At 39.0% G+C, this 72,089-nt stretch overlaps 1 protein-coding gene across 1 annotated transcript; it reads right to left on the reverse strand.

Annotated features, from left to right (window-relative positions):
- Positions 1-44,522: 44,522 nt before the first annotated feature.
- LOC110893217 (vegetative cell wall protein gp1-like) lies at positions 44,523-45,058 on the reverse strand. Its single transcript, XM_022140334.1, has 2 exons — positions 44,878-45,058; positions 44,523-44,788 (listed from the first exon to the last, which is right to left on the reverse strand). The coding sequence occupies exons 1-2, from the start codon at positions 45,056-45,058 to the stop codon at positions 44,523-44,525; spliced, it is 447 nt and encodes a 148-aa protein (XP_021996026.1).
- Positions 45,059-72,089: the final 27,031 nt, after the last annotated feature.

Raw genomic sequence — 72,089 nt, forward strand, 5'->3', positions numbered from 1 at the left:
GGTACAAAACGCAAGATTAAGCGGTGACCGGATTAGAATGTGATTTAGACCCAACAAGTATGAAGACTTGTATAAATGGGTAAACTAAATACACTCTGGATTTTGAAGTAAAAATGATAAGGTTTGACCCGTTTCGGCTAATTTATGCAAACTAGTTACATAAACCATACCGAACGCGTATATGCATAACGGGTAACCGAATGAGTCATATACAAGTTTCACAAGTTAATATGCTTTAAATGTGATATGATATCAGTAGGATATCAATAATTATGCGCAAAATGAATTTAAAACCAATTTAAGCCCCGTAAGGGTATTTTGGTTATTTTAAAGTTTATAAAAGAGGTTTAATAGCAAACTGAGGTTCTGGTCTAATATATTCGGTAAAAATATTTATTTTATCGAGTTACATCAGTAAGATATCATACATATGTGAGGTTTATCATTCATGGCCAAACTATGCACCGTAGGGGCATTTTGGTCATTTCACATATGCTTTTAAGGTCAAATTTGGAAGTCTGAGTTCAAGACTAATACTTACTGTTAAAGTATCAAAATTTATTTATAAAATCAGTAGGTAACAAGTCTTAGGCGTTAAATATGGTTTTAAACCATACTATGCGCCTAATTAGCGTAAAAGTCGGTAATTGACGATATTCAAGATGTTTAAAAAATTCTGAAGTTTTGATCAGTCTTTAATACTTAAAATATTTTATTTATTAAATAACATCAGTAGGAAAAGGTTTGACATGTAAATGATGTGTAAAACTCATTTTATTAATAGAAAGGGCATTATCGTCAATTACCGAGTTCATGAAAGAACTCTATGTTATGGTCAGTATAAAATTTGACCAAAAATTCTAAAATTCCCTAAAAATTATATTAAAACAGTAGGTAGCAAGTTTGGTGCCAAAAATTGGGTTTATATATGATTTATGCTAAAATGCAATGTAATTAACAAAAAGTTTTTGTTTTACGATATCTTGCATAACTTTTATTTGAGACCAAAAACGGATGTCAAATTTTTATGACATACTTATAAATTTGTGTTGGTGCACTAAATCTGTCGACTTCGTCTTGTATCGAGTCTTAGTCTTAGATTGTTAGATCAGGGCATGTGTTTCGAGAAAACTGGAAAATGTATGTTGTTAGATGAGGGTTTCACTTATAGAGTCATAGGGGGTTTCACTTATATGGCTATTGATAGGTTCGCTTATATGGTCATTAGGGTTTCGCTCATGTGACCTGTACATTGGAGCGAAACCTCAAGCACTATATATAGGTGCTTATGAGCGAAACCATGTATCATTGCCTTGTAACTCATACCGAAGTGCTGCCGGTGTGAGATTTGGATGTAATCGTTGTCAAATCAATACAGAAAGGTGTTTAAAGTGATTTGCTAGCTGTTTCTAAGTCAAATACTTGTTTTCCGCACCTGTATCTGATCAAAACTCCTTTGAACGACTCGTTCGGGTCGAAACACGATCCTACAAGTGGTATCAGAGCTTCAGGAGGAGGAGTTCTGTAGAGATTTGCTGGATTTCATCATAGTTTCTTACTTCTACACCTTCTTTCTTCAGTTCAGAAAGTTTTATCGGTCAAAATCAACTCAAAATTTCACAGATTGTGCGTAATTGGACATAAACAAATCCCTGAGAGTTTGACATTGAAATTCGAATTAAAAATGGACTAAAATTGGATCCAAATAGGTTTCGCTCATACGTACATTCAGTGATTTCGCTTATTTGGACACTTTGATTTCGTTCATAGATACACTTAAACTGCTATTTCGCTCCAAAGGACCATCATATTTCGCTCTTGTGTCACAATATCAGAGGTTTCGCTCTTTTGAACAATACTGATTTCGCTCATAGGTGCATATTTCAGGGATTTCGCTCATTTGAACACAGGGTTTCGCTCATCCGATCAGAAGGTTTCGCTCATAGTGACAAGTCATTCTGGGATTTCGTTCTTGTGTCAAATATCAGATATTTCGCTTTTGTGAACACCTGGTTTCGCTCATAGGTCACACAGAACACTAATTTCGCTTTTAAGGATAGTTGAATAAACTTTTAAAATCTGAAAAATGGACGGGGAATTTTACAACGCATTCGCTACTCCGGTTACCCCAATCACTGTTGCGCAAACCACAATGCTCGAAAACGAAACGGGAACAATGCAAAAACCGCCCAAACTATTGAACATTGAAGAGTATAAAGGTTGGGAAGGTCGTTTCGAAAATTGGGTCCAAGCTAACTACCTAGACGCATGGGAGTGTGTTGAAACAAAGTATGTGAGACCGTTAAATGATGATGAAGAGGAAGTTGCGATCAAAGATATGAGTGCCGATGACAAAAGTAAATATAAGAATGAAAAGATGATGTTAAGTCTGTTACAACAAGCTGTGAAGGAAGATATTATGGTTTAGTTACAACACAACGGGAGTTCGTATTCAATTTGGAAAGCGTTGCGTTCAAAGTTTGTTGGTAGTCAGGAGATGGTAAAAAATAAGAAGTCGCTTTTGAAAAAGGAGTTTGATTTGTTTAGAGGATTGAAGAACGAGAGTACAAAACAGATCACTGAAAGATATTGCAACTTGTTAGTGAACATGAAGAGGTTTAGCATCAACAAAGACAATGAAGAGTTAATTGAAAAGCTTGCTGATGCGTTACCGCATGAGACTTGGGGAACATATCTGATGATGCTCAGGAACAAAAAGGGTTTTAGCACGTTAACTTTGAGCAAATTCATTGAGAAGTTGGAAGCTCAGGAAATGGAACAAAGAAAGATTGTCCGAATGAAAGATTTCGATGGTGAACAGGATATTGGATTGCATTACAAAGTAGGAGTGAATGAGAAGTCTACAAATCTATCTCCAAAAATAGAAACTGCTTACAATGCCAAGAATTCTTCTGGAGGTTCATCATCAGGATCAAACAGCAAAACAAGTTTCACATCATTTCCGTCTTTTGATCCAAACATTTCAGCAACAAAAAATGGGAGAAAACTTCAGTGCAATATTGTTTTAAATCTTGAAAATGATCAAGATTATTCTGAGGAAGTTGCTAAAAACCACATGTCTTTATTGGGAATGGTTTTAGAATCTTACAGTTGTTTTGTTGCAGGTCGTATCGGGAATCCAATGCTAACTAAGGAAGATTACGACCAGATAGATGCTGAAGAGATGGAACTGATGGACATAAAGTGGTGTTTGGCAAGCGTGTTAAGGAGAGCTGAGAAATTCAAGCAGATCACGGGAGAGATGATCTTCGTGAGGCGAATGTTTCTACTTTAGGTTTTGACAAATCTAAAGTCACTTGTTTTCGTTGCAGGGAGAAAGATCACTTTAAGAGGGAGTGCACAAATCGAGAAGCAAGTGGAGCTAAGAATCCTTTCAATAACAACAATGATTACTACAGAAAAGCCATCTACTATCAAGTTGCTCAACAACCATCTCAACAGCATCAACATCAAGCACAAACTGCACATGGAAGACCCATAATTGAAGATTCTGGAAAGAGAGCTTGTGTGGTTAATCAAGACTGTTTGAAGAGAAATGATGGTAGTGCCTTGGTAATTGATCAAGATGATGAGAAATTACCCGAGGGTTTTAGCTGGGAAAATTTCTCTTAGGATAACTACATTCCTGATCAAGCTACAGCTTACACTTCTTTTGTTGCCAAAGTTGAGGAAGAAAGTGATGATGATACTGAGTATTATGCTAGACAAATGGCAAAACATCTGAAGATGATGGAAGAAAGCGACAGTGAAGATGAGAAGGCAAAGAAGAAAAAGAAGAAGGTAAAGACACCGGTTAGCAGTGATGATGAGACAGTACCGGTAGTGAGAAGAAAAGTGAAAGAAATTCCAAAGTTCGAGATTAATGAAGAAGCCATTGCAAAGAAGAGTCCAATAACTTGTGAAAATTGTGAAGCTGTAAAGAAATAGAATAGTTCATTGATCCATAACATGAACAGATTAAAAGAATCATATGATGTGTTGAATAGGGCAATGAATATGTACAACGACACAAGTGAAGAGCAGGCTACAACAATGAAAACACTTCAGGGAGCTTTCATGGTCAAGCAAAAAGTTGTAAACAACTATATCGAGAAGTGTGCTGATCTCGAACAGAAACTTGAACTTCAGAGAATTGAAACTGAAAGAGTTAATCGTTTGTTGAAAAGTTACTCATTATGTTATTGACAGGATTTATCCAACAGCTGAAAGCTTAAAGGCATTTGAGGACAATGATGTAACTGAAGAAAAGAAAGTTTCAGAAGAAAAGATTGAAGAAAAGACTCCAGTGAAAAAGACTAAAAAGAAGAAAGACACTGAAAAGACGCCATCTGGTAAGAAACAAGGTGTCAGTTACAACAAGTGTCCACCCCCTCTGGAAAATGGGTATTTGGCTAGAAATCCAAATGATGAAAGAGTCAAAAAGGCAACAAACTTACAGTGGGAGTCGGAGTCGTCAGTCAATCTACCAGAAAGTATTGGTGTCACTTTTACATCATCTGACACTGATCAACAATCTCAATTGATGAAGATAGTGGTGGATCATGTGTTAGAAAACAATGAAACAGAAGAGTCAAAGTCGGAGTCTGCGTCATAGTCAAAGTCTGAGTCAAGCACTCCGGGCCAAACAGAAAAACAGGATAAAATAGTGTATGATAGAAAATTCCTGTTATCAAAATCTAATTTGGATGATGAACCGTTTAAAGTTTCTTACACTTTGAATGATTCTGACAAATTATATTCTGATGAGGAATTTCCAATAAGAGGTGTCAAAACTGAACTGATAAACAAGGTTTTCAAACTCACAGAAATTAATATTTCTGAAATAAAAGATGAAAATCTTACAAGAAAACCAAGACCTTACACCTCAAGAGTTCAACAAAGATTAAACAAGAAAAAGGGTTACAGTTCTGGTTCTGGTTTCCAAAAGAAATCAAACCATAACGGTAATTTCAAAAAGAAAGGATTAGGTTTTATTCCAACAGAAAAACAGAAAAATGAAAAATATGTTCGTGATTTTAAATCCAAAATGACATTTGTTTCAGGAACGTCATCTGAAGAAGAAGAAAAGAAAGATTTCTGGAGACAGTCAAACAATGAGTTCCTTGCAAATAAGCAAGATGAAATGAAAAAGATGGCTGAGCAGAAAAAGGATACGAGAACCTGTTTCCAATGCAACACTGTTGGACATATTGCCAGAGATTGTTCTAAGGCAATACAATCAAAACATGGAGTATCTAGTAAACTCAAAGAGAAAGTGGTTGAGTTTGAACCATCAATTGATAGAACCAAATATTTGAAATTGGTGAATGTTCAAACAAGTTTTACAAGAAGAGAGCTAAATCTGACAACCAGAAATGGATTGTTAAGAAAGCTGCTGAAAGCTCTAGCGATGATTCTGATAGGTCAAAATCAGAGGAGCTATCTTCTGGCGATGAATCTGATTCCACAAAATCAGATGAGCCACAAGTTGTTTCGAAAAGTGAAGATATGTTAAAAGATGAAAAATCAGTTCTGACTGTGAATGATGAGGATTTTCCATCACTTCGGGCTGAAAATTATAAGAAAAAAATTGGTAAAGTTGAAATTTCTAACCAATTTTATAATGATAAACAGGAGTTTGATGCTGAGAAGGTCTTTAACCCCAAGGTAAAACATATCTTTGGAAAAATGATTGATCGAAAAGTCAAAGGGGTTAAAGAATTTTATGAGAAGAAGAGGAAAGGTAAGAAACCAAGTGATAGTGACTCGGTGACACCCAAGGCTGGTCAGGCTTGGGTGGATATTTTCTTCAACTAAAAACCTGACTTGCCGGAGCTCCCAGGTTGGTAAGCGAGGAGCAGGTATCGGCATCTTTCTTGAGAAATTGGATACGTTAATGTCAATCATACAAACGGTAAAAAGGTTTGTTTGTGTTTGTTTTACAAGAGGTTAGAAGTTTTGATTGTGCATACTTGCATATGGTAAATCAAGGACATTAATTTGTACTTGTATTTTCCTACAAGTGATTGAGAGACAAGATGAGGAACCACATCCCCAAAATTGATAAACCTACAAGTGGTAAAATCAATCAAACTTATTTTCCGGAAAAACCATTTTGATTAAAACAAACTTAAGTGTTTTGAAATCTAAATGGGAAAATAGTTTGTTGATAGGGGGAGTTCTGATTGTTTATGCCAAGTGAATGGCGAATTGATGCGATTTGATATCGGTTGTCATGTTTCTGTATAGTTTGTTTTACATTTTATGTTTCAATTGGGTCAAGAGTCTAGTTGTTTTCAAATTTCCTTTGAAATGTGTTTGCATTTTAGGGGGAGTAAGAAAATTTCAGAAAATCCAAAAACATTAGAAAATTTAAAAAATCCAAAAACATGTTAAAATCAAAAATGAGTTTTGTTGTGAAAAGAGGAAATGATAGTACATCAGTGGACTGTCACAACATGCTAAAGAAATGTAAAGATAAAATGTGATAAACAATCTTACTGTGGATGTGTCAGTAGGTTTTTGCACATTCAGTAAATTGTGACGAGATATAAACTTAAAAATCAAACTTGCTTGTTCTGTGGGTTAACATAATTGCTTGAATATATAGGTAACCCTTGAAATCTTGTTTGAAAGGTCCCTTATTCTGAGATACTAGGTGTTTATGCTCAGTGATATCTGGGGTATTATCCCGGGACTTCTGCTGTATGGAAGTACTGACCTAGTCCCCGGATAATGCTTTCTGCAAAAGCTTGAAACATAGCTTCGCCCTCAGCATGCTGATGAAACAATAAAATTGATAGTCGATGCTGTTGTAAACAAAAGATCCTCTAAAGGGGACATACCAAAAGTCAAAGCCGTCATCTCTTTGCGTATACGGAAGTATCGACCTGAGCTCTCACGGCCCTCGCATATAACCCCTGAACAGATATCATTTGTGGTATACTCACCTGTAAGACTGAATATTGGGATCTGGATAACACAAGCCCTGAGCATATCCTCAAGCGTTTGAATCGTACGCTCGCTTTGCCCATCCGTCTGAGGATGATAAGCAGTGTGACATCTGTGTCTCTTCGACCATCAAACAAATACCAAATCAATTAAATATTGTGTTTCATACTTGGGATTTGTATAAATATGTGTATCATTTGCACATATTAATTCTTGTTCGATTTGGAGCTTTAAATCGCTTTCTGGAAGGTTATACACGAACTGATGCGTAAACGTAATCAGTTTAATGCAACAAACACTCCAGAACAGTGACATAGGCTTTACATACCTTAATTAACCTTTACATAACTTAGAAATAAGTTTTGGAGGGTTTGGTGCGTCGAAATCAAGTTTATTCGATCGCAGGGACTATTTGCGTCAAACTGCAAAAGTATACCGAATCGAATGGTAACGAACATTCCGGAACTTGATCATAATTTAAATATGCCCGAAATATCCTATACATAGCTTAGAAATAGGCTTTGAGGTGTTTGGTGCGCAAAAATAAACTTTTTGATCAATAAGGACTAAAAGTGTCAAAAAGTGCATAAGTTTGCATTTTTGCGCATATCTTACGTTCTGAATAAATCCGGACATCCAAAAATTTATGTAATTATTAAAATATTTAATCTTAGTGTTTGGCATGATAAAATTCCATTCGTCGCGTAATTTGGATCGTTTTTCACGTCCATTCGAGTTTCATCGTAATTAAACGAACAACGCAACCGTACGACCAAACGAACCGACATACGAGATATTTTTGAGCATATTTAAAGTTCCATATACTTTATCTTCATTTTAGAGCTTTGAAATGGGGTTAACGGAGCTTAAACGTGTCAAAAATGCATCGAAAACCAAGTTTCTGGGCTTCAGGGACCTAAACTGTCATTCTGCCAAACTTGGCTTAGGCGGGGCGCGTAGCCCAAGGTATCCCCTTACGCGGCCTGTGTAAACAGCCTAGTTCAGCAAAACAGTTTTATCAATGGGCACACATGGAGGGCCAAGATTGAAACTCGTAAATCGAGGAACGATCCTAACGGTTGTGGGAATTCTATAAATACCCACTTGGTTTCTTTGGTTTCTCACACTTTGATCTGATTTTTGCTCTAAGTTGGAGTGTACACTTCATACCTGAGTAATCCTTAGATCAAATCTTCATTGCTTGGACCCTTTGTAAGTTTCTTTCGTGCTTTTATGCGTTTTTAAGCATGAAAGTCAAACAGTGTTTGACTTTCTGCTTTGACCAGTCTATGGTCAACACGAAGTTCGTTTGAACTTCGCAACGTGAGCGTAATCATGATGGTCATAGTCCCTTGTTATACCTACTGATTACCACGTTGATTAGGTATTGTGACGAGTCATAGTTTCGGTCAAAATACGCGTTTATGCGTATTTTGCAACCAAACTATTCTTGGGTATTAAAACCCTTTGTTTTGATATCAAACCTGTTTTCTAACTTAGTTAAGCATGTTCTAGCATGTTTAACTCGTCACTTTTAGGTTAGTGCTTATATAGGGTCGTAAGATAAGCGGTCTAAACAACCGCTTAGACTTTCGAACCCGACCCGTTTGGTCGATCATTAGGATCCAACCAAGCATGTTTTATGACCATAGATGTATAGGGAATAACCTTCCAAGGTTATACCTTATGGTCACTTAGTTTAAATAGTTGTATGATAAGTTGTTTATATGCCTTAGGTAAATGACCAAAATGCCCTTTTCATGCATAATTGGTATTTAAGCATATGTAACTTAAAATTTTGTCACTTAACTGATTATGCAACATATTTAAACATGTTTAGGCATATAATACTTGTCATAGGACTAGTTAGGCGTCTCGAACGCGCTTTTTGCGCGAACGATGCTTTAAAATAGCATAAGCTACCTTAACAAGTTGTAATGGGTCGTAAGCACTTAGGTTAGGTTTTGATTTAGTATGTAGGCCTTGTTAAACTATATCATATGATTTCCAACACTCATTTAGTTTACAAAACCTCATCTTATCCGATCTTCCGATTTAGGCACGGTTTATTAACATAGTTATCTATATTAGGTGCCGTTTGTTTTCCGTGATCCTTCTAGCGTTGCTTGGTTGTTATTTGAAGACTTCTAGGCTATCTCAAGTGAGTACATAGATCCCCTATTTTTACATGTTTTGTGGAAACTATGTGAGTACATAGTTCCCCTCTTTTACCGTTTTAAACTGTTTGGGGTGATTCATATGTGCTAAACGATTTTGAGTCTTCTAAACAAATGTTATGGTTTATATTAAATTATCTGATCTATTTGAACTGTTTGAACCATTTGGAACTATTTGATCTATGTGAATTATTTGAACTATTTGAACCATTTGGAACTGCTTGATCTATGTGGGTTATTTGAACTGTTGAACCATTTGGAACTGTTTGATCTATGTTTTGAACCAGTGGGTTAGGGAAGTGATTAGGTAACGGGCGGGTGTAATGTGATAAAAGCATGGTGGATACGCTGCTGGTACTTACTATATACAAGTGCTTTTAATACATTATATCTCGTCGTGTTATCTAGATCACTTGGGCAAGTATTTTCAAAACAAAGTTACATTACAAGGTTTTTCTAACAATATAAACCATTTGAGTTTTTACAAAAACGATTTACAATCTGGGTTTACATAAACAAATGTTTTGAGTTAAGATTCATGGCATCGAGGTTTTATAAAATATAACTAATCTGTTTTGACTTGGTTATTTCAATTTACATTACAAACATTTTACAAAACGAGGTTTTCTAATATTAATTAACGAAGTTGTTCAAGTTATTTCAAAATAGAAACGAGCCATGAATCTGACATTCACACAAAACCTTGTACTCGCTGGCATTTTTATACTGACGTATTTTTCTTATATGTTTCAGGTACCATAGTTGATGATGTTTGATGATGATATTGGTGCATGCTCACATAGGAATGGACGAGGCCTAGTGACTTAATAACAATGAAAGTCAATTTGTTCATGTTTTGTTTCTAATTTCAATACAATGTAATACATTAAATTCAATAAAACAGAACTTCAATCCATGTGTTATGAAACAATGATTCTGTTACGACACTCCCCGACGTTTCCGCCGTGGTTTGTTGTTTTAACGCGGCTGGGGTGTGACAGAAAAGTTGGTATCAGAGCTCATGGTTATAGGGAATTAGGTTATTAGTAATGATTTGACCAAGTCTATAACCTTCCTAGGACCCTAATGCGAGTTTACTTGCCTTTCTTTAGGCGACAACCACAACAAGATCACAAATTTCAAATCCGCTTTGAAAACTAATCATTTGTTCTAGGATTATTTATTATAAGGTTTTGAACCTTTAAAGTTTTCAAAATCTCGTCAAAGTTTGGGTCTTATTAATGTGAACACGTGCAATCTGGAAGGGTGGGTGCCTGTATCCTGAGTTTTCTGTCTAAGGTTAGAGTGTTCGTACAAATCCACACAATCGGACCAGTCACTCTTACCTGGGAACTCTTGGGGTGAGTGTCCACTTATAGGCTAAAGCATGTCTTCGCGATACATTATGAGGACCTATTTACTTTGATTCAGCTTTTGTGCGTCGTTTGTTTGCTTCGTGGTACGAACAAATGACCATCACCCATGCCTTTTTGGTCGGTATTTGTAACAATCTATTCTCACCCAATGTCATTTCACTCATTTCCTCTCATGTTTCCTCTTTTAGAATGCCTCCTCGACGTGACAATCAGATACCTAATGATGAACTGGCAGCTATCATTACGTAGCAAATGGCTGCTGTACTCCCAAACCTCATTGCTCAAGTTAACCAAGTCTACAATAACAACAATAATGCCCCATGTAACTTCAAGACGTTCAACTCAGCTAAGCCATCAAAATTTTCTGGGTCTCAAGGAGCAACTGCACTTCTGCAATGGTTCGAGAGTCTAGAGAGCACCTTCATATATGTTCAGTGTCCAAACGAGCGAAAGGTTGAATTCGCATCTAGTGTCTTTGAGAAACGAGCTTTAACATGGTGGAATGGTGTGATGAGGGATAGGGGTGCCAACGTGGCACTGGCTCAAACATGGAAGAGCTTCGAGCTCTAATGATGAGGGAATTCTGTCCTCGTCATGAGGTTAGGGCATTGGAAAGGGAATTCGACGATCCTAAGCAAGATAGTGGTGAGCATCGAGCTTACATGGACCGTTATGAGGAGTTACGTCTGTTATGCCCGAACATGGTTACGCCTTTGGATAAGGCAATCGAAAAGTACATTGACGGCCTCCCTGACTCAGTACAAGATATTGCTACTGGTAGCAACCCCACTACGGTTAGACAGGCCATTGAGCTATCCGCTACCTTGACTGAATCTCAGATAAGGAAAGGTAAACTTTTCCGAAAGGGTGACAAGAAACTGACCCATGAATCGGAACCAAAGGATGAGCAGACTGAATCCTCCAAGAAGTGAAAGGCTTCTCAGAACTTCGCCGTGGTTGCTCATAATGATCAAGCTGTCCCCAACCAACCAGCTCAACCCCCTGCTAGGAAGCCATACAACGGAACTCCACCCTTGTGCAACCAATGTAACCTTCATCATCATGCTAGTGTGAAGTGCCGCAAATGCCTAATTTGTGGACATATAGGTCACACAGCTAGGGTTTGCCGAGCTGAAGCTGCACCAAATCAAGCTGACAACAATCCTGTTCAAGCGCATTTTCCACCAGGTTCTTGCTACAACTGTGGCGAGATGGGCCATTTCCGAAAGAATTGCCCAAAGCTTGCTAATGCGAATCCAGCACAGGGATGAGCATTTGACCGACTGGAAGACGACGCTATTTAGGAATACTCAAACTTTATGTACTATTTTCTTTTATCGAGGTCTATGAAACAGTTGTTGTTGTTGTTTATAAATAAATATTTTATTTACATTGCAATGTACAAATGTGGTTGCATGTATAAACAACATATTCCCTACGATACTGACAACCAAGGAACCGTGTTCCTTGTAGAACAGACTATTCCCAAAATTCTTCCATTTTATGATCACTTGTGATCTCCACGAAAATCCTAAGTACCCGTTTCTTCCATGGAAACGAAGTACAAGGCGTAAGCTACAACTCTGGACAAATACCCAAAGTACCACTATAAATCCTTAATAGGGTATCTAAGGGTATTTCCGCAAGTCCTTAATTGTTATGTACCTTAATTCGAATATTAAGATTCCTTGTAATCAAAATTGAATTCTTATAAGATCATTTTATCTTTACAGCTAGATTATTGAGGACGTTGAAGTCCATCGACTGGGTTCCTGGTGTACCTTAAATACCCATGTACAAATCGACAACAAGTTAATAACAATTAATAAGAAACTGATAACAAATTAATAACCAAGAAAATAATTATGTGCTTATGTGTTGACCTAATCTAAGTTATCTCGAGCTTGTTAAAATTCTATCTCCTTCAGATTATAAAACAAACTGTGCGAACTGTGCAAGGAATTACATAATTATGGTTGCATACATAATTATGGAATTTAGTGCACAGAAACCACAGCAAGTTTTGTCATGTATCTAGAGTTAATTCTATTCATTTCCATTTCTGATGAAGCACCCATTGAGGAAAAATGAACTAGCTATTCATTTTTCACTTCTGAAAGAATATCCGTTGAGGGAAGTGAATATCCTTTTGATTATCCCTTCATTTCCATTTTTGACGAAGAACCCGTTGAGGAAAATGACTCAGTCCGTTCATTTTCGCTTCTGAAGAATATCCGTTGAGGGAAATGAATATCCTTTTGATTATTCCTTCATTTCCATTTCTGACGAAGAACCCGTTGAGGAAAATGACTCAATCTGTTCATTTTCGCTTCTGAAGAATATCCGTTGAGGGAAATGAATATCCTCTTGATTATTCCTTCATTTCCATTTCTGACGAAGAACCCGTTGAGGAAAATGACTCAATCCATTCATTTTCGCTTCTGAAGAATATCCGTTGAGGGAAATGAATATCCTTTTGATTATTCCTTCATTTCCATTTCTGACGAAGAACCCGTTGAGGAAAATGACTCAATCCGTTCATTTTCGCTTCTGTAGAATATCCGTTGAGGGAAATGAATATCCTTTTGATTATTCCTTCATTTACATTTCTAATGAAGAACCCGTTGAGGAAAAGGACTCAATCCGTTCATTTTCGCTTCTGAAGAATATCCGTTGAGGGAAATGAATATCCTTTTGATTATTCCTTCATTTCACTTCTGATGAAGAACCCGTGGAGAAAAATGAATCATCCATTCATCTGCGTTTCTGAAGTATATCCACTGGGAAATGACAAGATTATGCCTTGCATATCTTTAATGGGTTACTCTACGCAAATAGATAACACCCTAGATTCCATTCAAGACAATTATTTTAACACTACGTCACAGACAGACTCCTACGAATAAATTTCGGGACGAAATTTCCTAAAGTAGGGGAGACTATGACATCTGTGTCTCTTTGACCATCAAACAAATACCAAATCAATGAAATATTGTGTTTCATACTTGAGATTTGTATAAATATGTGTATCATTTGCACATATCAATTCTTGTTCGATTTCGAGCTCTAAATCGCTTTCTGGAAGGTTATACGCGAACTGATGCGTAAACGTAATCAGTTTAATGAAACAAACACTCTGAAATAGTGACATAGGCTTTACATTCCTTAATTAACCTTTACATAACTTAGAAATAAGTTTTGGAGGGTTTGATGTGTCAAGATCAAGTTTATTCGATCGCATGGACTATTTGCGTCAACCTGCGAAAGTATACCGAATCGAATGGTAACGAACATTCCAGAACTTGATCATAAGTTAAATATGCCCTAAATATCCTTTACATAGCTTAGAAATAGGCTTTGAGGTGTTTGGTGCGCAAAAATAAACTTTTTGATCAATAGGGACTAAAAGTGTCAAAAAGTGCATAAGTTTGCATTTTCGCGCATATCTTACGTTATGAATAAATCCGGACATCCAAAAATTTATGTAATCATTAAAATACTTAATTTTAGTGTTTGGCATGATAAAATTCCATTCATCGCGTAATTTAGATCGTTTTTCGTGTCCGTTCGAGTTTCGTCGTAATTAACCGAACAACGCAACCATACGACCAAACGAACCGACATCCGAGATATTTTAGAGCATATTTAAAGTTCCCTATACTTTATCTTCATTTTAGAGCTTTGAAATGAGGTTAACGGGGCTTAAACGTGTCAAAAATGCACCGAAAACCAAGTTTCTGGGCTTCAGGGACCTAAACTGTCATTCTTCAAAACTTAGCTTTGGTGGGGCGCGTAGCCCAAGGTCTCCCCTTACGCGGCCCGTGTAAACAGCCTAGTTCAACAAAACAGTTTTATCAATTCAGCAGCTGGTTTCTTGTTTTGAACATGGTTTTCTTCATACTTGAGGCTTGTTTTGGACACCCATAGTATTACAAAACAATGGGCACACATGGAGGGCCAAGATTGAAGCTCGTAAATCGAGGAACGATCCTAACGGTTGTGGGAATTCTATAAATACCCACTTGGTTTCTTTGGTTTCTCACACTTTGATCTGATTTTTGCTCTAAGTTGGAGTGTATACTTCATACCTGAGTAATCCTTAGATCAAATCTTCATTGCTTGGACCCTTTGTAAGTTTCTTTCAGGCTTTTATGCGTTTTTAAGCATGAAAGTCAAACAGTGTTTGACTTTCTGCTTTGACCGGTCTATGGTCAACACGAAGTTCGTTTGAACTTTGCAACGTGAGCGTAATCACGATGGTCATAGTCCCTTGTGACTATACCTACTGATTACCACGTTGATTAGGTATTGTGACGAGTCATAGTTTCGGTCAAAATACGTGTTTATGCGTATTTTGCAACCAAACTATTCTTGGGTATTAAAACCATTTGTTTTGATATCAAACCTGTTTTCTAACTTAGTTAAGCATGTTCTAGCATGTTTAACTCGTCACTTTTAGGTTAGTGCTTATATAGGGTCGTAAAATAAGCGGTCTAAACAACCGCTTAGACTTTCGAACCCGACCCGTTTGGTCGATCATTAGGATCCAACCAAGCATGTTTAGTGACCATAGATGTATAGGGAATAACCTTCCAAGGTTATACCTTACGGTCACTTAGTTTAAATAGTTGTATGATAGGTTGTTTATATGCCTTAGGTAAAATGACCAAAATGCCCTTTTCATGCATAATTGGTATTTAAGCATATGTAACTTAAAATTTTGTCACTTAACTGATTATGACACATATTTAAACATGTTTAGGCATATAATACTTGTCATGGGACTAGTTAGGCGTCTCGAACGCGCTTTTTACACGAACGACGCTTTAAAGTTGCGTAAGCTACCTAAACTTGTCGTAATGGGTCGTAAGCACTTAGGTTAGGTTTTGATTTAGTATGTAGGCTTTGTTAAACCATATCATATGAGTTCCAACACTCATTTGGTTTACGAAACCTCATCCTATCCGATCTTCCGATTTAGGCACGGTTTCTTAACATAGTTACCTATATTAGGTGCCGTTTGTTTTCCATGATCCTTCTAGCGTTGCTTGGTTGTTATTTGAAGACTTCTAGGCTATCTCAAGTGAGTACATAGATCCCCTCTTTTTACATGTTTTGTGGTAACTATGTGAGTACATAGTTCCCCTCTTTTACCGTTTTAATCTGTTTTGGGGTGATTCATATGTGCTAAACGATTTTTAGTCTTCTAAACAAATGTTATGGTTTATATTAAAGAGTTAATTACTGTTTTCGTCCCTGTGGTTTGTCAAAAATCACTATTTCAGTCCATTAGTTTAAAAATTGCGATTTCAGTCCCTGTGGTTTCACTTTCGTAACCATTTTAGTCCACCTCGTAACCATTTCAGTCCCTGTACTTAACAAAATAATGGATTGAAATGGTTACAAAAGTGAAACCACAGGGACTGAAATGGTTACAAAAGTGAAAGCTCAGGGACTGAAATCGCAATTTTTAAACTAATGGACTGAAATAGTGATTTTTGACAAACCACAGGGACGAAAACAGTAATTAACTCTTAAATTAAATTATCTGATCTATTTGAACTGTTTGAACCATTTGGAACTGTTTGATCTATGTGAATTATTTGAACTGTTTGAACCATTTGGAACTGCTTGATCTATGTGGGTTATTTGAACTGTTGAACCATTTGGAATTGTTTGATCTATGTTTGAACCATTGGGTTAGGGAAGTGATTAGGTAACAGGGCGGGTGTAATGTCATAAAAGCATGGTGGATACGCCGCTGGTACTTCTAATATATAAGTGCTTTTAATACATTATATCTCGTTGCGTTATCTAGATCACTTGGGCAAGTGTTTTCAAAACAAAGTTACATTACAAGGTTTTACTAACAATATAAACCGTTTGAGTTTTTACAAATACAATTTACATTCTGGGTTTACATAAACAAATGTTTTGAGTTTAGATTCATGGCATCGAGGTTTTATTAAATATAACTAATCTGTTTTGACTTGGTTATTTCAATTTACATTACAAACATTTTACAAAACGAGGTTTTCTAATATTAATTAACGAAGTTGTTCAAGTTATTTCAAAATAGAAACGAGCCATGAATCTGACACTCACACAAAACCTATGTACTCGCTGGCATTTTTATGCTGACGTATTTTTCACATATGTTTCAGGTACCATAGTTGGTGATGTTTGATGATGATATTGGTGCATGCTCATATAGGAATGGACGAGGCCTTAGTGACTTAATAACAATGGAAGTCAATTTGTTCATGTTTTGTTTCTAATTTCAATACAATGTAATACATTAAATTCAATAAAACAGAACTTCAATCCATGTGTTATGAAACAATGATTCTGTTACTACACTCCCCGACGTTTCCGTCGTGGTTTGTTGTATTAACGCGGTCGGGGTGTGACAAACAGTGCTGAAATTTAAACGAGTGCCTAGAGATTGCTGAAAGCTTTTCCAAAAATGAGATGTGTATCTAGTATCCCTATCAGAGATAATAGATACCGGCACTCTGTGGAGAGATACTATCTCATCTACGTACAGTTGAGCTAGCTTGTCGGAGCTGTGCGTTTCTTTAATAGGCAAGAAGTGAGCTGACTTGGTCAGCCTGTCGACTATAACCCAAATCGTATCATTCTCGTGCTTCATCCTTGGTAACTTAGTGATAAAATCCATGGTTACCATTTCCCACTTCCAGGTGTGAAGTTCAGGCTGTTGCAGCAAACCTAACGGCTTTTGATACTTGGCTTTAACCTGTGTGCGTGTCAGACATTTAGCCACATATGTGGCTATAGATTTCTTTAAACCTATCCACCAATAATTTGCCTTTAGATCCTGGTACATCTTATCACTGCCTGGATGGACTGAATATTTTGAACGATGAGCTTCTTGGAGGATCACATCTCTTAGTCCTCCATGGATTGGAACCCAGATTCGTCCATTTAATCTAAGGATTCCATCCTTGCCATACGACAATTGATCAGCAGTTACGCCTAACTTCTCATTTGGAAAGTTAGTTTCCAATACAGATTCCTTCTGAGTGGCTAACAACATTTCATTCAAGCCGTTCCTTAATTCGATGCTTTTAGCGTTGATCCTTATAGGCTTAACCCTTTCTTTCCTGCTTAGTGCATCAGCTACAACATTAGCTTTGCCCGAATGGTAGCGAATTTCGCAATCATAATCATTCAAAGTCTCCATCCAACGACGTTGCCTCATGTTATCTTTTTGATTAAACAAGTGTTGAAGGCTTTTATGATCAGAATAAATCACAAACTTGGTTCCATATAGATAATGCCTCTAAAGTTTTAGTGCAAATACAACGGCACCCAACTCCAAATCATGGGTGGTGTAGTACTTTTCGTGCACTTTCAGTTGACGTGAAGCATAGGCAATAACCTTGCCTCTCTGTATAAGCACACAACCCATACCTGTGTGTAATGCATCGCAATAAACAACAAACTCTTCAATCCCTTCTGGCAATGTCAACACAGGAGCATTGCTTAATTTCTGCTTGAGGATCTCAAAAGATTCTTTTTGCTTAGGACCCCAGTCAAACTTTACATTCTTACGAGTTAACGAAGTTAGAGGTGCAGCAATCCTAGAAAAATTTTCAATGAAACGTCTGTAGTATCCTGCTAGACCCAAGAAGCTGCGAATCTCTGTAGGCGTCTTAGGCGCTTGCCAATTCATACTCGCTTCAATCTTAGCGGGATCCACGTGGATACCTCGCTCACTTACTACATTTCCAAGAAATTGGACTTCTCGGAGCCAGAATTCACATTTAGAGAACTTTGCGTAGAGCTTCTCTTGTTGCAGAAGTTAAAGAATACACCGGAGATGAGTTTCATGATCGGCTTGACTCCTTGAATAAATAAGTATGTCATTGATAAAGACAATGACAACCTTGTCTAGATACGGCTTGCAAATGCGATTCATGAGACCCATGAATGCTGCAGGTGCATTAGTGAGCCCGAAAGGCATCACTAAGAACTCATAGTGGCCATATCGTGTTCTGAATGCAGTCTTGTGCACATCTTCGGTTCTGACCTTTAGCTGATGGTATCCTGACCTCAAATCGATTTTTGAAAAGTAACTTGCCCCTTGAAGTTGATCGAACAGATCGTCGATCTTGGGTAATGGATATCAGTTCTTGATTGTAACTTTGTTCAGCTCATGATAATCAATGCATAGACGCATTGATCCATCCTTCTTCTTCACAAATAGAATCAGCGCTCCCTAAGGGGACGAGCTAGGTCGAATAAAACCCTTTTCTAATAAATCATCCAACTGTGTTCTTAATTCTTTCATTTCAGTTGGTGCCAACCGATAAGGTGCTCTTGCAACCGGTGCTGCTCCAGGAATCATATCGATCCTGAATTCCACTTACCTGTCTGGAGGTAAACCAGGTAATTCTTCAGGAAAAACATCTGAATATTCAGAAATAATAGGAATATCTTCAATCTTAGGCTTCGGCTCGTCTATAGTCACATGTGCCATGTAAATGACACAACCTTTCTTCAAACACTTTGATGCTTTAAGCGTAGATACTTGTTTAGGCAAACCATACTGCGTATCTCCCTGAATTGTAAGTGGCTCACCATAAGGGGTCTTAATGACAACTTGCTTCTTGTCACAGGCAATTTGGGATTGATTACGTCATAACCAATCCATGCCTATAAGTATATCGAATCCTGCCAATTTCAATGAAAGCAAGGACAGCGGAAAAGAGTGATTCCTAATGGATATGAAGCATCCATCTAAAATTGTTGAAGCAGTCTCTATGGTACCACCGGCCAATTCTACTTCATATTTTATGCTTAGAGTTTTAACAGGCAGATTTAACAGTTTACCCAAAATTTATTGTCTACAAAAGACTTATCTGCGCCAGAATCAAACAAAACTCTAGCATAAACATCATTGATAAGGAAAGTACCTGTTATAACATTATCATTCTGTACTGCCTCCTGAGCATTCATCTGGAAGACTCGAGCATTGGTCTTCTTGGCCTCTTCAGGTTTCTTTGGGTTTTTCGGGCAATTGGTCCTTATGTGCCCCTTCTCATTGCAACCATAACATGTTGCATCCTTCATTTTCTTGCAATCCAGAGTTCTATGTTCTTTTGACTTGCAGATTCCACAAACTTTAGGCTTCGTCTGCGATTGCGATTGTGATTCGAGTCTGCACTTCCCAAAATGGTGCTTCTGGCAGGTCTTACACTTAGGCTTCTAACCTGACTGTTGGGAGTCCTTCTTAAACCCAGAACTCTTCCTATGCTCAGAGTTACCTTTTCTTTTCTTGTCAGAGCGACGTGAGCTCTCATCTTCACGTTTCCTCCTTCCCTCTTCAGAAGTCTTAACAGACTTGTTTCTAACCACATCGAGTGTGAGAGATAAGGACAAATCTACCACATTCCTATAAGTGGTAGGCCTAGATGCTTTAACATTGCCTTTGATTTCTGGAGCCAGGCCTCCAATGAAGCGCGCTATGCGCTTTGGTTCTGGTGTGACCAAATAGGGAACCAATCAAGCCATGGTGTTGAAACTTGTGACATAGGCTTAGCAATCCAACTTCTTCATGACCAGAGTCAAGAAGTTAGTTTCAATTTTCTCTACCTCATGCTGAGGACAGAAGTTTTCTTTGATCAGTGCCAAAAATTGTTCCCACGATAAATTATATAGTGGGATTTTCCCCGTGGCTTGTATCAACGATCTCCACCAAACCAATGCTTCCCCTTTAAACGACTGTGAAACAAACTTCACAATATCCTGTTCCGCGCAACCACTGATATCCACTACAGTATCCATCTCATCAAGCCATGTCATACAGTCAATGGCACCCTTTTCGCCTGTAAAATCCCTTGGCTTGCAAGAGACGAAGTATTTGTAAGGGCAAGTCTTGACACGTGGCTCCTAATTAAGCACAATTTGATTGGATGGGAGACTCTTCTGATTCGACGAGTGACGAGAATTGTCCTTATTTGACTCATGTGTTTTAGAAGGGGGCTTACTATGAGCCACAGTTTGAGTCTTTGTGCGAGTATTACTTGGTTCTTTGAACTGTCTATCAATGGCTCTAGTAACAACATTGTCTATTAGTGTTTGTAGGTCTGCACCAGCTACATTTATTCTGGTGGTATCATTTCTCTCCCTTGGATGACTATTGTAGGATCGTGTATCGACCCAAACGAGTCGTTTAGAGGAGTTTGAAACAGTTTCAGGTGCGGAAAACAAGAAACTGAGTTCGAAACAGCTTGCAATACACTTTAAACACTTGTTGTATTGATTTTACACTGATTACAACCAAATCTCAGACCGGCAGCACCTCGGTATGGAAATCACAAATGTCACAACTGTTCCAAATGATTTCACTCGAACACTATATATAGGACACTTGATTTCGCTTGAAAACATTTCAAGCGGAACCTTCACTCAAGCGAAATCACCATTTAACATCTCAAGCGAAATAACAGTTCTTGATTTCTCTTGAAAGTGCAACATCCACTTTCAAGCGGAATCACCCTCTAAAACATGTAATTCTGCTATTTCCTTGTAAAATGTGCCCTGATCTAATCTATCTAGTGTAAGACTCGATACAAGACGAAGTCGACAGATGCATGCACTAACAGACTCCCCCTCAGATGTTGACGAGTTTCACATGTCGAGTCTTTGCAACTTCAGTCTTTATCAGTCTCTGGGCTTCACTCTCTCAATCAGCATCAACAGACTCCCCCTAACAATGTGCTGGCTTTTCTTGAGTTCATCAGCATCATCTGCTTCAGGATCGTAGTCTGGCTCATATCCCAAGATCACCTAGCTCTATTCTTCAGTTCAGAGTCCTCAGGTATTGGAAACCTGGCTTTCTCTAAACACAAGCTTCTCAGGATCGATCAGCCTGGTTCCAAAATCGTGACTTGGCTCTCGTTCTACTCAGGATTGTCACCTGGCTCAAATTTTACGCCTGCACAATCTCTACCTCAAAGTAAATATCACACATTTACATATTTCAAATATAGAGGCATGCACTAACTCAGACTCTCTCTCAAATTCTACTTCATAATCTTGATGAACCACTTTGAAAAATGATTAGCACGTTTGATTTCAAACATAGGCTCCCCTCACAACATGTCATCATGTTTAGCACTTGGAACTTTAAAAATCAGCTCTTCAACACCAGTTGTCAAAAATATTTTTGGATTTTTCAAAATTTATGCTAAAACACACTAAAATCTTTTTGGATTTTTAATATAATGAAATGCAGTAAAGAAATATTTACAGACAATATTTTTGTGAGTTTGTGTAAGAGGATCATATCAGTTTCTGAGACAAATCACCAACACCGTTAAGCTTGATTTCATTTTAAGTTCTAAACAATTCACTTAGATTGTCAGTATATTGGTCCACTTAAATTTTCACACAAAGTTCAACTGATCCGAGATATGAAATTAATGTCTTAAGCACTTAAACTTATTCGCATGTCCCACTACTTGAATATACTCCCGTATCCAGATCCCAATATTCAGTCTTACAGGTGAGTATACCACAGATGATATCTGTAAGGGGTTAATTGCGAGGGCCGTGAGAGCTCAGGTCGATACTTCCGTATACGCAGAGAGATGATGGCTTCGACTTTTGGTGAGTCCCTTTTAGAGGATCTTTTTTACAACAGCAATGATTATCAATTTTATTATTTCATCAATTTGCTGAGGGCGAGCTTATATTTCAAAGCATTTGCAGAAAGTATTTTACGGGGACTAGGTCAGAATTTCCATTCAGCAGAAGTCCCAGGATAATACCCCAGATATCACTGAGTATAAAGACCTAGTATCTCAGAAAGAGGGACCTTTCAAACAAGATTTTGGGGGTTACCCATATATCCAAGAATTGTTACCCACAAAATAAGCAAGTTTAAATTTAGATTTATATCTCGAAAACAATTTACTGAATGTGCAAAAACCTACTGGCATATCTGCAGTGAGATTGTTTATCACATTTTAACTTTCCAATTCTTTAGCACGTTGTGACAGTCCACTGATGTACTATCATTTCCTCCTTTTTCACAACAAAACTGATTTTTGATTTTATCATGTTTTTGAATTTTCAAATGTTTTTGGATTTTCTGTCTGAAATTTTCTACTCCCCCTAAAATGGAAACACATTTAAAGAAATTTGAAAACAAACTATACAGAAAAATGACAACTGATATCAAATCGTCTCAATTCGCCCTTCACTTTGCATAAACAATCAGAACTCCCCCTTTCAACAAACTATTTTCTCATTAAGATTTCAAAACACTTAAGTTTGTTTTAATCAAAATGATTTTTCCGGAAAATAAGTTTGTTTTTACCACTTGTTAGGGACTGGTTCATCATCTTGTTCAATTTTAACCACTTGTAGAAAATCAAGTACAACCTAATGTCCCTGATTTACCACTTGCAAGTATATCCAAAACATTTAACCACATGTGTAGGATCGTGTTTTGACCCGAACGAGTCTATCAGAGGAGTTTTGATCAGATACAGGTGCGGAAAACAAGTACCTGACGTAGAAACAGCTAGATCTTCACTTAATCACTTTTCTGATTGATATTACAACGTTTACATTCAAATCTCACACCGGCAGCACCTCAGTATGAAAATCAAGAAGGTTACAAATGAGATCCGCTTATGGGTATATATAGAGCAGGTAGGTCCCCACATACGGACATGTCCGTATAAGCGGACCTGACAAATAAGCGGACCTACTATGTCCGTATAAGCGGACCTGACACATAAGCGGACCTACTATGTGCGTATAAGCGGACCTACCAGTTTAAACCTATATGCCATCCTATTTTCTCGTAAAATGCACCCTAATCTATACAATACAATGTATAACATGATCCAAGACGAAATCAATAGATGTAGTGCACCAACAGACTCCCCCTCAGATGTTGATGGAGTCGACTATCGAGTCACAACAATGCTGTGTCTTTACATCTTCAGTCTTGATCAGTCTCTGGGCTTTTCTTTCTCTCTATCTTAAGACTCCCCCTCTCGATTTACTGGTATTCCTTTGTTCTTCAGTAACATCTTCAGGATCGTTGTCTGGCTTTCCATCTAACAGCTTCTCATCTTATCCTGCAAAAGCTCTACCTTAAAGTAAATTTCTTTCACATACATATTACAAACATAAACTCATGAACTAACTCAGACTCTCCTTCAAAACAAACACAGATTTTGATGAACCACTTGAAAGGTTAGATTATGAAAACATTTAATTCCAAACATACACTCCCCCTCAAATATTGCTCATCATGTTTTGCACTCGGAATTTTGAAAATCAGCTTTCCAATATCAGTTGCCAAAAATCTTTTTGAGTTTTTGAAACTTTATGCTAAAACACACTAAAATCTTTTTGAATTTTGAAAAGAAACATGTAATGCAGAAAAGAAATATTTACAGACAATATTTTTGTGAGTTCGTGTAAGAGGATCATATCTGTTTTTGAGACTAGTCATCAACACCGTTAAGCTTCATTTCATTTTAAGTTTTAAACAATTTACCTAGATTGTTAGTATATTTGTCCACTTAAATTTTCACACAAAGTTCAATTGATCCGAGATACGATATTAATGTCTTAGAAACTAAAACTTATCCGTGTGTCCCACTACTTGAATATACTCCCGTATCCAGATCCCAATATTCAGTCTTACAGGTGAATATACCACAGATGATATCTGTAAGGGGTTAGGTGCGAAACCGTGAGAGCTCAGGTCAGAACTTCCGTTCAGCAGAGAGATGACGGCTCGACTTTTGGTGGGTCCCCTTGAGAGGATCTTTTTTACAACAGCAATGACTATCAATTTTATTGTTTCATCGATTTGCTGATGTCACACCCCGACCACGTAAAACAACGAAACGTGGCGGAAACGTCGGGGAGTGTTGTAACAGAATCATTGTTTCACAACCATGGATTAAACAAATTTCATTTTATTAAATTGAATGCATTACAATGTCTAAACAGCAAGGAAACATAACATAATTAACTAGTCTTGCATCTTTTAATGTCACTAAGGCCTCGTCCATTCCTGTGTGAGCATACACCAATATCATCATCATATAACACCAACCACTGTACCTGAAACACATGTGAAAATACATCAGCATAAAAATGCCGGCGAGTACATAGGTTTTATTGATTTAGGATTCATGACTTATAAGTTTGGAAAAAGAAAGTTGTTTAACAAAAGTCAGTCATGATCCTTGTAAAATGTTTTGTTTTATAAAATCGTTTGAAAATCGATAATAGATATGTATAGTTAAAAAGAATAATGTAAGGTTGAATGAATAACCGAGTAAAAATGAGTTTGTATATAACAAACTGTTTTGTAAAACAATGTCTTGTGAAAAATATGTTATTTGTGTAAAAATGTATAAATCCAAATGAATGATTCAAATAACGCTACGACATGTAATATAATACAAGCACTTATATATAGGAAGTACCATCGGCGTATCCACCATGCTTGTATCATATTACACACATATCGTTACTTAAATCACTTAAACAAACCACCAAAGCATACAGTTCATGTTCAAACCAATCATCAAATGTTCTTGTCCAAACCATTGTCAATGTTTAAAACCCAAAATGTAGTTATGTAGTTATGTGTAAACAAAAGTTATGTATGGTAAGTAACAAAAGGAGAATACTTAACCATAAGTAAAAATGAACCAAAACAAAGTATTTTGAGTAAATCAAAAAGTTATGTTTTGCCAAGTAGAAAACTTGTTTTATTGATACAAACATTTATGTGGTAAGTTAAACGCATTACATTCAAGCCTTGAGACAGCAGGATAACCTTTGAGCAAAGATTATCAAAGTAAAATGTTCACGGATTCAGTCATTCCTTACATCCACACCAACCCAGGATGTCAGGAACGGGATTTGTCAAGTCCTATGGTACCATTACTTACTACCGAGCGGCGTAGCTAATGTTAATGAATGTAGTAAAGAACCGTTTATGCAAGCCAAATGTCATACCAAATGTAAACCAGTTACGTAACAACAATGTGCTAAGTATGCTAAGTAACTTACAAAGCAGAAAAGTTATGTAAATCAATGTGCTAGCATGTTAAATGAACATACATAGCAAGTGAGATGAAATGAAATCATGTACTAATAGTGTACTAATGTATATAGCAAGTATATGATATGAAAACAGAAAGGCATGAAAGTAACAAGTAGGAACATGTGTTTCACCCCAAAATGTTTGAAAAACAGTAAAAGAGGGGACTATGTACTCACTTGAGATTGCTTAGAAGTCCTAGGATAACCACCAAGCAAAGCTAGAAGATCACGGAATCGAACGGCACCCTATATAGATAACTACATAAATAACCGGACCTAAATCGGGAGATTGGATAGTATGAGGTTTCGTAAACCAAATGAGTATTGGAACTCATATGATATGGTTAAACAAAGCCTACATACTAAAATGAAACCTAACCTTAGTGCTTATGACCCATTACGACCCGTTTAGGTAGCTTATGCTACTTTAACGCGTCGTTCGCGTAAAACGCGCTTGAAGCGCCTAACTAGCCCTATGACAAGCAAGATATGCCTTAACATACTTAATATTGTTGCTAAATCAGTTTAGATAACAAAAATTATGTTACATAGGCTTAAAATGGATTTTAGTGTAAAAAGGGTATTTTGGTAATTTACCTAAGGCACATACCTTACTTATCATACAACTACTTAAACGGCGTGACCATAAGGTATAACCTTGAAAGGTTATTCCCTATATACTATGGTCACCTAATGTGTTTGGTCGGATCCTAATGATCGACCAAATGGGTCGGGTTCGTAAGCATAAGCGATTGATTAGATCGCTTACCCTTACGACCCTAATCAAGCACAAACCTAAAAGCGACGAGCTAAACATGCTAGAACATGTTTAGTAATGTTAGAAAACAGGTTTGGTATTAAAACAAACGGTTTTAATACCCTAAAGTAGTTTGGTTACAAAATGCGCAAGAAAACGCATTTTGACCGAAACTACGACTCGTCACTAAGCCTAGATAACGTGGTAATCAGTAGGTATAGTCACTAGGGACTATAACCATCGTGATTACGCTCACGTTATGAAGTTCAAACGAACTTTGCATTGACCATAAACTGGTCAATGCAGAAAGTCAAACAAAGTTTGACTTTCGGACTCGAAAAGCAATAAAAGAACGAAGGAATACTTACAACGGGTCCCCGCAAGATTGAGTTCCGAGTACTCTCAGGTATGAAGTGTCAAAGCACCCCAACTTAGAGAGCAACCTCAGAATTCAAGTGGGTTTTGCCTTGGGGATGGATGGGTATTTATAGGATTTGGTGAACCATTAAGATCGTTCCTCGCAAAGCGTGCTTCAATCTTGGCCATCCACCTATAGCCCATTGATTTATAAAACCATGGGAGTCTCAAAACAGCCCATAGAATGCTTAGAAACCATTTGCAAGTGGTTTGGAGGTGCAAAACAGCTGCAACCAGCTGTTAAAAACATTTTTGCAGAACTGGGGACCTCACGCGGCCCGCCTAAGGAATGCATGAATCTTCACGCGGGCCGCCTGGGCAAAGTTTGGCAGATTTGTCACTTTTGGTCCCTGCAGCTTAGAAACATGCGTTTCGGCCCATTTTTGACACGTTTAAGCTCCGTTAACCTCATTTCAAGGCTCTAAAATGAAGTTAAAGTATAGGGAACTCAAAACATGCTCAAAAATATCTCGGATGTCGGTTCGTTTGGTCGTACGATCGCAATGTTCGCTTAATTACGACGGAATGCGCATAAGCGCGAAAAACGATCCAAATTGCGCGACGAATGGATTTTTCTCATGCCAAACATTAAAACATAATATTTTAATGCTTAAATAAATTTTTGGATGTCCGGAAGTATTCAGAACGTAAGATATGCGCGAAAGTGCAAACTTATGCACTTTTTGACACTTTTAGTCCCTGAATGAGCATAAAGTTCATTTTAGCACACCGAACCCCTCAAAGCCTATTTCTAAGCTATGTAAAGGATATTTAAGGTGTGTTTAACTTATGATCATGTTCTGGAATGTTCGTTACAGTTCAGATTGGCATACTTTCACAGTTTGTCATATTTAGTCCCTGTAAGCGAATAAACTTGATTTTGGCATACCAAACCTTCCAAAACTTATTTCTAAGTTATGTAAAGGTTATTTAGGGTATGTTAAGCCTATGTCACTATTCCGGAGTGTTTGTTGCATTAAACTGGTTATATTTACGAATCAGATCGCGTATAACCTTCCAGAAAGTGATTTAAAGCCCGAAATCGATCAAGAATCAATATGTGCAAATGATACACGTGTTTATACAAATCCCAAGTATGAAATACAATATTTCATTGGTTTGGTATTCGTTTGATGGCTGAAGTGACACAGGTGTCACAGTCTCCCCTACTTCAGGAAATTTCGTCCCGAAATTTATTTAGAGGAAACTTGTGAGAGCTTGAGACATGAAGTTGAAAAGATCGAACAACACTGGTTAGAGTCCTGAACTTCTAGTAACCTTAAATAACATCATGCTTGCAACATGAGAGGGTCACTTATATACAAGTATATAAAGCGTTATTGGTGCGTCCACCGTACCTCTATTACATTGTTCACATTTTGTTATGGTTGCCACTATTGGTTCTTACACATAATAAGTCTTACCGCGGTTTCCGTGCACTGAATTTCATAATTATGTATGCATCCATAATTACGTAATTCCTTGCATAGTCACGTAGTGCATCTTATGATGTGTAGGGGAGGAAAACGATGAACGAGCCTGTGATGATTATGATTAGACCATAATGGGGTACTTTTTAATTGAGTCAATAAATGATCTCCAGACCGCCAAGGAGTCTTTTCAGCTTATATCATCGCATGTCATTCTCAACCAGAATTTGAATCAATCTTTTGACCTAGACCACAAAAAGGGGTCTCTATGAATGATGGAATGGCACTTATAAAATCCATGGGTCTTAATTATCACGTAGAAGCCCAATTAAGGATTTGAGATAGTACCTTTTGAATATCCTACTACGAATCCCTCATATAAAAATACGAAAGGTTCTATGAGGACTTGGATAACGAATTATCCAGAGTATACTAAATCACAAAGATGCATAAAAGGAAACACATAATGCATAAACACATAGTCACATAACCACAAAATTGTGTATCTTGATTTCAAACTTGTCATGATTTTGTTAACTTGTTCTGCTAACTGAGCACATGCATTTAAAGCACACCAGGCATCCAATCAGTGGATTTTGATTGGTGCTTTAAACATTATCAAGAATCTAACTATGAAGTTAGAAAGATCTTAAATAGGAGATTCGATTTCGATTGCAAGGAACCGTAATGTTCGAATTAAGGTACACAAAGAATCCAATTAAGGACTCTGATTTGAATAATAATTATGCACAAGGATCTAATTGTAATGATAAGAAGACCCCATATGGATTGTAGAAGTTGAAGATGTTTTGAAACTTTGCATTGGATGTGCTTAAGTCAAAACATGAAGTAAAAATGCTTATGAAGTTGAGATGCTAGATATGCCAAGGCGGCACATGAAGCGGAATTTGAAGGTTAAGTCAATGAATGAAGAAAATAATTTTGAAAACTATGCATGGGGTTCTAAAAAAATGTGTTTAATGTTTTTGAAACCTTATATATATAATACTTTTGAAATCATAAAGTAGGTGTATTAGGTAGGTATATTTATAAAAATGTTTAAAAATCATGCGGGATGAATTTTGAAATTATATATAAGGTTTTTGAAAACATGAGTGATGCTTTTGAAATCATGCACTTGATATAAGTAATTATACTGTATTAATAATATTTTGAAATCATGAAGGTCGTTTTTGAAAACATAGACATTGTTTTTGAAATCATGGAGGTTGTTTTGAAAACTTATGTTATGCATGTTGAAAAAAATCAGTACGTAACGAGTATGAGGTTTGAAAATACCCTTAGTTATCTAACCAAGGAGTCAAAGGCACAAATGTGCAGAAGCACGATTACTCATAATTTGCTTTATTTCTCGTACTTTGTCTCCTAGAATGAAACGAGTACTTAAAATTTTGAGGAAATCATGAGCGATCACTTGAAAGGAAGAATCACAAGAGTAGTTTGTAAGGAACATAGTTCCTTGATGTAGGTATCATAGGAAAATGCCATACACACATGTAACTACATTTGTACATCAGAATTGTGAATAATAATTTATTTATAAACAAAACGGATTGTTTCACATTACAAGAAAACAAAGAAACAGAAGCATAAGACAACAATATCTTCTAATCAGCCAACTGCTTATCCGTGGGTTGGATTTGCCTTAGCAAGCTTTGGGCATTTGTTCCTGAAATGGCTTGTCTCGCCACAGTTGTAGCACGATCCACGGGGAAAGCGAGCTTGAGCAGAATTGACTTGTGGTTGATTTGGACCACCTTGGTTTGGGTTAATTCGACAAACACTCGCCAGGTGACCAACTCGCCCACATGATTCACACAGACGACACTGTAAGTGAGCTTGGTGATGCCCATTACATTTGTCGCATAGTGGTGCCGTTCCCTTGTATTGTTTCTTAGCAGGTGGTGTTGCCTTTTGGCTAGGTCCCGCTGGATTAGGTGCAACTGCTGCGGGTTTCTTTGAAGCCTTACGTTTTCTTGATTTTGGTGCAGGCTTGACTTCTACTTTCCTCAGTGGTTCTTGAGTGGCTCCATTTTTGAGGCGGGACATGGCAATACCTAAGTCCACGGTCTTCAGAACTACTTCGCCTATTTGCGGGGCAAGTTTGGCTGCTTGCTTGGACATCTGACCGTTGCTGAGATAAAGGGACATTCTAGAAGAAAATGAAAGACATAGGAAAAAACGAGTGAAAGGTTATCGGGTGATCAAAACAAAATGACAACGCATAGAAATTGCGATCATTTGTTTGTTACCCAAGGCAAACAAATGAGATAGTGAAGAATCAAAGTAAGCAGGTCATAATAATGCATCGCTGAAGACATGCTCGCCTATAAGTGAACACTCACCCCAAGAGTTCCCAGGTAAGAGTGACTGGTCCGATATTGCGGATTTGTACGAACACTCTAGCCTTAGACAGAAAACTCAGAGTACAGGCATTCACTCTTCCAGTTTGCACGTGTTCACATTATTTAGACCCAAAATTTGACGAGATTTTGAAAATTCGAAAGGCACTAAGCCAAATATGAGTTAAACTGGCAGGGTTCAAAACCTTATAACAAAGGGTTCAAAACCTAGTAATCAATCATCCTAGAACAGATGATTAGTTTTCAAAGCGGATCAAATTTATGTTCTTGTTGTGGTTGTCACCTAAGGATAAGTGACGGTATTGTTTTATGACTAAACGCAAGTAAACTCGCGTTAGGGTCCTAGGAAGGTTATAGACTAGGTCAAAGCATTACTAATAACCTAATTCCCTATAACCATTGGCTCTGATACCAACTTTTCTGTCACACCCCGACCACGTAAAACAACGAAACGTGGCGGAAACGTCGGGGAGTGTTGTAACAGAATCATTGTTTCACAACCATGGATTAAACAAATTTCGTTTTATTAAATTGAATGCATTACAATGTCTAAACAGCAAGGAAACATAACATAATTAACTAGTCTTGCATCTTTTAATGTCACTAAGGCCTCGTCCATTCCTGTGTGAGCATACACCAATATCATCATCATATAACACCAACCACTGTACCTGAAACACATGTGAAAATACATCAGCATAAAAATGCCGGCGAGTACATAGGTTTTATTGATTTAGGATTCAGGACTTATAAGTTTGGAAAAAGAAAGTTGTTTAACAAAAGTCAGTCATGATCCTTGTAAAATGTTTTGTTTTATAAAATCGTTTGAAAATCGATAATAGATATGTATAGTTAAAAAGAATAATGTAAGGTTGAATGAATAACCGAGTAAAAATGAGTTTGTATATAACAAACTGTTTTGTAAAACAATGTCTTGTGAAAAATATGTTATTTGTGTAAAAATGTATAAATCCAAATGAATGATTCAAATAACGCTACGACATGTAATATAATACAAGCACTTATATATAGGAAGTACCATCGACGTATCCACCATGCTTGTATCATACTACACACATATCGTTACTTAAATCACTTAAACAAACCACCAAAGCATACAGTTCATGTTCAAACCAATCATCAAATGTTCTTGTCCAAACCATTGTCAATGTTTAAAACCCAAAATGTAGTTATGTAGTTATGTGTAAACAAAAGTTATGTATGGTAAGTAACAAAAGGAGAATACTTAACCATAAGTAAAAATGAACCAAAACAAAGTATTTTGAGTAAATCAAAAAGTTATGTTTTGCCAAGTAGAAAACTTGTTTTATTGATACAAACATTTATGTGGTAAGTTAAACGCATTACATTCAAGCCTTGAGACAGCAGGATAACCTTTGAGCAAAGATTATCAAAGTAAAATGTTCACGGATTCAGTCATTCCTTACATCCACACCAACCCAGGATGTCAGGAACGGGATTTGTCAAGTCCTATGGTACCATTACTTACTACCGAGCGGCGTAGCTAATGTTAATGAATGTAGTAAAGAACCGTTTATGCAAACCAAATGTCATACCAAATGTAAACCAGTTACGTAACAACAATGTGCTAAGTATGCTAAGTAACTTACAAAGCAGAAAAGTTATGTAAATCAATGTGCTAGCATGTTAAATGAACATACATAGCAAGTGAGATGAAATGAAATCATGTACTAATAGTGTACTAATGTATATAGCAAGTATATGATATGAAAACAGAAAGGCATGAAAGTAACAAGTAGGAACATGTGTTTCACCCCAAAATGTTTGAAAAACAGTAAAAGAGGGGACTATGTACTCACTTGAGATTGCTTAGAAGTCCTAGGATAACCACCAAGCAAAGCTAGAAGATCACGGAATCGAACGGCACGCTATATAGATAACTACATAAATAACCGGACCTAAATCGGGAGATTGGATAGTATGAGGTTTCGTAAACCAAATGAGTATTGGAACTCATATGATATGGTTAAACAAAGCCTACATACTAAAATGAAACCTAACCTTAGTGCTTATGACCCATTACGACCCGTTTAGGTAGCTTATGCTACTTTAACGCGTCGTTCGCGTAAAACGCGCTTGAAGCGCCTAACTAGCCCTATGACAAGCAAGATATGCCTTAACATACTTAATATTGTTGCTAAATCAGTTTAGATACCAAAAATTATGTTACATAGGCTTAAAATGGATTTTAGTGTAAAAAGGGTATTTTGGTAATTTACCTAAGGCACATACCTTACTTATCATACAACTACTTAAACGGCGTGACCATAAGGTATAACCTTGAAAGGTTATTCCCTATATACTATGGTCACCTAATGTGTTTGGTCGGATCCTAATGATCGACCAAATGGGTCGGGTTCGTAAGCATAAGCGATTGATTAGATCGCTTACCCTTACGACCCTAATCAAGCACAAACCTAAAAGCGACGAGCTAAACATGCTAGAACATGTTTAGTAATGTTAGAAAACAGGTTTGGTATTAAAACAAACGGTTTTAATACCCTAAAGTAGTTTGGTTACAAAATGCGCAAGAAAACGCATTTTGACCGAAACTACGACTCGTCACTAAGCCTAGATAACGTGGTAATCAGTAGGTATAGTCACTAGGGACTATAACCATCGTGATTACGCTCACGTTATGAAGTTCAAACGAACTTCGCATTGACCATAAACTGGTCAATGCAGAAAGTCAAACAAAGTTTGACTTTCGGACTCGAAAAGCAATAAAAGAACGAAGGAATACTTACAACGGGTCCCCGCAAGATTGAGTTCCGAGTACTCTCAGGTATGAAGTGTCAAAGCACCCCAACTTAGAGAGCAACCTCAGAATTCAAGTGGGTTTTGCCTTGGGGATGGATGGGTATTTATAGGATTTGGTGAACCGTTAAGATCGTTCCTCGCAAAGCGTGCTTCAATCTTGGCCATCCACCTATAGCCCATTGATTTATAAAACCATGGGAGTCTCAAAACAGCCCATAGAATGCTTAGAAACCATTTGCAAGTGGTTTGGAGGTGCAAAACAGCTGCAACCAGCTGTTAAAAACATTTTTGCAGAACTGGGGACCTCACGCGGCCCGCCTAAGGAATGCATGAATCTTCACGCGGGCCGCCTGGGCAAAGTTTGGCAGATTTGTCACTTTTGGTCCCTGCAGCTTAGAAACATGCGTTTCGGCCCATTTTTGACACGTTTAAGCTCCGTTAACCTCATTTCAAGGCTCTAAAATGAAGTTAAATTATAGGGAACTCAAAACATGCTCAAAAATATCTCGGATGTCGGTTCGTTTGGTCGTACGATCGCGATGTTCGCTTAATTACGACGGAATGCGCATAAGCGCGAAAAACGATCCAAATTGCGCGACGAATGGATTTTTCTCATGCCAAACATTAAAACATAATATTTTAATGCTTAAATAAATTTTTGGATGTCCGGAAGTATTCAGAACGTAAGATATGCGCGAAAGTGCAAACTTATGCACTTTTTGACACTTTTAGTCCCTGAATGAGCATAAAGTTCATTTTAGCACAGCGAACCCCTCAAAGCCTATTTCTAAGCTATGTAAAGGATATTTAAGGTGTGTTTAACTTATGATCATGTTCCGGAATGTTCGTTACAGTTCAGATTGGCATACTTTCGCAGTTTGTCATATTTAGTCCATGTAAGCGAATAAACTTGATTTTGGCATACCAAACCTTCCAAAACTTATTTCTAAGTTATGTAAAGGTTATTTAGGGTATGTTAAGCCTATGTCACTATTCCGGAGTGTTTGTTGCATTAAACTGGTTATATTTACGAATCAGATCGCGTATAACCTTCCAGAAAGTGATTTAAAGCCCGAAATCGATCAAGAATCAATATGTGCAAATGATACACGTGTTTATACAAATCCCAAGTATGAAATACAATATTTCATTGGTTTGGTATTCGTTTGATGGCTGAAGTGACACAGGTGTCACAGCTGAGGGCGACGCTTTTTCAAGCATTTGCAGAAAGTATTATCCGGGGACTAGGTCTGTACTTCCATACAGCAGAAGTCCCGGGATAATACCCCAGATATCACTGAGCGTAAAGACCTAGTATCTCAGAATAAGGGATCTTTCAAACAAGATTTCAGGGGTTACCTATATATCCAAGAAGTTGTTACCCACAGAATAAGCAAGTTTGAATTTTTACGGTTTATGTCTCGTCACAATCTACTAAATGTGCAAAAACCTACTGGCATATCCGCAGTGAGATTGTTTATCACATTTAATCTTTCCAATTCTTTAGCATGTTGTGACAGTCCACTGATGTACTATCATTTCCTCTTTTTACAACGAAACTCATTTTTGAATTTTATCATGTTTTTGGCTTTTTCAAATTTTCTAATGTTTTTGGATTTTCTGAAATTTTCTACTCCCCCTAAAATGCAAACACATTAAAGAAAATTGAAAACAAACTGTACAGAAACATGACAACCGATATCAAATCGCCTCAATTCGTCATTCACTTGGCATAAAACAATCAGAACTCCCCCTATCAACAAACTATTTTCTCATTTAGATTTCAAAACACTTAAGTTTGTTTTAATCAAAATGATTTTTCCGGAAAATAAGTTTGATTGATTTTATCACTTGTAGGAATATTAATGCTAAGTTAGGGGATGTGGTTCATCATCTTGTCTCTCAATCACTTGTAGGAAAATGCAAGTACAAATTAATGTCCTTGATCTACCATATGCACAGGTTATTCACAATCAAATCTTCTAACCACTTCTAAACAAACACAAACAAACCTTTTGTTTTGCCGTTTGCATAATTGACATTACCGTAGTAAATTCCTCAAGAAAAATGCCGATATCTGCTCCTCGCTTACCAACCTGGAAGCTCCGGCATAGTCCTTTATTCTGTAAAAATTTCAACACATTTTCAATCTAGGTTGAAGGACTATTTCACAAACACACATTTACATGAAAGATTTGTAGAATTTTGCTTCTGAGGGCTAGGTGTGTTGCTGTTTAGATCAAAGCTTGAGAATGATGAAGTAGATCCACCACTTTGAGTTGTAGTACTTGCATTTGGACTTCAGAACCATCAGCACTGAATGCAGTACTAATCTTTGGACTTTGACTGGAAGTGGCCTCAAACTTGTTCCCTCGATAGTACAGACTGACATCTTGCTTTGCATTTGGATTTGTCATGATAGCTGTCTTTTGAATATCCATCTCCTGCTCTTCGATTTTCTGAATAAACTGAGCCAAATTCATGCTCTCAGACTTTCTCATAAGTTTCACAACCATCAAATATGTTCCCCACTTATGCTGTGGTAACGCCTCAGCTAGTTTGTCGACCCACTCATCGTCCTCTTTCTTGTTATGAAACCTACCCATTTCCAATACCAGATGACAATACCTATCAATGGTCTGTTTTCTAGTCTCATGGTCGAAAACTGTAAACATATCAAATGATTTTTTCAATAATGCCTTTTTGTTTTTGATCATATCAGCACTTCCTATGAATTTCTGAATCAAAGCCTCCCAGATGGATCTAGCTGTTCCGTTATGTTGAAGTAACACAAAAATATCTTCTTTAACAGCTTGCTGAAGAATGCTGATCATCATCTTTTCACTTGTGTATTTCAACTTGTCAGCTTCTGTAAAATCATTAAAACCCTTCTCTAATCCACGTTCATTCTTTGGTTTCTCATAATCTTTTAACAATGAACATCATGCATCGAATCTGTAAGCTTGAACCCAGTTCTCGAATCGGTTTTTCCAACCCTGAAAATCTTCAATGTACATGAGTTTTGGTGGTTTTTGATGAGTTCCCGTCTCATTCTCATTATACAACGCTTCAGCAGCGGTTACAGGAGCAACAGGTGTCGCGAATGCATTGTAGAACTCTTCAGCCATGTTTCGGGAAATACCTGACGTACACAAACAAACAAAACACAATCAGTTTAAAACACTTTATCAAAGCAACTGAATCAAATTGATACTCTGTGTGAACTGAATCACTCGAACTGATGAATATAGAATATTCCATGCGAACTGAGGTTTAACTTGGCAAACTGTGAGAACTGCTATGACTCGGATCAGTTTCAAACAACCAGACTCACTACGTGTGAACTACTGGACTTTTGACAATTGCGAACTCCAAACCGTACGAACTGGAACTATCTGAATTGGACTTTTTCACACGACTTGACCACACTAAATGACCTCGTGAATGATACGTGTGAAGTGAATAACCGATTTGGGCCTTCAAATCTTGGGATGCTCAAAATCAAACTACACTATACTTGGGCCATTCGAAACAGTGAACAATTGATTGGGCCGGAGCTGTTATTGATTGAGATTACCACTTGCACACTTATTGAAAAAGCCGACAACAATTATGCACACACATTTTTCATTGGACCTCATACATCAAAGGATCACATGGATTGTCTAAAATGGCCGACAACTTCTTTAGTCAAATATGTCTTTATTAATTCTATCAAACAACACAGTGGCCGAGAATTCTTTGATGCAGTGATTGCCACATTCAATTCATTATAAATCGATTTGAACAATTAATGGACTGACATCATTTGTGTTTGATTTATTCTCATTGGGCCATCATATAAAAGTAGCCTGACAACTTTACTTCTTACCACAACATCATTGGGCCATTCAAATATGTCTGTGTAGTGGACCGATATAATATTTAACACATGGGCCGACAAGATTCATTCATTGGGCCGCATGTTTTGGTAACCGACATAAAACAATTCACATGCAAACTGACTCACTCACATGCAACTTTGAAATTTATTAAAGGTAACACATGAAACACTATGTCGAAGTTTTAACCAAATGTGATTGGACCATACAAGCGGACCCTTATGAGCGGACTTGAAATTGTCAGTAAAGCGGATCTATTGATTGACCAGACTTTGAAGCGGACCTACTGACAAAGTGACAAATGAGCGGACCTATACTATCACATGAGCGGACCTATACTATCCTATGAGCGGACCTCACAAATAATGTCACAAAAAGCGGACCACAAGAGCGGAGCTACAAAACTGTCCCTTGAAGCGAACCTAAGTGTAATTTGAAGCGAACCTTTCGATAAAGTGTATCTAAAAGCGGACCAATGAAGCGAACCTATGTGATGCCGTAAAAGCGGACCTAATTCGGAACAAGTTTTGACCCATTTTTAATATGAATTTTAACACCAAACTTTCCAGGGTTTGTCTATATACTGTTACGCACAATCTATGAGATTTTGAGCCGATTTTGACCGTTGGAACTTTCTGAACTGATGAAAGAAGGTGTAGAAGAAAGAAATCTCAATGAAATCCAGCAAATCTCTATAGAACTCCTCCTCCTGAAGCTCTGATACCACTTGTAGGATTGTGTTTTGACCCGAACGAGTCTATCAGAGGAGTTTTGATCAGATACAGGTGTGGAAAACAAGTACCTGACGTAGAAACAACTAGATCTTCACTTAAATCACTTTTCTGATTGATATTACAATGTTTACATTCAAATCTCACACCGGCAGCACCTCGGTATGAAAATCAAGAAGGTTACAAATGAGATCCGCTTATTGGTATATATAGAGCAGGTAGGTCCCCACATACGGACATGTCCGTATAAGCGGACCTGACAAATAAGCGGACCTACTATGTCCGTATAAGCGGACCTGACACATAAGCGGACCTACTATGTCGGTATAAGCGGACCTACCAGTTTAAACCTATATGCCATCCTATTTTCTCGTAAAATGCGCCCTAATCTATACAATATAATGTATAACATGATCCAAGACGAAATCAACAGATGTAGTGCACCAACAACATGTAGAAATAGCACATCTACACAAACCATTTTACCAAATCAAGATGCCGATTCCTGCTTCGCACTTACCAACCTGGAAGCTCCGGCATAGTCCATCACCTGTAAAATTTTTAACAAATTGAAACTCTTTCACAAAAACTATCATAACAAGAATGATGCCGATTCCTGATCCACGATTACAAACTTGGGATCTCCGGCATAGTTCGGATTTTTCAAGGGAAAAGAATTTCCACCCAAGTCTTACCAACCTTGGGTGTGTTTAACTCTTGCTCAGTAGGGTTATAGGTTGCTTTCTTTGTTGCATAGAAATCTTTAACCCCTTTGGCTTTTCCCTCGACCATTTTCCCAAAAATTTTCTTAACATTCCCATTGAATGTTTTCTCAACATCAAATTCCTTCTGATCAGAATAGAATTGATTTGAGATTTCCACCTTACCAACCATTTGTTTAATACTATCAAACTTCAAAGATGGAATTTCAACCTCATCTTTTGAAGACACAAATTTCTCCTTTTTAACCTCAACTTGTGGCTCCACTGATTTTGTCGAATCAGATTCATCGCCGACCTTCTCATCACCCTTCTTAACAACCCACACTTGGTTGCCTTTTGCTTTCTTTTTGTAAAAATTTTTCTTTGAACACTCACCAACTTCATAAGTAGAATTTTCAAAAATTTTGAATTTTTCAGTTGGTGGTTCAATATCGACAACTTTCTCTTTCAGTTTTTCAGATACATCCTGTTTTGGTTTTGCCATTTGAGAACAAACTGATGCAATGTGACCAGCTTCATTGCATTTGAAACAGATTTGAGTATCTTTTCTATGAAAAACTCCAGTTCCTTTTCTTTTAATCTCAGCAAGAAACTCCTGGTTTGATTGCCTCCAGAATGGTTTCTTCTGTTCTTCTTCTGCACTTCCACCTGAAACAAATTCTGTATTTGTTTGAGAAATTTTGTCATTTTTATAGTTTTCTGGTGGAACAAAGCCCAATCCTTTCTTTTTGTAGTTAACCTTATGGTTTGGTTTCTTTTGAAAACCAGAACCAGAATTGTAACCCTTTTTCTTGTTTAGGCGTTGTTGAACTCTTGAAGTGTATTTTTTAGGTTTTCCAGTAAGATTTAAATCTTTTATTTCAGAAATATTAATTTCTGTCATTTTGAAAACCTTTTTGATCATTTCAATTCTAACACTTCTTATTGGAAACTCTTTGTCAGAATATAATTTGTCAGAATCATTTAAAGTATATGCTACTTCAAATGTTTCATCATCCAAATTTACTTTTGATAACAAAAACTCTTTACTGTAAGCCCTTTAACCATCGGTTTTGGACTGTTGACTGACGAACTTGACCCTCTAGACTCAAACTTTGACTCAGACTCCTCATCAGTATCCAACACTTGATCGACCACCTTTTTGATTAACTCAGACTCATGATCAGTGTCAGACGATGTGAACGTAACGTCAATGTTTTCCGGTGATTCATCAGTTGTATCGGTTTTTAACTTTATATCGACTGCTTTTTCGACTTGCTCCTCATTTGGTTTTCTGGGAGAATAAACTTCCCAGATCGGAGGCGGACACTTGTTATAGCTAACAGTCGGTTTCTTACCAATGTCTTTCTTCTTTGGCTTGTCATATTTGAATGCTTCGAAACCTACAACAGTCGGATAAATTCGATCAATAAGATAATCAGAACTAGAATAACTTTGTAATAAACGTCTGATTCTCTCATTTTCAATCTTCTCGGTTTCAAACTCTTGCTTGCACTTTGCACTTTCTTCGATGTAGAAATTGATAGATTTCTGTTTTGTCATCGTCGTTGCATTCATCATTGTCAAAGCGTTTTCTCTTTCAGAGTTAGTCTTTTGAAGGCCAGTTACTGTTTTGTTCAAAACATCATAAGATTCCTTCACGTAGTTTAGATTGAACAACAAATGCTCTTTCATCTTCTCATACTCAGCCAACTTCTCATCTTTAGCTGCACATTCTTTGCAAGGTTCTAAACACTTTGAGCAAGGTTTGATGACTTCCACAATCTTTTCAACTTCGATGATCTTCTCAATTTCAACAACTTTTTCTGCTTTAGTTACCTGCTCAGTTTCAGCAATCTTCTCAGCAGCAACTTTAACTTCTTCATTTCGAACAATCTCATCCTTTTCAGCATCACTTTCAGACTTCATTTCTTTTTGTTCTTTTGCAGCTCTTTTCTCCTTCAGCTTTTCCAAGCGATCTGCAAAATAGAAATGAAAACTTTCAGGAGATAGATGAGATTTTGCAATATTAATATGTTTTTCTTCCTCATCATCACTGCTGTCATCAGTTGGAGATTGATCGAACTCTACTGATTTTTCAGAACTAACATCCGAAGAACCAGAATCAGATGGTGTTTGATAAAAAACAATCTCCTTTTCTGAAATTTCATCACACTGTAAACTTTCATCTGAACTCGGTGAGCTTTCTTCTGATGAAACAGACTTTTCATATTCATTTTTCACAGTCTTACCAATAGATTTCATCCACTCTGTGAACATGTCTGGTTCTTTTACAATCTTAGCAATGAAAGCTTTAAAATCTCCTTTCTCATCGGTAAACATATCCCAGCTAAAACCTTCTGGTAGCCTTTCATCATCCTGAAAGTTCTAGTTAAAGTTTTCTTGATTCCCTAGACATGCTCTCTTTGAATCCTCAGTCACTTTTCTACCATGAACCACCTGCGGTTCTTGTTGTTGTTGTTGACCAACTTGCTGGTATATGGCTTTCCGGTAGTAGTCATCTTTTCCGAACGGATTCTTTACATCATTTGCCTCTCTATTTTTGCATTCTCGTTTGAAATGGCCTTTCTCCCTGCATTTAAAACAAGTAACTTTAGATTTATCGAAACCTAAAGTAGAAACATGTGCATCAAGAAAGTCATTTCTCCCGGTAATCAGTTTAAACTTTTCTGCTCTCCTAAGGACACTAGCAAGACACCATTTGATGTCCATTAGTTCCATTTCTTCGGCGTCTATCTGATCGTAATCCTCCTTTGTTAGCATAGGATTCTCGATCCTCCCTGCAACTAATCCTTCATAAGATAGCAGCACAGAACCAAGTAAAGCCATGTGATCTTTCGCAACTTCTTCAGAGAAACTTTGACCATCAGGAAGATTCAAAGCAATGTTGCACTGTATCACACAACCATTTCCAGTTTTTGTGCTTTGAGAATGAAAACTTTCAGATGAACTCTTGGGATTAACACTTGGATATGAAGAGAACCTACTGCTTTTATTTGTACTCTGATCAACTTTTTCTGATGAATCTCCAGCACTAAATGCAGTTTGGATTTTCGGGCTTCTTTTAGCTTCTGGAACACCACCTTTGTAGTACATTTTCACATCTTGTTGATTACTCGGATTGTTCATCCTAGCAATCTTCTGCTGTTCCAGATCTTGACTCTCTATCTTCTCAATGAACTGAGAGATTGTTAATCCATCATAAACCCCAGTGTTCTTCAGAATCATCAAGTAAGTTCCCCACTCCTTTTGAGGTAAAGCATCAGCTAGCTTGTCAACCCACTCTTCACGATCTTTTGTTATGCTCAACATCGACATGGATCGAACTAAGTGACAGTATCTTTCAATTAACTTCTTTGTGTCCTCCCCAGGCAAACTACTGAAAAGATCAAACTCTTTCTTGAGTAGTGCCTTTTTGCTCTTAATCATATTCTCACTACCCTCAAACTTGACTTTAAGAGCATCCCAGATTGACTTTGAGGTATTGTCATGTTGTAGCAACACAAAGATGTCTTCTTTGATAGCTTGTTGAAGCAAACTAATCATCATCTTTTCAGCACGATACATTTCCCGTTCTTGGTCATTGAACTCCGCGATTTGTTTTTCAGTTTGTAATTCAGTTCGAGGTAGCACATATCTTTTCAGTATACACTCCCATGATCTCAAATGGTTAGCTTGAACCCAGTTTTCGAAACGATCTTTCCATCCGTAATATTCTTCAATGCTCATTAGTTTTGGGGGTTTTTGAGTAGTCCCGGTTTCATTTTCCAGGTTCATGTTTTGAGCAATCGAAGCTGGAGTAACCGAAGATGTGGCGAACGCGTTGTAAAAATCGTCACCCATGATTTTTGTAATTCAAGCGAAATAACCCAGTAGTCAGATTCAAGCGGAATACACTGAAAAGAAACTTCAAGCGAAATCAAATTACAAGTTCAAACGAAATAGCAAATCAACAACAATAATCCCGATTCCCCTTGAAATTTCAAGCGGAATAAGAATGACTTGGAGCGGAATCAGGTTTCAAGCAATATCACAGATTTCGCTTGAAATATTTTCAAGCGGAACAAGACGATTAAAGCGGAATAACAGAACTTTGAACGGAAATATCAGATTTCGCTTGAAATATCAAGCGAAATAGGCAATTTTCGAGCGGAATCACCAGATGGTCCTTTCAAGCGGAATCACGTCGGAGGTCCATTTTACCCATTTTTAGTCCGAATTTTAACATGTAACTTTCGAGGGTTTGTTAACTTGAAGTTTTAAACAGTCCGTGAAAATTTGAACCGATTTTCACCGAGAAATCTTGAAATTTTGAAAGAAAGAGTAGAAAAACAGAGATTTTCCAGCTGAATCGTATAGAACTCCTCCTCCTGAGCTCTGATACCACTTGTAGGATCGTGTATCGACCCAAACGAGTCGTTCAGAGGAGTTTGAAACAGTTTCAGGTGCGGAAAACAAGAAACTGAGTTCGAAACAGCTTGCAATACACTTTAAACACTTGTTGTATTGATTTTACACTGATTACAACCAAATCTCACACCGGCAGCACCTCGGTATGGAAATCACATGTGTCACAACTGTTCCAAATGATTTCGCTCGAACACTATATATGGGACACTTGATTTCGCTTGAAAACATTTCAAGCGGAACCTTCACTCAAGCGAAATCACCATTTAACATCTCAAGCGAAATAACAGTTATTGATTTCGCTTGAAAGTGCAACATCCACTTTCAAGCGGAATCACCCTCTAAAACATGTAATTTTGCTATTTCCTTGTAAAACGTGCCCTGATCTAATCTATCTAGTGTAAGACTCGATACAAGACGAAGTCGACAGATGCATGCACTAACAACTATTAACCTCTTCTGATTCAGACATGCTGACGCTTGATTACTATAAAACAATAGACAATAGTTTGTTCAGAAGTTTATTATGGAATCATCATTTTCGATGATTCATTAACCATGGTAAATATAAACCATATTTGGTTAATTTGATAATCATATTTATTTTAAATTTTTCATTATAATTTTTCATTATAATTTATCCCAGTTATAAATCATTAAGGATATTAAGGCGGCACAAAAGGCCTAGTCACAAGGACATTTTTAATTTATATGTCATGATCTTATAGGATCAAGGCATTAAGGTTTGAACATAGTTCATCGCCTTTCCAGACAGGGAGTCATAGACTACAATTGTCATTTGTCTTATAGGACAATAAGTGTGGCCCGTAGGCACTTCATCACTAATGGATGTTTATAATGTGATCATCTCATTTGATGATACAAGCCATGATTTTCTAGATCATTGGCTAAATAAGGAATTTGGAAGAATCCAATATAAGGATGACTAGTGTGACTTTATCGAATCACATTTTCCAGGAGTGCTAACATGTTTTCAGATGTTAACAAAGGTTTGAATCTTAAAAAGGTTTTATCAACATGGCCATGTCTAAAATGACATATGGGCTAGGTTACACCTTTAAGATTTTCTTATAATATTTAATGGCAGATCAATTGTAAATTGAAATGATATTTTGATTTTTTTATATAGTACATGCATATAATGACAAATAAAAATTTTAAAAATGAAACATTCCATAAATTATCTTAAGAAGTACAATAGTTTCCCTAAACGGGTCTTTTAATGAAATAACATTGTCCACGCAGGGACTAAAATGAAAAAAGACAAGTCCACGCAGGGACCAAATACATAAATGAAATGTCCACGCAGGGACCAAATTGAAATAAAATTACAAAACAATAAATAAGGATTTCTAATAATCCCTCTTCTTTTTCCCCTTAATGAGGTTTGCCAAACCCTTTAGAAGACCGCGACGGCTTCTACGCTCTTCGTCTACCCTTTGTTCCACCTCGTGCAACCTTTGGAGGATTTCTTGTTGTTGCGGTGGTTGAATTTGTGGTGGCTGCGGCGGCTGCGGCTGCTGAGGCTGTGGAGGTGGTGGGTATTGATACCCATATGCAGGGTACCCAGTTGGGTACGTAGGTGGAAAAGGACCAGGGTAGATAGCATTGAAGTTTGCTGCTTCAATGTACAGGTCAACAGTAGGTGCATTGTTGTAGTTATAACCCAAATAAGCTTGCTGCTCAATGGGTTGTACCCAGCTGCACCTGGGTAAGATGGAATTGGGTTTTCATAACCCATGGGTGGTGCTGGGGCGACTGGTGCAGAGTCGACTTCAGAAACTGCATTTGAAGGCCCACCCATTTGCGGGTCTTCATAGAGCGGCGGGTAGTTGCTGTTGCTGGAGTGTTGGGGGGTGCTAAAATGGAAACCCCCACGCATGGACATCCATGCAGTCTTCGTCGCCTCGATTGTTCGGGAGGCGGTGGCTGCTCTGGCGCTGGTGGTGGTGGTGGTGGTGTGACCGCCTGGAAATGTGGGTCCTCAGAAGGGACCTGCTAGTGTGGTGATGTGTCACACCCCAACCGATGGCGGAAACATCGGGGTGCGAGCACTAAGCGTTCAGATCGCTCATGAGAATCCATAACACTTTTCATAGAAATTAGATCAAATTCATCATAACGTTGTCTAAAAGTAAACACAACCAACACAAGTATCGAATACAGACCAAAACAAATATTGTTCAAATTGTTCAAAGATTCTAAGTTAACTAGGTGACGTTTCTAAGCATCTCCTAGCTGAATTCCATGCATCCCAAGCATCCTATCAGCCTGCAACATGTATTAAATTATCAATACAAAAGTATTGGCGAGTATACAAGTTTGATAATAGAATAATAGATTAATACAACTCGTATCCATAGTGTAAACAATAAAATAGTTTCAGCCGTGCTAGTGTCGCAGTCCATGCAGTGATAGCCCAAGTATCCCGATGCGTTAGCATTTACCCAAGACTCAAGGTAAACTAGAATCCTCCTAACAATACCCCCCGAGAATAATGGGGGAGGTGCATCTCCTATAGCGCTACTATTGTTAAGGCGGAACTACACACTCTGGATTAAACGTCACATAGCACAAAGAGTCAAGAATCAAGAATCACAAGTTTCACATAGGATAGAGTATAAGTTTCAAAGATTCAAGTTTAAGTTTCATAGAATACATGTTACACCCCAAAAGTTTAACGTAAAAGGCGATCGAGTATACTCACAGTGATTGCTTAACAGTCACAACTGTTATTGGATCAAAGGGAGCTCTTTTTAAGATTAGCCTGATTAGATTACAATAGGGTAAGAGTCGGGCAAGATAACGAGGTTGTTCAAAGTATCAAGTTGGTCATTGGATCGGATGGTTGTCCGATCGGATTACCGGTCAATCGGATGACGCACATTGGTGAAGAGACATATGGTTGCCCGATCGGATGGTCATCCGATCGGGTTGTCACTTGGTTTGAGTTTCATAAATGAAGGGAACTAGGATGGCGGCTCGATCGGACAACAGTCCGATCGGGCTGTCATTCGATCAAAGCTTTCCAAAGTTTCATGTTTCTAAATAAACTTCTAAGTGTTGGGAAGTCCCAAGTTTCAAGATTCAAGGACAAGTGTCACCTGATAAGGTGGCTGTCCGATCGGACGGCTGTCATTCGTTCAGGCGACTCTTGTTCTTGAAGATTATTTTTGTAAAATTACTAAGTTCGAAGATTAATGGTGACGTCACGTCACATACAGCGGCAACAGTAACTCATCGTTTCACAGCCATTCTGATCGGCCGGGAATCACCCCTGTCCGACCCGTTTGTATGTTAGTAACGGGTTTATGCCGGAATCCATCATGTGATCGTCTTAATCAGTGAACAATTCGTTCCTAAACCAACTCCAGACCACCGATCAAGTCCACAGCCCGTTCAGTCCCTTTTTATCACCGAAGTAAATCAAAAGTTAGAAGGAAGGATGATGAACTTAAGTTTTAGTATAAAAACTCTTAGATTTGGCATTAGATTTAATGAAATAAGCATGGAATCTCTTAGATCTTAGCTAGACCTCACCAAGAGTGACGTCATATGGTAGTTTGTACAACCCCTATGATGACATCATCCTCAAGATCTCAGATCTGAGAGATCTCACGGTGGAAAGCGTGATTTCAAGTGAGAATCACGTAGAGGATGATGTGATGAGCGAGAAAGTACAAAGATCTAGTGTGAAACGTACCGAAATCAGCAAGATAATGAAGAAAGAAGGAGAATAGCGTGCCTGGTCGAGCAGAGCTGTCACATCACTGAAAAGGGTGATGTGACAGGTCTATTTATAAGGTGAGGGTGAGTGAAGGAGGTATGAGCGCATGGGTCGGATGGCAGTCCGTTCGGATTGCTGTTCAATCGAACAGTCATCCGATAGGGTGACAATCCGGTCGGATGACAGTCCGATCGGATGACAATCCGATCGGATTTGCCATTCTGGCCAATGAAATCCTTCCGTGTTCCCGTTTTTGATTCGTTTAGCGAGTTAGGTTAAGCTTGCATTGTGTATAGTTTATGTAAGGTGTCTAGATTATGTTACAAGCCAAAAGTCTCAAAGTTTCATAGATTCCGCCAGCGACAAGGCTCCAGTCTCTCGTTCAACCAAGAATCAAGTTTCACGAGTCTAAGGAGTCAAGCACCAAATAAGTTTCAAGAGTCAAGAATCATAGTTTCTCAAGCATCAAGAATCAAGAGTCCAAGTATTAAGTATCAAGAATCAACAATAAGAATCTAGTTTCCATAGTATCAAGAATCAAGTGTCTAGATTAAGCATCAAGGGTCAAGTAGCTAGATTAAGTATCAAGTCTCATAGTTTAAGTGTCAAGAATCAAGCATCTAGAATAAAGAGTCAAGCATCATAGTATCAACAAGATTCACACCAAAAGTATCAAAACATCAACTCTATAAAACCACAGGGACTAAAACTGACAACTTATTAGAAGTTTAGGGATTGTTCTTGCCAAGTGTCTAAAGTTCAGGACGCTGGGCGTTACAGTCTCCCCTCCTTTAGGAGATTTTGTCCCTGAAATCTTAGTAGAAGATTGTTTGAAGAGATGCGGGTACTTGGCCTTCATATCACTTTTCAATTCCCAAGTGAATTCGGCGCCACGATTTCCTTCCCATCGAACCTTAACAATGGGAATTTTGATGCGCCTCAGACGCTTGGCAGTTTGATCCATGATTTCGACCGGTTTCTCCACAAATTGAACAGCTTCATTTATTTTCAAGTCTTTAAGAGGAACCTGCAGTCCTTCGTCGGCTAGGCATTTCCGTAAGTTAGATACGTGGAACACTGGATGCACGTTGTTTAGTTCTTGTGGCAAGTCGAGTTTGTATGCTACCTTGCCAATCATTTCAAGTATCATGAAAGGACCCACATAGCGAGGATCAAGCTTTCCCTTCTTTCCAAAACGAACTACTCCCTTCCAGGGAGATACCTTGAGTAGAACTCGATCACCAACAGCAAATTCCAGAGGCTTCCGCCTATTATCAGCATAGCTCTTTTGTCGTCTCCTAGCCTTGATCAAGTTGTCACGGATCTGAAGAATCTTATCCATTGTCTCTTGAACAATCTCAGGGCCAGTGAACTGCTTTTCCCCAACCTCATGCCAGCTGAGAGGAGATCGACATTTTCGCCCATATAAAGCTTCGAAAGGAGCCTTCTGGATACTGGAATGGTAGCTATTGTTGTACGAGAACTCTATCAATGGTAAATGTACATCCCAGTTACCACCAAAGTCGATGACACAAGAACGGAGCATGTCGTCTAGGGTTTGAATAGTACGCTCGGTCTGCCCATCCGTCTGAGGATGAAAGTCCGTGCTAAGATTCAAGTGCGAACCCATAGCGGACTGAAACGTTTGCTAAAGACGCAAAGTAAAACGACCATCACGGTCTGAAATTATATCAAGTGGGCATGCCATGACGGCATATAATCTCATCAGTATAGACTCGAGCAAGTTTCTCCACTCTGTAGTCTTCACGAATAGGAAGAAAGTGAGCGGATTTGGTCAATCGATCAATAATCACCCAGATACTATCGTGACCTTTAGAGGTGTGGGGTAGTTTGGTAATAAAATCCATAGCGATACTATCCCATTTCCAAACTGGGATTTTTGGTTGTTCTAAGAGTCCAGAGGGACGCTGGTGCTCAGCTTTTACCTTCGAGCAGGTAAGGCACTTAGACACATATACAACAATGTCCCTCTTCATGCCAGGCCACCAATAAGTTGTACGCAGATCCTGGTACATCTTATCGGCACCTGGATGGATAAAGTAACGGGATTTGTGAGCCTCGGTCATTATGAGCTCGGACAGGCTGTCCGATCGAGCTGCCTGGCCGATCGACCAGCCCTTTCCTCTTTAGGAACTTTATAAATACCTCCTGTTACTTTCATTCTTTCTACTTTTGGAAAGTGACGTCCGAACAGCACGCTCTCCTCACTTTTCTTCAGATTTCACTCGATTCCGGTAAGATCTCGTCCTAAATCTTGTACTTCCTTGATCTACACGCACTCCTACATCTTTCTATCTTTTGAATCTTAACGTTTAACCGTGAAATCATCAAGATTCTAGGTGTTCTAGGATGACGTCATCATGTGTTCTTGAAGAACTTCATGTTTTGGCCTCAATCCACTAAGAACAACTTGGATCTAACCGATTTCCACATAAACAAACAAAGATCTTTCATAGATCTAAACATATTCACAGTGAAAAGGATTGAGAGAATGTTTTCCAACTTTCTTTCAACTCTTTTACACTCAATGCACTCAAAACCGATAGAATTGGAGCTTGTACCGACTTCTTACTCATTCTTGTGGTTGTGTTGGTCCAAGATCAGAATCCTATCGACGAGGGTTACCGATTACAGGTTAAACATGGAACACCGTCTTGAACAGTTAACTGACCGGATTTGGGTGATTCCTATCCGATCAGGAATGCCAAGTATTGACGAGGTTTCTGTTGCTTAACACGTTATCAGAACAGCTCGATAAAACCACAAACAATCAAAACAACCAAGTGTCAGACGAACGGAACGACCAGGCCGGAATGCTGTTCGATCGAACTACCATCCGATCGGACTGTCATCCGAACGGGTTGTTACCCGATCGATCTGCACCTTGGGTCCCACACTTAAACTATTCACCAACATTTGAAGTCTAATCGTTGAACGAGTCATTGTCCGATCGGACTATCATCCGATCGGGTTAACCGCCTGAACATGTGACAATTAAACTTCAACACTTGACAATTTTCAGCATGTTCAATGCACTAGGAATGCCACCCGATCGAACTGCTGTCCGATCGAGTGACAACCTGCTGTGAACTTGTTCTCACTAAGGTGCCCAACCAATCGGGTTGCCGGCCGATCGAACGACCGTCCGATCGACCTGAAGGGTAGATATACTTCTATGTTTTCAAAATGCTACAACAAAAACTTCAAAAGTCAAGCCATCATATACAAACAAATCCTTCCCAAAGGAAGAAACAATCCATTCGAACGGCCATTCGACCGGACAGCCGTCCGAACGGACTGTCACTCGCACGATTAGCGGTCCGATCGGAGTACCATCCGATCGACCAGCTGTTCGAGCCACCAACACTTACTTTCGTTTTACGCGTTACTTATCGTTATACTATCGAACTATTTTGGCTAACCTTACTCTCAAGCGCTCCCTTCAATCCATCAACCGCTGTGTAAGGACCTGCAAAAATGTCCCAAAACGACTCGTAAGTAAAAACCCGGACCCCTGAAACCCTAATGTACATGAAAAACCAAGAAAACAAGATTTCTAGGTTTCACGCGGGCCGCGTAAGAGTAAGCTTAGGCTTACGCGGGCCACGTCAAAGCAGAGTTGACCGGATAAGCGTTCCAGGCCACGTGTCGCACACGTGGTAGACCTAGGTGTGACACGCTAGCCCTAGTCGTAGACTAGGTGGCTCTCGCGGGCCGCGTAAACTCTTATTAAGTTTTACGCGGGCCGCGTAAAACTCATTTTTCAGCTATAAGTAGCCAGTGCATGGGGCTTTCATCAGTGTTCAAAATTTTCAATCAAAAACGAAAGATACTGCTCAGAATCATAATTTTACTTAGGGAAATGCTGCCGCGGATACAGGGTATTAATTCGATCACTGCTACGATACAATGTCCGATCGATTGAAACCAATCCGATGGATGTTTAAGTGCTGCCCAAATTAGGGCTATACTTTGTCATTCGTCGTGAGGGTTTTAATCTCGTGAGCTTATCGTAAATGTTGTATTAAGTTACTTACCTAGTTTCGTGTGCATTGTTATTTAAATTAGGTTATCAGGCTTATCAGTAGGCTAAACTCTGCCCAACTAAACTTACAATTTGAGTCATTCTTTTTTTTTTATTAACAGTGTTTTACAATACTCCAATTATTTTCAAAGTTATAATTACAGGGATTAAGTCGTTGTTATCTTGAATCACTGGCAAGTGGGGTATTGTGCACATTACTAATTTCTCACGGTTAAGTTCACCAACCTAACAGTGATAATCATCACTACTTGGTGAAAGGACCCAATAGTGGTATGTCCATCGTCACCAGGGTGTGACACGGCGCCAGATAAAAATAAAATAAAAGCCATTGTAATCGCTCTTATGCTGTAATTTATAGCTATGTGTTGTTTTATCAAAATTGAGTGACTCGCCTGTATTTTCCCGCTGATAAAATCTTTTTAAAACATGTTTCAGGTGACTTACTGTGAATCAAGGAAAAGTGCTACGGAGCACTAACAAGCTTGAAGTAGTGGCTCAGTAAAATATATAAACATGTTTTGTAAAACAGGGAATTTCCATATGAAATTCCTCTATTGTAAATTACGGGGTTTGTTCCAAATTATGAAATAAAATAATTGGGCATTTTCAAGTTTAAAAATATCCTGTAAAAATTTCCGCTACCAAAATAAATAATACCACAGGTTTCTGTCCCGCGACTCCTGAAACGGGTAAAACCGGGTCGGGGGCCGTGACAGAAAAAGGTGGTATCAGAGCCACTGATTTAAGCCAATTAAGTATTTAGAAATACTTAAATTTTTCTGATTTCCATTTTGTGATTCTGTGAGCACTTAATTTACAATAAATAAAATTTTAACTTAGAATTGTGTGTGTTCCTTCAAAACTTTACTATCCATACCATAGATATTGATACTACCGACACTTTCACTGGCTACCAAGCTGATATTGAAGAGCCAATGGTGTTTCAGGCCCAACCGCAGGAAAAACCAAAGCCGAAAAAGAGAAGAAGACTTGTAGGTTGGAGGCGTGTGCGTAGGAATAAACCAGCAGTACAGAAAGTTGTAAAGACTGAGGATCCAAAGGATAAGGGAAAAGGAATAGAGATTGGGGAATGTTCCAGGCAAGCCCAGGAAATGCCATCATGGGAGGAGCTGGATCGTAAATTGGCACTTAATGACCTCATCGGACCTTCCGATGAAAATCTCTTCAATTACCCAATTGAGTCACAACTTCCAGTTAATCTAGAGCCTGCTATCCCAGATCCCATTGTCAACCCCCGACCTCTACCAGGAGAACTGGAAGAATGGTGGACCACTGACTGGCAATTTCAGAATCTCTTAAATAACCCTAATACCTTTTTCCCTGAGTTCGACCCGGAGCCTGCAGGAAACCCACCGATGAGCAATGGGAACTTGGCTGAACTCCGCCACTATGGCGAGGAACTGGTAGATGCCGAAAATAGAATCCGGGAAGTGGGAGAACATATCTCCTGGAAGTACGACGAGAGGGAACGTCGTTTCTGAAGTGCCAGCTGACGGGGACAGTATGTGGTTGTGTGGTGTGTTTGTTTAATATTACTAAAATAATAATAAATAACAAAAGTATAATTATGTAAAATAACTTAAAAATCAAACGTTTTGTAATATAACTGGTGTGTACGGATGCCTACTAATATATAAAAATATCGAAGTCGCAAAGTCGACAATTTTGGCTATACATGTTAATGTGCTCATGTGCGATTGTTTTATTGTGATTGGTTATCAATTGTTTTGTGCTAATCACTAATATAAATCAATTACCAGATGGAACACGCTGTTAATGAACCAGTTAATGAAGTTAATCAATCAGAACACAATAATGAGGATCACTTTCTAAATCAGCAAGATATAGAAAACATCATCGCTCAGGGAATAGCCAACGCTATCCCGGCAATCGTCGCTGCTGTTAAAAGTCCTGTTGAGCCTTCGCAAACCAACCCCAGTAAACACACGCGCGATGATAATTTCAGTAATAGTGTTAATGGAGGCGGCATCAATGAGAATAGTGTGGTTCAAACCCCAGTACTCAAGAAAATGAAAGTTGCACCACCTGGTTGCACTTATAAGGAATTTCTTGCCTGTAAACCAGCCGAATTTGCAGGCAATGAAGGGGCGACAGCCGCACTACGTTGTTTAGAGAAAACTAAAGCGGTAATTAAAATAAGTAATTGCATAGAGGAAGACAAAGTTAAGTATGCTTCTCACCTTTTTAAGGAAGAGGCATTAGAGTGGTGGAATACGGTATTGCAAGCTAAAGAAAGTGACATGGCTTATGCCATGAACTGGAAAGAATTTAGACAATTGGTGGAAAGAAAATTCTGTCCCGAATATGAAAAAGAACAAATGGCAAACAAGATCCTGAGCCACCGAATGGTGGATATTGACTGTCGAGGGTATACTTCGAAATTTTTCGAGTATGCCAGAATTGTGCCAACTCTGGCTTCGCCAAAGCCAGTACTTATTTCTCGCTATATTTGGGGTTTGATTAGCGAGATTCGTGATATCGTCAAAGCTGCAAGACCCCGCACGATTGACGATGCGGTGGAGTTAGCCAACACCTTGACCGACAGACTGGTACGCACGAGAGAAGAAAATCGGAAGAAGGAAGTGGCCCAAAAGATTACCCAAGGATTTCGTGTGGGTAATAGTAGTAATTTCAAGAAAAAGGGAACCGGACAATCTTCCACTGTTCCATTTTGCAGTACCTGCAAAAGAAAGCATTTTGGAAAATGCAAAGGGTATTGCAATTTCTGCAAAATTCCAGGGCATCAAGAAGAAGATTGGAGGAGGAAGAAATCAACAATCTGCTTCAACTGTGGAGAAGCTGGACATTTTAGACCAGACTGTCCTAAACTGGTCAAACCAGCAGACAACAAAGCCAAACCAGCTGAAGGAACTAATAAAAAGAACGCAAGAGCCTTTCAGCTTACTACTCAAGAAGCAGAACTCATTCCAAATGTCTTAGCTGGTACGTTCCTAGTTCATGACGTTTATGCAAAAGTATTATTTGACTCTGGTGCAAACCAAAGTTTTATAAATACTTCATTCTTCCAAGCTCTTAACCTACCCTTAACCAACCTTAGACAAATTTTTATGGTAGAAACGGCAGATGGGAATTCTGTTAACATAAACAAGGTTTTGCGAGAAGAAAAGATAGAACTTTCAGGTCATAAATTTTCTGCAAACCTGTTACTCATGAATTTAGCTAGATTCGATGTTGTGTTAGGAATGGATTGGTTAGTAGCCAACCATGCTCGAATCTTTGTGATAAGAATTCCATAGAAATTAGTGCGCCATCAGGAGAAATAATCGTGGTTGCAGGAGATAAGCCACGCAAGTCAATGAAGTTCATTTCTGTAATGAAAGTTGCTAGTTATGAATGAAAGCAAGGAATAGTATATATGATTTCAGTAATCATTAGCACCAAGGGTAAGGAACTTAAAGAAATTCAAGTAGTATCAGAATATCCGGATATATTCCCAGAAGAACTACCTGGATTACCACCCGATAGGGAAGTAGAATTTAGAATTCATCTAATTCCTGGAACTACACCGATAGCCAAGGCACCTTATCGGTTAGCACCCACCGAAATAATAGAATTGAAAAAGCAGTTAGATGAATTACTAAGCAAAGGATTTATATAACCTAGTTCGTCCCCATGGGGAGCACCAGTTTTGTTTGTGAAAAAGAAAGATGGTTCGATGCGAATGTGTATCGATTATAGGGAATTGAATAAAGTTACAATTAAGAATCGATACCCATTACCTAGAATTGATGACCTTTTTGATCAACTTCAGGGATCTAGATATTTTTCTAAGATAGATTTACGCTCCGGATACCATCAGTTGAAGGTTCAAGAAGAAGACATACCTAAAACCGCTTTCAGAACTAGGTATGGTCACTACGAGTTTACAGTTATGCCATTTGGATTAACAAATGCTCCTGCAGCATTTATGGATATGATGAATAGGATCTATAAACCGTATTTGGATAAATTCATAATTGTCTTCATCGATGACATAATTATTTATTCCAAAAGCCAGGACGAGCATTGTGAACATTTACATGTACTCTTAACTTTGTTAAGAAAAGATAAGCTTTACGCCAAATTCTCCAAATGTGAATTTTGGCTCCAGGAGGTGCAATTTTTAGGACATATGGTGAATCACGAAGGTATTCACGTAGATCCCTCCAAAATAGAAGCGATCACCAAATGGAAGGTCCCGCAATCAGCTATGGAAGTTAGAAGTTTTCTAGGGTTAGCTAGATACTATAGGTGATTCATTAAGAATTTTTCAAAGATAGTTGGGCCATTAACTAAGCTCACCTGTAAAGCAGTAAAGTTTGAATGGGGACCTAGGCAAGAAGAGGCTTTTAAGATTTAAAGCAAAAGTTAACAAACGCCCCAATTCTTGCCTTACCAGAAGGAACAGAAGATTTTGAAGTTTACTGTGATGCTTCTAAGTTGGGATTAGGATGTGTGCTAATGCAACGCAAGAAGGTAATTGTGTATGCCTCAAGGCAATTGAAGAAGCACGAGGAAAACTATACAACACATGACTTAGAATTAGGATCGATAATTTTTGCCCTTAAGATTTGGAGGCATTATCTGTATGGAAGTAAGTTTAGCGTTTATACAGATCATAAGAGTTTAAGATACATATTTGGGCAAAAAGAATTGAACATGAGGCAAAGGAGATGGATGGAAATTCTATGTGACTACGACTGTGATATTCAATATCACGAAGGAAAAGCAAATGTAGTTGCAGATGCCCTAAGTCGTAAGTATCATGAAAAGCAAAAGCGAGTTCGATCTCTCAGATTAAATCGTCAAGTAGATTTAATGGAACAATTGAAGGATGTTCAAGCAATAGCAATGAAGGATGATGCTGAAGGAATAAAAGAAAGAATAAACGAACTAGAGCAAGGCACCGATGGAATTTGGAGATTCCACAAGAATAGAGTTTGGGTACCTAAGCAAGGAAACTTAAGATATAAGATTTTAGAGGAAGCTCATAAATCTAGGTATACCATGCACCCAGGAAACAACAAGATGTACCAAGATTTAAGGAATAATTTATGGTGGATAGGAATGAAAAAGGACATAGCTAAATATGTATCTAAGTGTCTAACTTGTTCAGAAGTTAAGGCAGAACACCAAAAACCTTCAGGGTTACTCCAACAATTAGAAATGCCTGTGTGGAAATGGGAACTAATAACAATGGATTTTGTTACTAAGTTACCTAAAACTAGGAAAGGTAACGACGGGATTTGGGTAATTGTGGATCGATTAACCAAATCAGCTCATTTTCTACCCATGAAAGAAACCTTTAGCATGGATAGTATCCTTACATGGAGTTCCACTCTCCATAGTATCGGATAGAGATAGTCGTTTTACTTCGCATTTCTGGACAAGTTTCCAAGAAGCCATGGGGACGCGGTTAAATTTAAGTACAGCTTACCATTCCCAAATAGACGGACAAAGTGAAAGGTTGATCCAAACCCTGGAAGACATGCTCAGGGCATGTGTAATAGATTTTGGTGGAAATTGGGATGACCACTTACCCTTAATTGAATTCTCCTATAAGAATAGTTATCATGCAAGCATTGAAGCTGCCCCGTTCGAAGCACTGTATGGACGCAAGTGTAGAACTCCAGTTTGTTGGGCAGAAATAGGAGAAAGTCAATTATCAGGTCCCGAGATTGTGCAAGAAACCACCGACAAGATCACTCAAATCAAAGAAGGACTGAAAACGGCTCGAGATCGCCAGAAAAGTTATGCAGACAATCGACGCAAGCCACTGGAATTTCAAGTGGGAGACAAGGTACTCTTAAAAGTTTCTCCTTGGAAAGGGGTAGTCCGTTTTGGTAAAAAAGGAAAGCTAAGTCCAAGATACGTAGGACCATTCCCAGTAATTCAACGAATAGGACCAGTTGCATATCGATTACAACTACCAGAAGAACTAGCAGGAGTACATGATGTATTTCATGTATCTAACCTCAAGAAGTGTCTATCTGACGAATCCCTCGTAGTACCTCTTCAAGACATAAAGGTAAATGAAAAGCTTAAATTTATTAACAAACCCCTCCAAATAGAAGACAGAAAGATCAAGTTTCTCAAGCACAAAAGACTAGTACTGGTCAAGGTCAAGTGGGATTCAAAAAGAGGACCTGAATACACCTGGGAGCTGGAATCGGAAATGAAGCGAAAGTATCCTCACTTATTTCAGTAAATCTCGAGGACGAGATTTTAAATAAGGTGGGGAGGATGTAAGGACCTACAAAAATGTCCCAAAACGACTCGTAAGTAAAGACCCGGACCCCTGAAACCCTAATGTACATGAAAAACCAAGAAAACAAGATTTTTGGGTTTCACGCGGGCCGCGTAAGAGTAAGCTTAGGCTTACGCAGGCCGCGTCAAAGCAGAATTGACCGGATAAGCGTTCCAGGCCACGTGTCGCACACGTGGCAGACCTAGGTGTGACACGCTAGCCCTAGTCGTAAACTAGGTGGCTCTCGCGGGCCGCGTAAACTCTTATTAAGTTTTACGCGGGCCGCGTAAAACTCATTTTTCAGCTGTAAGTAGCCTGTGCATGGGGCTTTCATCTGTGTTCGAAATTTTCAATCAAAAACGAAAGATACTGCTCAGAATCATAATTTTACTTAGGGAAACGCTGGCGCAGATACAGGGTATTAACTCGATCACTGCTACGATACAATGTCCGATCGATTGAAACCAATCTGATGGATGTTTATGTGCTGCCCAAATTAGGGCTATACTTTGTCATTCGTCGTGAGGGTTTTAATCTTGTGAGCTTATCGTAAATGTTGTATTAAGTTACTTACCTAGTTTCGTGTGCATTGTTATTTAAATTAGGTTATCAGGCTTATCAGTAGGCTAAACTCTGCCCAACTAAACTTGCAATGTGAGTCATTCTTTTTTTTTTATTAACAGTGTTTTACAATACTCTAATTATTTTCAAAGTTATAATTACAGGGATTAAGTCGTTGTTATCTTGAATCACTGGCAACTGGGGTATTGTGCACATTACTAATTTCTCACGGTAAGGTTCACCAACCTAACAGTGATAATCATCACTACTTGGGTGAAAGGACCCAATAATGATATGACCATCGTCACCAGGGTGTGACACGGCGCCAAATAAAAATAAGATAAAAGCCATTGTAATCGCTCTTATGCTGTAATTTATAGCTATGTGTCGTTTTATCAAAATTGAGTGACTCGCCAGTATTTCCCCGCTGATAAAATCTTTTTAAAACAGGTTTCAGGTGACTTACTGTGAATCAAGGAAAAGTGCTACGGAGCACTAACAAGCTTGAAGTAGTGGCTCAGTTAAATAAATAAACATGTTTTGTATAACAGGGAATTTCCTTGTGAAATTCCTCTATTGTAAATTACGGGGTTTGTTCCAAATTATGAAATAAAATAATTGGGCATTTTCAAGTTTAAAAAGATCCTGTTAAAATTTCCGCTGCCAAAATAAATAATACCACTGGTTTCTGTCCCGCGACTCCTGAAACGGGTAAAAGCGTGTCGGGGGCCGTGACACGCTGTGAGTATACTTGATCCCTTTTTGCTTTACGCACTTTTGGGTGTTACATACGTTACTTATTCTATATCACATCGAACACACTACGCAATACTTTTAACGCTAACCGTTACTGCATGTTATACGTGACTTAATGAATGCTTGTTTGTTATGTTTACACAAGGAATGCTGTCTACCTGCCTTAGCAACGATAGTACTATAGTTTGGACTCAGCACCCGTTCACACAGGGGTTGTTAAGGACAATTAGTTGCATGGATTACAGTGGTGATCATGTATTACGAACTGCCTTGGGCAGTCAATCCGCAGTCATTGGTATCGATAGGTTCATGTCGATAACTAACATGCTTCGTTTTACTCAGTGTACGTGCTGGTTATGCGTAAACTATTTCGAACTCTATATGCTATTATCAAACTTGTATGCTCGCCTTTACACTATGTGTATTGACTGTTATTTTAACGTATGTGACAGGTGCTTAAGGTGTCTATTTGCTTGGAAATCAAGGTCAGGAAAGAGTCTTAGAGACCAACAAATAGTTGTCTGTACTAATGAAACCTGAGTTGTCGAACAGAACAATTTGCCTAGATTTGTACTGTAATAATTATTTTATCTTATATGACATGGTATGGGACGTGTTACTTAAAATATTTGGTAAATGTAATTGTTATGGAAACTTCTGGACAATCTGTTTCGCTCAGTGCTGCGCCCCGATGTTTCCGCCATCGGTTGGGGTGTGACACATTAGCGCCATGAACATCAACAGTTAGACTTCCTTCATTTGCTGACGAAAACTGAGCTTCACGAATACAAGCATGCAGATCACTAGAGATACGAATAGCCTTGAAATGGGTTTTACGACTATGGGCGTCGGCTACTACATTCGCCTTGCCAGGATGATAGCGAATTTCGCATTCATAGTCGTTTAGCAATTCCACCCAACATCTCTGTCGCATGTTCAGCTCTTTTTGGTCAAAGATATGTTGAAGGCTCCTATGGCCGGTGAAGACCACACACTTAGTACCATAAAGGTAGTGTCGCCAGATCATCAACGCAAAAATAACTGCACCAAGCTCCAGATCGTGAGTAGTATAGTTTTTCTCATGTACTTTGAGCTGAAGAGAGGCATAAGCAATAACCTTGTCCCGCTGCATGAGCACACAACCCAATCCACGGTTCGAGGCATCACAATATACCACAAAATCGTCGTTGCCATCATGTAGAGTTAACATAGGAGCATTACACAAAGGTTTCTTAAGAGTTATAAAGGATTCCTCTTGTTCGGGAACCCAAACAAAAGGCTTCTCCTTTTGGGTCAGAGTAGTAAGAGGAACAACGATTTTAGAAAAATCCGCGATGAATTGGCAGTAGTAACCCCCCAATCCTAGAAAAGAACGAGTCTCGGACACGGATTTAGGCGTACACCAATTCTTCACTGCCTCAATCTTAGAAGGGTCAACATGAATACCCTGTCTACTAACAATATGACCAAGAAATTGCACTTCGTCAATCCAAAACTCACACTTAGAAAATTTCGCATACAGACGTTCACCACGTAAAAGTTCAAGCATAAGACGTAAATGGCGGGCATGATCAGCTTTAGACTTAGAATAAATAAGAATATCATCAATAAAGACTATCACAAAACGATCCAAACAGGGTTTACAAACACGATTCATAAGGTCCATGAACACTGCAGGTGCATTGGTCAAGCCAAAAGGCATGACTACGAACTCGTAGTGCCCATATCGAGTACGAAACGCGGTCTTAGGAATATCATCTTCGAGGACACGTAGTTGATGATATCCCGAACGTAGGTCAACCTTAGAGAAACAGGATGCGCCTTGTAGTTGATCAAACAGGTCATCGATGTGAGGAAGCGGGTAACGATTCTTCACGGTAAGCTTATTCAGTTCACGATAGTCAATACACATATGGAAGGACCCATCCTTCTTCTTGAAGAATAACACGGGAGCACCCCACGGGGAGGTACTTGGACGAATAAAACCCTTATTGAGTAACTCCTGAAGTTGACTAGATAATTCTTGCATCTCAGAAGGTGCAAGACGGTAAGGAGCCCTGGCGACAGGAGTCGTACCAGGTACGAGATCAATACGAAAATCAACGGATCTGGGAGGAGGAAGACCAGGAAGATCTTCAGGAAAGACATCTGTGAAGTCACACACCACTGGAACGTCACTTATATTCTTCCCCTTGCCTTTTTGTTCCACCACGTGGGCCAAGAAGGCAGGGTTCTGTTTACGTAAGCTTCTGCTCGCTTGTGTGCATGACATCAACCTCAGTCCTTTTGAAGGTCGGTCTCCATAGACGATCAAAGTATCACCAGAGAGAAGAGGAAGACGAACAAGTTTCTCATGACAAACAATCTCGGCATGGTTCTTACGCAACCAGTCCATACCGATGATAACATCAAAACTACCCAACCGCATGGGTATAAGATCAATAGAGAAGACGTGATTGTTAAGAATCAAGGAACAATCACGCACGATAGAATTCACAAGAATCGACTTACCACTAGCGACCTCAACAGAGAACGACTTAGGTAACTTGGAGCGTGCACAGTTTATCAAAGACTCAAATTCCACGGACACAAAGCTTTTATCGGCACCAGTGTCAAATAGAATCGAAGAATAAAGGTTATTAACAAGGAACATACCATTGACAATGTTATTGTCATTACGAGCCTGATTCCGCATTGAGGTTGAACGCTCGTCAACGAGCGGCTGGCTGTTGGTCCTGGTTTAGCTGAGGACACTGGTTACGGAGATGGGTAGTATCTCCACATTTGTAGCATGCACGAACAGCGTTGACTGGCTTGGGATTCTGCAGAGGTGCTGAAGGTGCAGGTAGGGCTGCCTAAGCTGGGGCTAGTTTAGTTTGCTGTGCAGGGTTAGCTTGGCGACAGTAGGGAGTCGTGTGACCATAGCGATTACAGTTGGTGCGCAAACGACATATAGAAGCAGCAGGATGATGGTAGTTACAAGTTGCACACTTGGGATGAGGCCCAGTGTATTGCTTCTTAGCTTCGGGAGCAGCAGGGTTAGCAGCAGCAGTAGTAGGAGCAGGTTTAGCAGCAGGGTTTGCAGCAGGAGTAATAGCATTACATCCAGAACCCTGGGATTTCCTTTTCTTGTTCTTGCTGCCGCCTGGCTGCTGGGTAACTTGATTTGCGGACTTAGAGGGAGCAGGAGTATCGAACTGCTTATCACGCACACGGTTGTTGTTCAAACTTGCTGCCAGACGATAGACTTCTTCAATAGTTTCCAGTTGAGCTGCTTCAATAGAATCACGCATAGCAGGAGGTAGGCCATTGATGTACTTGGTTATCATTCGCTTAGGAGTCGAAACCAAGTGAGGAACGATAAGACTCAGCTGCTTAAAATGGGTAGTATAAGCCAGGTTATCATCACCAACCTGCTACAGATGCCAAAACTCTTCTTCAAGCTTCAGTTGTTCATGAGGAGGGCAGAACTCAAGCATCATTAGTTCTCGCACCTCAGGCCATGGAAGAGCATAGGCCTCTTCGTTTGAACGGATGTTTCTCTCATTCGACCACCACTCCAGCGCTCTGCCTTGAAACATTCTAGTTGCACTCCTAGTCTTCAAGTGGTCTGGGCACTCGCAGTTAATGCAGGTAACCTCGATGTTGTCGAACCACTCGAGCATAGCAGTCACCCCATCACTGCCCGTGAAAGACTTAGGGTTGCAAGAGATGAAAGGTTTGTACTTGAACTTAGTAGGCTTTTGCTTCTCAGCCTTGGAGTCCACAGAGGATGGAGGTGTGTTTGATCCTTGGAGCTCAGAGACGATCTTTGGCACGACTCGAGCAATCTGGCTGGCCATGAACGACATCATCTTTTTCTGAGACTTCTCCCTGGATTTCCTGAGAGTGTCGGATAGCTTTGAAGAAGACATCCTAAAGATCAAACAAGAGGATCGTATAAGTCTATATTAACATAGGTCAACATAGATTCGCGCACGGTAGACTAAGACTCAAGTTTCACAAGATTCTCATATATACCGCAAACCCATGAACTTCGCATGGCGCACCGTACGGAGTTTGGCAACAGGTCAAAAGCGCTTACATATAGGAAGTACCAGCGGCGTATCCACCACGCTTCGAGCAGATTGCTTCAACCCCGCTCTCAGCGTCATGTTACGTGTCGCAATTGCCAAACAATACACTCATCATTATCACAATACACACGTAGACTAAACCAATAGATTCCAATATATTACACACCACAATCCACTACCCTCACATGGCATGTTGTACGAAGCTTGGCAGTATGTCGAAAGCGCTTATGTATAGGAAGTACCAGCGGCGTATCCACCACGCTTCGGACACAACACTTCCACCTCGTACTCGATGTCATGTTCACATGTCGACATCCACACTCATCACAGATTAATCCAAATAGATTAAAATAGTCTCAAGTAGCTTCTAATAGATTTCGATAGTTCCATTAGATTCCTGTAGATTCAATAGATTCAATAGACTCCAAATAGATTCAATAAATTAAATAGACTCCAATAGATTCACATAGTTTCACATAGACTCGTGCTAATAATCCACAACCGACGAAATCCCGCATGGCACGTGTTACGAAAGTTCGGCAACATGACGGAAGCACTTATATATAGGAAGTACCAGTGGCGTATCCACCATGCTTCAATCATGCCACGTCCGTCTCGTCGTCGGTGTCATGCCTCCTTAACCACCGCTTTCGATTTCGCCACTTCTCAGACAGAGATTAACCAGATAGATTCAACCACATAGATTAACAAGGTAGATTCAATTACTCAACCCGAGCGTACAAAACTACGAATTTCGCTTAGCGCGTGGTACGAAGGTTTGGTAGCATGCTAGAAACGCTTATATATAAGAAGTACCAGCGACGTGTCCACCACGCTTCAGACATGCCACTCTCCCCCTTGTCTTCGGCGCTAGGCTACATTTTGTATTTTGTTTCTCCATCCATACATACGTAGCTTACACATAGATCACACACACATAGCTTACGCGTAGTTTTCACGAGAGTACACGATAGATTTCACATAAGTTTCTCGTAGAATACACAAATAGACCTTCCGTAGCTTTAGAATCCTATAACAGACACTAAATTTCACATGGCACTTGGTGCGAAAGTTGGTAACATGCCAGAAACACTTATATATAGGAAGTACCAGTGGCGGTATCCACCATGTTTCGGACACGTCACTTTCCCCTCGTATTCCATGCCATGTTACACCTAGTGTCTTACTTTATCTCATAGAATAAAGCTTCATAAATTTAGTTCAATCTGAGATTAGAATTTATGTTTTACATTGCTGACCTCGTGTGATTCGTGTTAAAAGCATAACAAATGATCGAAGAATCGAGTTTAAAACCATATGCATAAAATCGAGATATCCTAAAAGCAAGATAGGCTCATAAAACATAGAGTGTTCCGGATAGAGGAACGGTGACTAACCAAAGTTATTCGAACCCCTTTTCGAATTGAGATAGTGTGTCTTGACTTACTTAGACAATTATGTCATCGATGTTAGGCCCACGATTTTCATCCTTTTGGTCATTTCACGCGCTCAATTGATCGGGAGTTACGAGACTTTGGTGAGACATGAAAGTCAAGGAGTGGGACTAGTTATCAAGATCTGAGTTTCATCTCTAACTTGACAACATCGTACCCTATTAGCGTTGGTACTCATTCGCAGATAAGACCTACTCGGATAATATGGAGACTTTCCATCAAGGTTTGGAAGTCACTCCTGTCGTGAAGGCAAATCTCGTGAAAAATAGAAACACCGGTGAACAGAGTTTTCAAGGTATCAGTGTATATTATGTTAGCCTTAGGAAAGGCATGTAAGTTTAACAGAACAAGTGCTGCTAGGAAGCAGATTCGGTAGAATACATAAGTCTTAAACAACAAATAAGAGTCAAAATTCCTAGAACTATAGACTAGGGCAAGTATTTCTACTTATCCTAATTCCCTATAGTTATGCCTCTGATACCAATCTGTCACACCCCAACCGATGGCGGAAACATCGGGGTACGAGCACTAAGCGTTCAGATCGCTCATGAGAATCCATAACAGTTTTTGTTTCAATAGAAATTAGATCAAATTCATCATAACTGTTTTGGTCAAAAATTACCTAAGTAATTAAGTGATCAAATTAGTTTTGTGAGGTAGTGTGCTAAGAGAATGTGTTCAAAAACGTGTTGATTTAGTTCTTTGCAAAAACAGTTTCAGGATACGGCTCAGGATATCGAGCTGTATCTATAATCAAACAATGAGCAGAAATGTAAAGGTTGACACGTGATGTACGAGGAAAGCCCTTGATCGATTTAGATCTCCGGCATAAAACCTCGGGAGCTGACAATCGCAGCTGCCTTATTCTTGTTATTATTTCAAACTTCAGGATACAGTGCAGGATGTGGTGCGGATCGACCAAGTGTTACAATGTAATTTGAATACAAGTGCTTGAACGTGGTGTTTGCAATAAGCTAGAGAGTGAAAGTGTACGAGAGTGTCAGTGGAAAAATTGTCTGCCTTAAACTGATCCGCCCCCATCTATTTATAGTAAAGATAATGTAACTAACTATCCTCTAAAACCGGGATCCAACGAATATTCCTTAGCCGAACGTTGTAGACCTAGTCTTTCGGGTTCAACGTCTCTCCCTCAACAGATACGCCCGAGTCTTGAGGAGAAGAAGTCCAATTGACCGTTAGCAAGTCCCAACCTTTAACCTGCACGTGATTAATTTGATATACCTCGGGATATTACCCAGGATATGAGCAATATCCCCGTCCAGTATCCTGATTACAAATAAACAATCACAATCAGAATATTAGTCAGGATATACGTTCAAAAAATGGCCCATAACAATTGTCCCCAAAATATATCTGTTGGTATACCAACTCCAATGGATATATTTTAAGATTTATTTCGTGCATCGAGGCAATTAAATCAGAATGACGCTTGAAGTGACATTGTGCAACTTCCAACGCGTTTTTCACTCAATGGCTATCCATTTAGCCCCTATATCTTCTCTCTTCCTTGTTGATAAACGATCATCTCTCTCGGAATTCTCAGGTACTTTTCTCTTCTTATCTCTTAGCATTTTCTCATTCGAATTTCCCGATGGCCACCAGAACACGCTCTCACTCCGGCGAGTCCACTTCATCGTTCGTCAACCAGAATCTGCTGAAAAACCCCGAGAAGGAGGTGTGCTCCTTTGATAACGCAGACATCAACGCGTTAAGAACCTCCGGTGCTTTCTCCGACACAGCGATTATCCGTCCATTCGACCGGAGCATTCGTTCCGACGTATGTTCCGAGGAGTGGATCTGCTTCTCATCATATCCTTTTTCTCTTGGTCTCCGATATCCATTCCCGGAATTCATCATGGAGTTCTTTCGGATTACCGGTCTCTGTTTTGCCCAGACGATGCCCATGGTCTGGAGAGTGCTGATTATGCTTAACCAAATCAAAACCCTTCACGTTCCCGATCTTTGTATCGAAGACCTTCCACTTGCTTACCGCCTCCGATCTCACGGCAATAGTCGCTTCTTGCTTTTCTCGACCTCTAGCAATCCCCTCATCCTTAAAGCTTCAAAAAACGAGGATGGGTGGCAACGAAAATTCTTCTTTGTTAGACGGGACTCCATTCCCGAGGGCAAAAGCCTTCCGGTGAAATGGTTAACCTCCGATAGGGTTTAGGGTTTTTAGATATCCCTAAACATATCCTGGTGATATATCCTGTGCTAATATCCTGATTTCTTCCTTTTGCAGCAAACTTCAAAGAGTTAGCTCCTCCTTCTGAAGAATCTCAAGAACGAATCAATAGGATCTACCAGTTGCCTGATTGTGACAGATCCTTTTCACAGCATCTTCCAAGTTCAAGCCAGTACTCTTCGTCAGATATGTCTGGTAAGAATCTCATAAATTTCGCACATTTATTAATATAAAAATAAAAGACAAGAGTAAAGTTGTAGATATTTTCCCTGTTTAGCAGCACCAGTCAAAGCTCCAGAGGTCTTTGATCTCGATGAGTTGGATAGTTATCCCATTCCTGTCCAAGTAAAGAAAGAACCCAGCAAACCTGCCTCTACTTCCAAACCAGCATCTGGCCCTAAACCGGCAGTTGTTCCTAAGCCCTCTCCTGCTACCAAGCCACGTGCCTCAAGTTCCCGCAAAAGAAAGGAGATTGACTCTCCAGCCTTATCTGAAACCTTCCCCTTTGAAAACCACGGGTTTGTTGAATCCAGCGGCTTTATGACCGGCTTTCTTAATCAGGTTCATATCCTTAACCTATATCCTGTAGCATATACTAGTTATTTTACATATATGTTGATGCCTATGCTTTTGGTTGTAGGGTCTGGAACGTCTCATGTTCCTTTATGAGGATGCTTGTGGGTTTAACAAGATGCTGGAGGTCAAGCTCAAGAAAGCTGAAGAAACCATCGCTGACCAAGGGATGATCGCCAAAGCACAATCTCAGCATTATGAAGACAAATTTAAGGCAGTGACCCAAGAAGCCAAAGCCGCTATCAACAAGGCCAACGAAGATGCCCAAGCCAAGCTGGACGCCGCCCAACTCCAATTCGAGCAGGATAAGACTACCTACCGAGAAGGTCTCAAGGGGTCAGTTGTAGTCTCCCTCCTACAAGCCAGGCTAAAGATGGCTTATGAAGCCAAAACTTTGGGCTTTGAATGCCCTTCCTGGAATGTGAAGGCTTGGGAGGCAAAACTGAAAGACCTCGGGGGAAGTCCTGTTGAGTATCCTGCCAAGCTTGCGGGTGAAGAGCCTTCCAAGGCAGCGGAGGAAGCGGCTGATGCTGAGAAGAATCCCGAGGGTGATGCTGGTGCAGGTGGAGCAGTGGTTGAAGAGGGTGCTGCCCCTTGAAAGCAGCGAAGAGGGCAATGATGGATATATATGCCGAGGCCGGAGCCCACTTTTTTAAATTTGATGGTTGTGGTTTGCAATCCCTGAACAATTTCCTTTTCCTGTTTTAGAACAATTTACTTTCCTGCATCAAGACAATATAATGGCCAAAGGTGGATGGGTCCTGGGTTTCAGGACGAAGCCCTTGGTCATTAGTTAGTATGGTATATTTTGAACAATATAACAGTTGAAGGCGGATGGGTCTCGGTTTGAGACGAAGCCTTCAATCTGTTAAGTAAATCTAATTAGGAAACTATTGTGCTTTTGGTGGATGGGCCTTAGTTTAAGGTGAAACCAAAAGCACAACTTTTGACATGTTAATAATATGACCTACCTTTGACTTATTTGCCTTTGTCAATGCTTTAGTCTCTCATTATATACTGCTTAGTTTTGATATCAATTAGTATAATCATTTAAATACCTCAATCCATATTTTTAGCAATATCCTGTAAAAAACTTTGGCAAATAGATCTTCTCAAAATCCCCATAATCTGGATAGAGCTTCAAAAAATAGTTTGTTCTTTAAGAGATCTCTAATAGTTTAAAGTGTTCAAAGGAATAAGATGGTTTACTTAGCTTTCATAAACAAATTCTATTCTGATTTTAAACTTAAGTACCGTACTCCAAATATTCCAAATAGATATCCTGCATTATATCCTGAGAATATATTCTGAGAATATATTCTAAGAATATATCTTGAAGATATATCCTAGTCAGGATGATTAAACTCCTGACATGGTCTCAAAAGCTCAATCAAATTGCGTAGGATTCTCAAAGGAAAGATCATACCAGGAATAGAGTATAAGCCTAGTTTCAAACTTCAATCCTCTTTGCAATTCCTTGTATCAAGATGTCCCAGTCCTTGCACGCTTGGTCCAAACTTAACTCTTTGTGCCTTACATAATTGTCTTAGGAGACATGTCCCCTGTGTACAAAATCTTTCAACACTTAGAAAAACTTACTCAGACTGCGCAGACAGTTCTTGTGTTATTGGGATAAAATCCGAAAACATCCTGGAGATAAATCCTTAGTATCCTGGGGATAATCCCAAATTTTCATGCGCCACAGGCGGGAGTGTATAAACTCCAAGACTTAGAAAGATGAAAACCTTTAAACCTTAGAGAGTATGAAAATACCCTTTTGCGAGAGAGGGTGATCAATCCTCATATACCTTAAGGATCCAGGGTATAGCCAACAGTAACGAAATTGTCAGCCACTTTTACATGAACTGGTCCCGCCACCTTGAACTATCCTGGATAACTTGCGCTCCAGGCGGGGTATTTAAACCCAATTCGTGATAAAGGTGAATACCTTTAAACCTGTGAAGGGATCAGGATCCCTGAAACGTGAGAGAGGGGGCCAATCCTCTAATCCTTCGAAGTATCCTGAGTGTGTATCCTGGAGCTATATCCCGAAGCATATTCTGCAAAACAACCTTAAACTAAGGTGGGTGTTAGCTTGGCTAACACCCCTCCGATGCTTAAGTTAGTATTGGGTTCAAATAAAATAAATTATATTTAAAAGAGACAGAATTCATACCATCTTGAGTTAGAAATTAAATTCTAAACTCACTTGAAATAGGCTTTGAGATGTATAGCATTCCAGGATCTTGGTAGTATATCCCCCTCCATATTCTTAAGCTGGTATGCTCCTTTTCCGGATTCTGATTCAATCTCATAGGGTCCTTCCCACTTTGGAGCCAACTTCCCATCAGCAGGATTCGTAGTATTCTGAAAAGCCTTCCTTAACACCCAATCCCCAACCTTAAATCTTCTGGTCCTGATATTCTTGTTATATGCTCTGGATATTCTTTGTTGATATGCTGCCATTCTTAACTTTGCCGCATCCCTTGTCTCATCAATAGTATCCAATTCTTGACATAGGGCTTCAGAATTCTTCTCAGGATCCCAGAGGTTGGATCTTGCTGTAGGTATCGCCATCTCTGTCGGGATTACTGCCTCTGCTCCAAATACTAAGGAAAACGGAGTTTGCCCAGTAGCATTCTTCACAGTTGTCCTGTCAGCCCATAGGGCAAATGGTAATTCTTCTGCCCATCTTCCCTTCTTAGCTCCAAGTCTTTTCTTCAAATTGTTGACAATTATCTTGTTCGAGGATTCTGCTTGTCCATTCGCTTGAGGATGTACTGGAGTAGATGTTATCATTTTGATCCCCCAACTCTTGCAGAAGTCAGTAGTTCTTTTACTAATGAATTGAGAACCGTTGTCACAGATTATCTCGGCTGGTACTCCAAATCTGGTTAAGATATTTCTCTTTATGAAGGATACTACTTCTTGATCCCTAACCTGAACAAATGCCTCGGCTTCAACCCATTTGGAGAAATAATCTGTCATTGCCAACATAAAAACCTTCCCTCCTGGAGCCTTTGGAAGCTTCCCCACTATATCCATACCCCACTTCATAAATGGCCAAGGGGAAGCAATAGGATATAACGGTTCAGCAGGCTGATGCAATATGTTACTATGTCTCTGACATTCATCACATCTTCGAGCATATTCTGCGGCATCTTTTCTCATTGTTGGCCAATAATATCCTGTCCTCAACACTTTCGAGAATAATGACCTGCCCCCAGTATGGTTACCACAATCCCCTTCATGTATATCCTGAAGTACTTCTTTGGCTTCAGAATCCTCCAAGCATCTCAAGTATGGTCCTACAAGAGATTTCTTGTATAAAACATTATTTATAATAGTGAATCGTGATACCTTCATCCTAAATGCCTTAGGATTTTCATTTCCGGGGATATGTCCTTCCTTGAGATATCTCATTGTTAGGGCAGGATTTTTAATGACCTGTGATCCTTACCTAATATCCTAATAATGATCCTTGTTTCCGTGGCAGAGAGTGATCCTCAGAAGAACTTCAAGATCAGGACAATGGATCATCCTAAGGATCCTCATACTAACAATTGTTCTCTTTGAATTTAATGTTATTTTGCAGGAATTACGAGTTGGACCTGGTCTTGGCAACATTATTAAGGCATCTTTCACGCTAATTTCGCACATGCATAACCAGAAATAGACGTTGTGGAGAATATGGAAACTTAGCACAAATTACGGGCAATTAGTTAGGCTAAATTTACTTCTATTTCTAAAGGGGTAACGAGCTAGTAGTTAGGTGACTTACCTAAATTCAACCACACACACTTATATAAAGGGCACTCTCGAGCATTTGGAAGAGAACAACACATTTCTTACACGCTCTAGCATACTACACCATAGTGATCCTTGTACCTAGCTCGTTATCATCCAAAGTTGTAAACATTGTTTATTATATTGAAGTTTGGTGATCGGTAGTTTCCATCACCCGAGGTTTTTTATGCCGGAGATCATTCATTGATCAAGGGCTTTTTCCTCGTATAAATATTTGTGTCACTTGTGCAGTTTACATATAAGTGATCCTTTTCTTCATTCATCATTGCAAGCATCATTCCCCGTTAACAGAGAGTTTGGTTGCATTATCCTTGTGTGATTTTTGACCAAAACAGTTTGGCGCCCACCGTGGGGCAATTGGTGCTTCATTCATAAGAAAGTTTTCTGTTGGTGATCATTCTGGATCGTTGCATACATGGCTTCATCGTTGAAGAATACCTCTACAGCGATGTCTGCAGTCAATTCATCTCAGGGCATTCCACCTTTGCCTCCACCACCTGCTGGATCTCAGAAAAATGCTGAGAAGAGACCTGCTCCCATTTTCTCTAAACCTCCATCTTCTTCTGCTCCAACTTCTTCTGCTCCCAGTACTAGTGATATGTTTACTTTGATTTTGCAGATGAGGGATCGTATTCAGCGGCAGGATGAAACTAATGACAGGATCCTCAAGGAAATCGGAGATCTCAAGAGACAAAAGAAAACGGCAGAGGATCATTCTCCACTGGTGCCCAAATCTTTGAATTTTGATACTCCGATGATTACTTCTCAGCCATCAGAGATCCCAGACATTCAACATGTGGGTGGACCAAGAGGAGGGCACTTCGGCTCAGCAATAGTGACTCAGGCATCAGGTTCATATTTCCAGCCAGCAGGATCCTATCCTCAGCATATGGGATCCTTCGTGAATTCAGGAGCCTACTCGGGAGCGCAGCAGGTTCAAGGATCCTCCTTTGTTCCAGGATCATCCCAGGTTCAAGGATCCTCCTTTGTTCCAGGATCATCCGAGGTTCAAGGATCCTCCTTTGTTCCGGGATCATCCCAGGTTCAAGGATCCTCCTTTGTTCCAGGATCATTCCAGGTTCAAGGATCCTCCTTCGTTCCAGGATCGTCCCAGGTTCAAGGATCCTCCTTCGTTCCAGGATCATCTCAGTTTCAGGGATCCCTCCAAATGCCAGGATCCTTGAAGAGTTTGCAGACAGGAAGTTCAGATGTCCATCAAGGAGATTTTATTCCAATGCAGACCATTGCTTCCACTGGTCCCTCCATCATCCAAGAGTCCCAGCAATATGGATTCACATCCAGTGTTCCTAACTTGAACCCAATGGGAGGTAACACTTTTAATAATTCTCTTACTACTAACCATGGATTCATGCAGGATGCAGGTATCAATCATGCTATGGCCAA

The sequence above is a fragment of the Helianthus annuus genome, chromosome 12 (assembly GCF_002127325.2).
Source record: "Helianthus annuus cultivar XRQ/B chromosome 12, HanXRQr2.0-SUNRISE, whole genome shotgun sequence".
Taxonomy (NCBI): Eukaryota; Viridiplantae; Streptophyta; class Magnoliopsida; order Asterales; family Asteraceae; genus Helianthus; species Helianthus annuus.

Bases quoted from the DNA above. Each gene is read 5' to 3' on its own strand.
- LOC110893217 (XM_022140334.1), bottom strand. From the start codon at position 45,058: ATGTCCATGCGTGGGGGTTTCCATTTTAGCACCCCCCAACACTCCAGC. The intron at 44,789-44,877 runs GTGCAGCTGGGT...ACATTGAAGCAG, and splicing joins CCCAATTCCATCTTACCCAG to CAAACTTCAATGCTATCTAC.